Source organism: Hevea brasiliensis, chromosome 9, assembly GCF_030052815.1.
Source record: "Hevea brasiliensis isolate MT/VB/25A 57/8 chromosome 9, ASM3005281v1, whole genome shotgun sequence".
NCBI lineage: Eukaryota > Viridiplantae > Streptophyta > Magnoliopsida > Malpighiales > Euphorbiaceae > Hevea > Hevea brasiliensis.
In genome coordinates, this window is record NC_079501.1 from 91,130,987 (window position 1) to 91,203,075 (window position 72,089).

Genomic DNA, 72,089 nt, shown 5'->3' on the forward strand with positions numbered 1-72,089 from the left:
AAGGGGCTTGACAGGAGGTATGCAAACCTGGCTATGATGTCTGATCAGTCTTTTGATGTGGTAGTTGATCGAGCTCGACAGATTGAGATTAGTTACACCGGAGATGACAGTGGGAGAGCAAAGAAAAATAGAGTAGAGGGTTCTTCAGGTGTTCCCCACATGGGTGCTCAGGATAAGGGAGGCCAAAGTAATTACAGAGGAAAAAGTAGGAACAAGAGGAGTGGTTTTAGACATAAATCTTGAGGATTCAAACTAGGGTACGGATCCAGCAGTGGTCACAGTTCGGGATACAGTAGTTTTGGGTCTGGTTCAAGATCCTCCTTGGCACCTTGCGCACAGTGTGAAAGAGGACATTCAGGACCTTGTCTGATGGGTTCAGGAGTATGTTTCAGGTGTGGCCAATCAGGTCACTTTGCTACAGAATGCCCCGTGTTCAGTGAGCCACAGATGGGGTCACAGGGTTCTGTTGCAAATGCTCCTCGTCAGTTGTATCATGGTGCTTCCAGCATGGCAGGTAGTCAGTTCAGTGGCCAACAGGGCCGAGGACAAGGGAACGTGGATTTGGAAGCAGATTAGGAGGTAGAAGTCAGTATCAGGGTTCTGCCACCCAAGGTAGGGGTCAAGCTCGGGTTTTCACCCTGACCTACCAGGATGCTCAGGCTTCCAATGCAGTTGTGGCAGGTATTCTTTTGGTCTGTTCCTATGAGGCTCGTGTTTTAATAGATCTGAGTGCTACGCACTCATTTGTCTCCCCATTGTTTGCCATGAGATTAGGTAGGAACCCTATAACTTTAGAATGCCCTTTGTCTGTAGCTATCCCGCTTAGTGATAATATAGATGTAGATATGGTTTTTCTGGGTAGCCCAGTAGTAGTGGATGGAAAGATCCTCCCAACAAACTTGGTTTCTCTACCAGTGATGGATTTTGATGTAATTTTGGGAATGGATTGGTTAGCAACCCATTATGCCACATTAGACTACAGGAACAAAAAGGTGTATTTCCACATACCTGGTGTGGAAGAGTTTAGCCTTGATGGTGACAGGAGCGTAGCTCCATATAATTTAGTGTCAGCAATTAGTGCTAGAAAAATATTAAGGTGTAGATGTCATGGGTATTTGGCATTGGTGAGAGATACATCTATAGAAGGTGTCAACATGAAAAATGTTCCTGTTGTCAGAGAATTCATGGATGTCTTCCCTGAGGAGCTTCCAGGATTGCCACCAGGAAGAGAAATAGAGTTCTGCATTGATGTTGTTCTGGGTACAAACCCTATATCAATGCCGCCTTACAGGATGGCACCAGCAGAATTGAAAGAGTTAAAGGAGCAACTACAAGAGCTTTTGGACAAGGGTTTCATACATCCGAGCACTTCACCCTGGGGTGCTCCTGTTCTATTTATGAGAAAGAAAGATGGGTCCTTGAGGTTGTGTATTGACTATAGACAACTGAATAAGGTGACTGTGAAGAACAAGTATCTACTTCCTCGGATCGATGATCTGTTTGATCAGCTCAAATGGGCTAGATTCTTTTCTAAGATAAACCTACGATCAGGCTACCATCAGTTGAGAATCAGGAATGAGGATGTGTCCAAAACAGCATTCAAGACAAGATATGGTCATTATGAGTTCTTGGTGATGTCTTTTGGACTCACTAATGCACCAGCAACCTTCATGGACTTGATGAACAGAGCGTTCAGGCCATTCCTGGACCATTTTGTCATTGTATTCATAAATGACATTTTGGTATACTCTCGGACCAAGGATGAACACGTGTGGCACTTAAGGATGGTGTTGCAGACTTTGATGGAGCACCAGCTATATGCCAAATTTTCAAAATGTGAATTTTGGCTAGAAAGCATCTCATTCTTGGGACACGTGGTTTCTAGTGAAGGCATTCAAGTGGATCCTAAGAAAATTGAGGCTGTAACTGATTGGCTTAGGCCTACAATAGTCACTGAGGTGTGAAGTTTTCTGAGCCTAGCTGGCTACTATAGGCGTTTTGTGCAGGATTTTTCTAGGATAGCAGCTCCCCTAACTAAGTTAACTCGGAAGAATGTTTCATTCATTTGGACAGATGATTGTGAGGAGAGTTTCCAAAAGCTTAAGGAGTGTCTAACTACTGCCCCTGTGTTGACACTACCGATGAGTGGTGAAGGATGTACCATGTACTGTGACGCCTCCAGAGTTGGCTTAGGGTGTGTTTTGATACAGAATGGAAAAGTAGTGGCTTATGCTTCAAGGCAGCTGAAGAGGCATGAGCAGAACTACCCCACCCATGATGTGAAAATGGCGATTGTAGTCTTTGCACTAAAGATTTGGAGACACTACCTGTATGGTGAAGTGTGCGAGATATACACCGACCATAAGAGTTTAAAGTACATCTTCCAACAGAGGGATTTAAACTTGAGACAGAGGAGATGGATGGAGCTTCTGAAGGATTATGATTGTACCATCCAGTACCACCTTGGGAAGGCCAATGTAGTAGCAGATGCTTTGAGCAGAAAATCTTCTGGCAGCTTGGCACACATATCAGCGGAGAAGAGACCGTTGATATAGGAAATACATGAATTGATGGATCAAGGTCTAATCCTAGATCTTTCAGATAAGGGGGTATTGTTGGCTCATTTTTCAATGAGACCAGACCTGCGAGACAGGGTTAGAGTTTCCCAGCACAGAGACCAGTAATTGATGAAGATCATAGAAAGAGTACAGCAGGGTGAAGGTGGTGAGTTTGGATTTGCCAATGATGGCGCCCTTATGCAAGGTTCCAGGATATGTGTGCCCGATGTGAACAATCTCAGAAATGAAATCATGCGAAAGGCACACTATACACTGTATAATATCCACCCAGGCTCTACCAAGATGTACCATGATGTACCATGATGTGAAAGATAGTTATTGGTGGAATGGCATGAAGAGAGACATAGTAGACTTTGTGTCCAAGTGCTTGACTTGTCAGAAGGTGAAGTTTGAACACCAGAGGCCATCAGGGAAGTTGCAAGAGCTCCCTATCCCAGAATGGAAGTGGAAAATGATTACTATGAATTTTGTGACTGGGTTGCCTCGTACTACACGGGGGTATGATTCGATATGGGTAATTGTAGACCGCCTAATCAAATCAGCTCATTTCTTGCCTGTGAATACTATATATTCTGTGGCACAGTATGCCCGGCTCTATATTCGAGAAATAGTCAGATTGCATGGAGTTTTGACTTCCATAATATCTGACAGAGGGCCCCAGTTCACTTCTCGATTTTAGAGGAAGTTGCAGGAGGCACTTGGCACACAGTTGAGCTTTAGTACCCCTTTCCACTCTCAGACAGACGAGCAGTCCGAAAGGACAATCCAAACACTGGAAGACATGCTCCGCATGTGTGTTCTGGATTTTGGAGGTCAATGGAATAATCAGCTACCGTTGGTGGAGTTTGCCTACAACAACAGTTATCATTTCAGCATAGGGATGGCACCCTATGAGGCACTATATGGAAGAAAGTGTAGGTTTCCTCTGTGTTGGACGGAAATGGGAGAAGCGAAGGTGCATGATGTAGACCTAGTGCAGTACACTTCAGAGATGGTTCCTTTAATCAGGGAACGATTGAAAATAGCTTTCAATAGACATAAGAGTTATGTAGACCCCAGACGGAGGGATGTAGAATTTGCAGTAGGCGACTACGTATTCCTGAAGATTTCTCCGATGAAGGGAGTCATGAGATTTGGAAAGAAGAGCAAGTTGGCACCTCGGTATATTGGACCTTTTGAGGCTACTGACAGAGTTGGAGCAGTTGCCTACCGGTTGGAGTTACCACCCAACTTTTCTCATGTTCATCCTGTATTTCACATCTCCATGCTCAAGAAATACATTCATGATTCTTCTCATGTGCTACAGCCAGATGTAATAGAGCTGAAAGAAAACCTGACATTTGAGGAGCAACCTGTAGCCATAGTGGACTACCAAGTGAGGCAGCTAAGATCAAAACAGATTCTTATGGTTAAGGTTTTGTGGAGGAGTCAGTTAGTGGAAGAGTGCACCTGAGAGTCAAAGTGGGACATGCATAGCAAGTACCCTTATCTATTCAATGTATAATTCTGTACTTTATTCTGTCTTGTGTAAAAATTCGAAGACGAATTTTCTGTAAGGGGAGAAGAATGTAACACCCCTAATTTTCAAATTTATTATTTTGTGGGTAAATATTGATATTTTATTTTAATTAAATTTTGGAAAAATTATTTGAGATTTTTCGGGTTTTAGAAATTGAGTTATATTTTCTGAAAATATAAAACTTTGATGATTTTTAAAAATTAATTTAAAGATCACGTGGCAAAACTAAAAATGTATTTAGACTCTACGAATTTTTCTAAATTTTCTAGAATTTTTTCGAAATTTTTAGGTCTCGTTTTGGTTCCAAGGCAGAGTAAAAATTCAAAATTTTGTATCCTGAATCGGACCAGCCGAATCGAACCGGACCGGATCCGATCGATCAAATCGGACCGGCCTTTTCTTTTCTTCTTCTTCCCTTCCCCGCGAGTCCTGACCTCTCTTCCTTCTCCTCCCGTTTTCTCTCTCCTCCCTCCTCCCCAGCCTCCCCACCTCGCCGGCGCGCCGCCCCAGCCTTCCCCCACTGCCGGCGCGCCGCCCAAGCTGCCGAAAATGACGCACGAAGAGGCGCGACGTGCAGCACGCCGTTTTAGCTTTCCTGTCGTTCCGGCCACCGATTGGGCTGGGTCCTGTGTCAAACACCATCTACACCTCGAGAGCTTTCCATAGACACCAAGAACACCAAGATCAATTGAGCGGTTTGTCCAATTTTTATCCGGGAAGTTTTAGCCCATTTCGACTTTTGGGCTAGATTTCTCGCAAACCGTTAATCCCACGAGAAAACCGAGAGCACCAGAGCACTCCACTCGTCGAGAGTTTCGCGGCAATATAAATTTCAAAATTTTTTGACACTGTTTTTTGGTGGGTCCCATGAAACTTCGTGGTATTTTTCTGAGCATTAAATGAGCTTAGAAAATTCCTTAAAAATTATATACTAACCCCCGTATTGTGGGCTTCGTGTAGGTACCTTCCATTCGCGAAAATTTAACGGTTGCCCGGGTCTATGAATTTCCGGCCAGACAGACCTGCTACCAAAAAAGTCTTGGAATTGGATTGAGATTTTGGCTACTCCAACATTGTCAAACATTCCGAGCGCGTTTCCAGAGTCGGAATCGACATAGGTAAACCCGAACCTCGCTTTTTCGTGATTTTTTAATCCTTGAATTGGATTAAAAATTTATAAAATATTCGTGGTAGCTCAGAAAATTATGATTCCTTTTGCATTAGCATAGAAATATTGCTAAGGATCGCGGGGCAAAGTTTTAAAATTTTTAGAACTCATTTGAGTAGTTTTTGCAAGAGGATTAAATTATGAGGACTAAACTGTAATTTTACACGTTGTGATTGATGACTATTTGGAGGGGCTCAGGAGGGGCTGTGTGATGTGATTGAGTTGTGGATATATGGTTTGTAGATATAGAAGTGTGTTTTAAGCCTTTTTGCAAGTTGGGTAGGTCCTAGGTATAGGGGAGACTCTGCCAGATTTTTGATACGACTTAGGACGTATTTGGTCTTTTCTTAGCTTGTATTGAGTCAATTGTATTAAATAATTATAATAAAATTATCAGGTGAGCCGGGACAGCCTTTCTCCTCCGCCCAGCCGCTACAGTGACTTCGGTTGAGTCTGTGAGTAAAATATTAATTTTAATCATAATTTCGATATTATTATATGTTCAAGCATGCCCATGCTTCACTTATAAATATGTATCTATGTAGTTAAACACTAGGCATGTTTTATGTTACATTTATAATTGTTAAAGTGCCATGGATATTGTTGTGGTAATTTGGAGCAGTGTGCGTGAGTTGGCGTGCATGTGGTGTGGTGTTGGCTATGGACAAGACGGGTAGACACGGCTTGAGATCTTCACTGGGACCCAGTCCTTCGGGGTAGACACGGCTTGAGTTCTTCGCTGGGACCCCGATTTGGTTTATTAAGCAAAAGTCTGGCTTGAGTTCTTCGTTGGCACAGGTTGGATTAAGAGGGCTGTATAGGGGATCAGCTCCCATATATGTATTGTTTGATATTATCGGGTGTGTGAGTGTTCCAAATTGCCTTTTGATATGATTTGTATAAAAATTATGACGATATTGCATTTCACTTCACAGGGTACATTAGCTTTAGATAATTATAGAGATTATGGTTAAAATTGATATTTTACTCTCTGAGTTGAACGCTCACTCCTGTTCATTATTTTTTCAGGCTACAGGAGGATTATTGTTATGGTTAACCTGTTTTTCTCTTTCGCAGGTCGTCTATTCATGTTTGTATAATTCTGTTAACTTTCGTATGTGTTAGAAATATTCCTTTGATTTAGGTCTGTAATATAATTACCATGTTGGACCTATAAACTTATTATATGCATGAATGTTGGACTGGATGAGGGAGCTAAGCTCCTATTTATTTTTGTGACATTTGAGTATGTGGAGGGTGAGCTGAGCTGCCTAATTGATTATATATTGTGTTTACAGGTCCAGTGAGTCAAAAACTCCCCATTGAAAGGTCCATTTTATGGCCGGACTCTGTCCGGTTGAATTCTTAAAATTGGGCCCAAATGGGCCATAGAGTTGGGTTAATGAATAGTTAGGCTTACTACGGGCCTCGGGGGCTTTAGGCTGGCCCAGGTCCTAGTGCTAGTCCGGCCCATAGGTTGGATCGTGACATCAAACTACTATTTAGTCCTAATATTTTAGTAAAACTAACTAATTGATTTCTATATCTTTAAAAATACTACTATTTAGTCACTCTATTTAACAAAAACTAATTATTTAGTCTCTCTATTTTAAAAAATACAATATTTCAAAAAATATATTCCTCAATAAAAAAATAAAAATTTTATTGTATGAAGACTAATATGAATTTAATTTTTTTTAAATGATTCAAGTATAATTTCATTTAATTCCGTGGGCAACATTTTTGTGCTTTCTCTATTTGGAATCAATTTTCTTAGATTATCGTCTAGATTATTTAAGGATCTAGATCAAGTAATACTAGATCAAATATTATTTCCAATAAAAAAAAATACAAAAATAATGCCTAGGAAATTAAATGAAAATACTTGAACAATTAAAAAAAATAGATTTAGTCTCGCACAGTAAAATTTATATTTTTCTTCTATAAATATGTTTTTTTTAATATAGGGATTAAAAAAAACATATATATTTTTTTTAAATAATGGGATTTAACATATGTTTTTTAATATAGGGATTTTAAAAAAAAATAGATTAACTAATTAGTTTTACTAAAATAGAGGAGCTAAATAATAACATTTTTCAAAATATAAGAACCAACTAATTAATTTCACTAAAATAGAATGATAAAAAAGTAGTTTAATTGATATTAAAATTCGTTGACTAAGAGAAAATTTTAAAAAATGACTAAACAGTTTAACAGATTAAAATAAATATATTAAATAATATACTTTTTAAAATAGATGAACTAAATAATAAATTTCATTAAAATGCAAAGACTAAATCAACTAGAGAGTTCTTGGTTGTTGATTTGCTTATCTTTGTTGTCTAATTTCTTTATTGTTATATTTTATGTACATACAGGTTGTTGAACTATGGGTTAAGGCTCTAAGTTCTCTTTGGTTTCATAATCAAATGCCTTTAGAGATCGGTGGATTAAAAGTTTTTGGCGTGATAACTCTTAGAGAAGTTATTGGTGTCTTTCCTCGACGTCTAGTCCGTCGATGGTCAATAGCAAGAGCTCTGCAAGTCACCTACCTATTTGGTCTCCCCTGATTCTCTTTTGGTTCATCACAATGGTTCTGCCATAGTTTCTTCTAGGCCTTTTTTGACTTGCTTCGCAACTAGAGTATGTTTTTTTGGTGGGGAATCTCTTTAAATAGGCATTGGTTGTGTCGATTCCTTCTATGGCCGAGCTGGTCTTCTATACTCTTCCCTGATTGCTTGGCTGGGTCTACGGGAGTGGAACAACAACGCTTTCCTCTATATGTTTCTTGTTCCTAAGGGTCTGTTTGGATAAGAGTGAGGAAGGTATAATAAAGGTAAAGAGAGGTAAGTAATTATTTTACCCCTGTTTGAAAAGAAGTGAGTTAATGAAGGATAAGGGTAAGTAAAGGTAAGCCTTACCCTCCCTTATCCCTCAAATTTCAAGTTTTCTTGCATTCTAATTTAGGGTGTAAGGAGGAGTAAGGAGAGAAAGATTGAAAATTATAAATATTTATATTTATACACCCTTTAAATTTATCCCTTCTTCACCTATTCTCAAACAAAAAAAATATATTTTGTTTTGCCTTATCTTTTCAATAATTTACCCATTTTCAAATATGATATATTTTTTTTATTATAACTTTTTTTATCATTCCATTATTTACACTTCTCTCGTCCCATCTAAACATATCCTAAGTTTAGGGTTTTGATTATTGGGCTAGCCCTTGTTTTCTCGATGAGCTAAGGCGGTCAATAAGGCATTTTTTTTTTAATTATTATGAACCTTTATTTATAGCCAGGATGTTATTGTAACACTTTATAGTAGCTAGAATAAACTTTTAGGGCCTGAGCTGGATGTTGTAGCTTAAGATCTCTTAGAACATCTCCTTATATTGGGCTTCAGCCTTTTTCTTGCAATGATATTACTTTCTATTTAAAAAAAAAAATCCATAACTCCTCCAATGCTTTGCCTAGTTACTCTATTTTGCTATATATATATATATATATATATATATATATATATATAGATGGCCAAGTAGCCAAATATACATATAAATATAAATAGAACATACATATAAAAATATAAATAGAATATAAATAGAACATATATATAAAAATATAAATAGAATATTCTATTTATATTTTTATATGTATGTTCTATTTATATTTATATGTATATTTAGCTACTTGGCCATCTAGTGGTTTGAGTTGAATAAAATTTATTTATAATTTTAATATTACTTATATATTAACTTACTCTTGTAAATAAATATGATTCTATATATATGAATCTTAAAAATATAATTATAATATAAATTTTGATAAAATAATATAAAATAATAATTATCGAAAAGTGTAAGTATATATAATAAGTCTTTTATGTATATTATGTATGTATTTTTTAAAATTAATTATTAAAAAAATATAATTATATTTTTAAAATATTATTTATAAATATACTATTTGATGGCACGCTATGTTACTCCCGTAGTTTTTAAGTTATTATGGGGCTTAGAGAGTGATTCATAAACACACACACGTGTGTGTGTGTATATATATATATATTATTATTATTTGCAATTTCAATTATTCATATTGATGTTACATGTCAGAGTGGCATACCGTCTTAGCTGCTTGTGACTCCAGTCTCTTCCAATAGAGGTGAAGATTTCGTTACTCTGCAATCAAATTATACACACAAAACCCTAACATTTTCGATCTCCATATTTTCTCTCATCAATTCCTTTCTCGATTAATTAGAAATTGGGAACCCATTCAATCTTCAATCTTTTCTATTGTCTTGATTCGATTTTCACAGAGCAAAAATTCATTCAGCTTCTTCAATCAATCGCTTGAAAGAATACAAATAAAATCAAGTAAGAATGGATATGGACGAAGAGGATTTCGTGTTCTTTGGTACTCCGATAGAGCGTGAGGAAGAGCTTACTAGCCGCAAGAAGAAAGCCGTCGCTGAGGCCTCTGGTCACCTCCGAACCCTCCCTTCTTGGAAGCAAGAGGTAATTGTTTCATTGTCCCTATGTTTTTGTTCTAGAGAATGTAAAGGAAAATTGAGAAGCTTTAACATTTGTGGTTATTTCTTTTTGGGTTATGTTCTATTTGTGTTTGCGTCTATTTCAGTTTGTGCTTCTTATTTCTTGCATTTATCAAAAATTTGAGCTCAATGAACATAATTGTATTATATGGTTGCTGAAAAATTTAGTTAAGAGATTGAAAATTGAAATTCCACGCTCTGTTATTTCTAATTTTTGTAAAGGAAGATAGGAATATCTCTGTTAGTGTTAGATTGAGTTCAAATGCGGACTTAGGAAGTTTCTCAATCCAAATTGGTTCTATTCTACCCCATGAAGAGGTAAATGGGCTACATGAGAGATTGATGGAATGTCTAGACTCCTCATATCATTGTCAACAAACCCCGAGTCTCTGAGGGACTGGATATCCTTACAGAGCTTGGATATAAGTCCTTTTAGTCAGTTAAACAACAGTGTTTGTTATATCAGTGTCCCAAGCAATTTGAAGTCCACAGAGGCTAGAGCAAGCTGTGTGCATTTGCTGCTTAGAGAATTGGGATGCAATAGGTTGACGTCTTTTTTTATTTTTTTGCCACTGCTGCCATTTTCTATCCCTGATTGTAACAGCTATCTCAGTGCCTTTGTCTCCTTCTTGTCTTACCCTGCATCTTGGTTTAACTTAAAATTCAATCTGATGGAAGCTTCTGTTTGGCTCATTGGATAATATTTCAACTTTAATTTGTTGCGTCATCATGTTTGTGCAGGAGTCGAGCTATTTGGATTTCCCAAACATTCCACTAATATGTTGAAAGGACTAGCACGTATTCAATGATGCTTTATGGTTTAACAAAAATATCTCATGTCTTTTGCTTTTTGTTTTTGTCTTGTTTTTGCTTTTAATTTTATTTCAGGTTAGAGATGAAGAAGGACGAAGAAGATTGCATGGAGCATTTACCGGGGGATTCTCTGCTGGTTATTACAATACTGTGGGCTCAAAGGAGGGTATGCCTTTTAGGACTCTGAAATTAGATCTCATCGTCTGCTTATAAATTTTTCCAGTGAAGTTTATGAGCTAACCTGATAAAACATTTTGCAGGCTGGACTCCTCAATCTTTTACATCGTCCCGGAAAAACAGAGCTGAAGTTAAACAGCAAAGCATTCTTAACTTCTTAGATGAAGATGAGAAAGCTGTACGTTTCACCTCATTTTACCAGTCATACATATATATCTTGTTGGATTAAATGATATGATTCAGTCTGGTATTGACCAAAATATTAATTTTATATGGATTTGTTACTATTGCTTGTTATCTTATTACCTTTGAATTTTTTATAATGTGACATGTGAGTGCAAGTTAAGAAATCATATCAAGATTACCAGAAAAAAGTATTAGCTGTTATGGTTCTGTGTTGTTAAATAATTTTTTGTTGGCAGTAATTTTTACAGGAGTAAATAACTTCTATAATGTGAGAAATCTGGGTATGCTCATTCCAATATTCAGAGATTATAATTGTTGATTTTTTTTTTTTAAATAAGATAAGAGTTCTATTAATATGGATAGCTTAGTAAAATTATGATAATTTTCACTAGGATTGTATATAATAATGAGTTGTCCCAAAAAAAAAAAACGAGAGGCTATATGATCAGGAAAGAATTATTTTGTCACCCAAAAAAGGGAGTGTGCTGCTACTTCTCTAAATAGTTCTTCGCTGGTGTTTCAGAATTCTCAAAAGTCTTCAAAATTTTCTCTCCTATTGGTCAAAAGAATGAGATTCTCAACTTCTTTAAGCTTAATTTGCATTTATCCCTCCAAGTGCGTAGAAGTTGGTTAAATGTAAATGGAGGTTAACTGGCTAACCTAATAACATGGTTTTAGAGTTTATTCTAGCTTGGAATTGGAAGGTTAGTGGAGCCAATTATTTACATACGTTAAGCTTCTAGAGTATAGAGTAATGCCCATTTTTCCTAACCCCCAAATTGGCAGTTAAAGGATTTAATGTAAAGTTTTAAATACTTTTACACAAGTTTATCTCCTACTCCTTTTTATTTTTTCATTTTTTTTGAACCTCCAAATTAGTTCTTTTATATTCCATTTCCTTTTCCGTCCTTTACATTCGCTAACATTCCTTTCCATTGCTTACATACTTTGCATTGACCTAGTTTATCCCAAATTGGCTTTCAATAAACACCATATTTCTCGCCAATCACAAGGTAGGCCTACTCAACTGTTAGATTCCAATAATATTTCGTAAATCCTATCATTGAATAATTTAATTGCTCTGTGTAATTACTTTTGAATGATCTAAATAACCTTCTTGATATACTTGTCTGGTTAATTTCTCTTTAGACTTTTTAGACAGGATATCTTTGGTAGCCTTTTATGCTTTTATGGAGTGTTTCATGGGTTCTTCAAAAGTGTGGATGAACTTGTTCTGTGTGTTAGCTTGTGTATTGTTTGTTTTGTTATTGTTATTATTATTAGTACAAGTAAATAGACACAGCCATGGTCCAGTCCAGATTAAATTGGGATTTGTTTTAAAAAAAATGAAAAAAGATTCAACTGTCTGATTGGCTCAAACCGGAACCAAAGCCAGTGGGAACCTGCTGTTCAGTCTTGGGCCCCTAGTTCCACTGATTGAACTGCTAGTTCTGACACAGAACTGGCTTGTGGATGGGACTACATGTAAAGGCACCCAACGGAAAAGAGCGGGGCTTTTTTGTGTGGATAACTAAAGTTCCATTGATTGTAAAGTAATTCTGGTATTTTTAATTTGTCTTTATTTTGCATTTAGGAATTGGAAGGCCAATCTTTAGGGACATCATCACAGTTTGACACATTTGGATTTACAGCTGCTGAATATGCTCGTAAACAAGCTGAGAAGGAACAACAACAGAGGTGTTCTTTGTAATTTTGATTGATATTCTTTGATGGGTATTTTTTATGGCAATATATGGGGTTAGCAACTGCTATTTGTGCCTATTATGAACTAAGAAATCTAGAAATTAAGATTTATGCTCTATACTTTATAAAAGATTTTCATTTTGAGTTACTGATAGCGTAATCTTTCATGTGTATGAAAATGATAAGTTGTGATGCACCACGTATGCTGCAGTGCCTTTTCAATTTTGTTTAGTTTTCCCATTATAGCAGCGTGAATTTTTTTGGATGTCCATTGCAGGCCATCAGCTATTCCTGGACCTGTTCCTGATGAAATACTTCTTCCAGCCACAGAGTCTATTGGTTTGTTTCAGTCTGTATCTTTTCTTTTTGCAAACTGAACAATGCTTAGCCTCATGTTGTTGATGTTGATTAGGTGTAAAATTGCTGCTGAAGATGGGATGGAGACATGGTCATTCAATCAAGGATCTACATGCAAATTCACAGTATGGTAGGTTTTCTCTGTGTCTTCATTTTTTTTTTCAATCACTTCAATATATATTTTTCTGGAATTTCCACTGACGTTTTGCTGTTTGAGTGGATGATCGATTTCATTGTATTAATTGGTTTTTTGATGTAAATTGTTTTAGTGTTTTCGATGTGAGCTTGCACTGAATTGTGCCTTCAAGATCTTTATTATTATTATTATTATTATTATGATGATGATGCCTTCCACTTTTATATCTTTCTTCATCTTTGTAAGTTACTTGCAGATGCTCGTAGAGAAGCTAGAAAAGCTTTCCTAGCATTTTCTTCTGATGATGCAAAAGCACATTGTACCAAGTCTGAGACTGGTGAGGATGATGATGATGATGATGATGCCTTCCACTTTTATATCTTTCTTCATCTTTGTAAGTTACTTGCAGATGCTCGTAGAGAAGCTAGAAAAGCTTTCCTAGCATTTTCTTCTGATGATGCAAAAGCACATTGTACCAAGTCTGAGACTGGTGAGGATGATGATGATGATGATGATGCCTTCCACTTTTATATCTTTCTTCATCTTTGTAAGTTACTTGCAGATGCTCGTAGAGAAGCTAGAAAAGCTTTCCTAGCATTTTCTTCTGATGATGCAAAAGCACATTGTACCAAGTCTGAGACTGGTGAGGATTACCTTGGAAGCGTAGAGCAGTCTATTAACAATGATGTTCAGACTTCTCAAAGCACCCCTGTGAGGACCTTTTCATGGCTAATTCTATATATTCTTTTTCTTGTATTTTTTATTAGCTGATTTTGTGTTCCTAAGAACTTTTTATTCCCTTAGAGATCATAACATTCTAAGTCTTCTAAGGGCCTGTTTGGTATGGATGCTGCTTTTTACTTTTGGCTGCTGTCCAATAGTTAAAAAATTTTATATTATCAAAACATGTTTTTTTGGTTACTTGATGTCTTAAAGAGAAAAAAGGTTACTAGTAGTGAAAACCACAAAAAAGTGGTTTTTACTTGTTTCATCAACTTTTTTTCGCAGATACAATTTTTTACTATGGGACAACATTCAGCAAAAGACAAAAACAGCATGAATACTATAGAAAGAGATGATTCTCCTTAATTTCAATTAATCTGTACATGGATATATATATATATACAATTGATTCCTATAATTGTGTTCTACTAATTAGGAAGAAATCCTAAATAAGAAATCCTAAATAAGAATACAGAATACATAATATACAGAGAAATAATATAGTGATTGACTTTCCATAACACTCCCCCTCAAGTTGGAGCATAGATGTTAATCATGCCCAACTTGTTACAAATGTAGTCAATCCTAGCTCCATTCAGAGCTTTTGTGAAAATATCTCCTAACTGCTCTCCAGTTTTGATGTGTCCTGTTGAGATGATCTGTTGTTGAATCTTTTTACGAACAAAGTGACAATCAATCTCAATATGTTTGGTCCGCTCATGAAACACCGGATTAAAAGCAATATGGAGAGCAGCTTGATTATCACACCACAATTTCGCAGGCAGGAAGGTCTTAAAACTTGTCTCATCTAGTAATTGAAGTATCCACATTACCTTACATACTGATTGTGCCATGGCTCTGTATTCCGATTCAGCACTAGATCGAGAAACTACACTTTGCTTCTTGCTTCTCCAAGACACCAAATTTCCTCCAACAAAAACGCAATATCCTGTAGCTGACCTCCTGTCAACCTTAGATCTAGCCCAGTCGGCATCTGAAAAACATTCAACATTCAAATGCTTATGATTACCATATAACAAACCTCTTCCTGGAGCGCCCTTTAGATAACACAAGATTTATCCCAAGGCTTTCCAATGAGCAACAGTTGGGGAATACATAAACTGACTTACCACACTAACGGCATAAGCGATGTCAGGACGAGTGACTGTAAGGTAATTCAATTTTCCTACCAATCTCTTATATCTCTCTGGATCTTCAAACAACTCACTATTCCGTGCTAACAGTTGTAAATTTGAAGTCATTGGTGCACTACAAGGCTTAGCACCTAATTTTTCTGTCTCTGTCAATAGATCGATGGCATATTTTCTTTGAGACAAGAAAATACCCTTCTTACTTCTCATAACTTCAATACCCAAGAAATACTTTAACAATCCCAAGTCTTTAGTCTGAAACTGGGTTTGGAGGAAGGTTTTAAGAGATGAAATACCTGCAGAGTCACTCCCAGTGATGACAATGTCATCCACATAGACTACCAGGAGAATTAGATCAGTCTCAGATTGCCTATAAAATACTGAGTGATCACACTTACTCTTTTGCATGCCAAATTCATGTACTGTTTCACTAAATCTCCCAAATCAGGCCCTAGGATTTTGTTTCAAGCCATAAAGAGGTTTCCGAAGCCTACAAACTTTACTCAACTCCCATTGAGCAACAAACCCAGGTGGTTGCTCCATATACACCTCCTCCTAAAGATCACCATAAAGGAAAGCATTCTTGATATCCAATTGGTGTAAGGGCCAATCATATGTAGCTGCTAAAGAGATAAACAAGCGAACAGAAGTAAGTTTAGCTACAGGAGAAAAAGTGTCAGAGTAATCAACCCCATATGTCTGAGCATATTCTTTTGCTAGAAGGCGTACTTTTAACCTAGCCACAGAATCATCAGGATTTACCTTTACTGTAAATACCCATTTGCAACCAATAACTTTCTTACCAGTGGGCAAAGGCAACAGTTCCCATGTACCATTAGCATCTAAAGCCTCAATTTTCTCTTTCGAAGCAGCACACCAGCCAGGATGAGACAGTGCCTCACCAACAGTATTAGGAATAGGAACAGAGTCTAAAGAAGGAACAAAACATCGAGACAAGAAGACAATTGATTATAAGAAACAAAAGAAGAGATAGGGTAAGTACATGAACGTTTACCTTTATGAAGAGCAATGGGTAAATCTAGATCAGAATCATGATCAGTATGAGGTACAGGATCTCCCAACGAAGTAGCTAGTGGAGGATCTGAGTCAAGAATATCCAATTTCCGGGAATAAACATGGACAACGGGAGTTCGAGTAGGTCTAGAGACAGAAGGAACAGGCTGTCGGAGAAGACTAGACATTAGTTGGATAGTATATATTAAGAGATCATCCTCCTCCCCTTGACTCTCATACACAGATGATTGAGGAAAAAATAGAGTGGACTCAAAAAATGTGACATATGCAGAAATAAGATAACGATTAAGAGTAGAGAGAAACAACAGTACCCTTTTTAGAGCCGGGAGTACCTAAGGAAGAAACATTTGAGAGACTTTGGATTCAATTTAGTAACCTGTGGACGAACATCATGCACAAAATAGGTACAACAAAAAAATACGTGGTTCAATAGGGAACAAAGATTTTGTAGAAAATAAAGCAGTATAAGGAATATCCCCATTAAGGACAGAAGACAGTATACGATTGATAAAAAAATATGCCGTAGAAGCTGCATCCGCCCAAAAGTGTTTAGGAACTTTCATTTGAAAAAGAAGAGCACGAGTTACCTCAAGAAGATGCCGATTTTTTCTTTCGGCCACGCCATTTTGGGATGAGGTATCCACACAGGAAGATTGATGAAGAATGTCATTTTGTGTCATATAAGACTGAAATTGTGCTGAAAAGTATTCTTTGGTATTGTCACTTCTTAATTTGCGCACAAAAATATTAAATTGAGTTTTGATTTCATTACAAAAGGCACAAAAGATAGAAAATAACTCAGAACGATTTTTCATTAAATAGAACCAGATAACACGAGAATAATCATCAACAAAACTAACAAAATAACGAAATCCAGTTTTAGAAGTAACAGAATAAGGCCCCCAAACATCAGAATGAACTAACTCAAAAGGGGATGAAACCCGTTTATTGACTCTAGACACAGAAGGATGATGTTTTACAAACTGACACGACTCACATTCTAGTACTGATAAAGACTAAAACTGAGGACACAACTTCTTCTTGGTAGACAAAAAAGGATGGCCCAATCTATAATGAGCTTTAAGAGGTGTTAAGGTATTGGAGCAAATAAGCGACCGCGGTACATGATTTTCCAGAATGTAGAGACCACCTGACTCACGTCCTCTACCAATAATCTGTTTCGTCGTAAAATCTTGAAACAAACACTGGTAAAAAAAAAAGGAAACAGAACAATTTAAGGTACGAGTAAGTTTACTAACAAAAGGTAGATTAAAAGAGAATTTTGGTAGACATAAAATAGATGACAAAGAAATTGACGAAGTCAGGTTCGCAGTTCCAGAACCCATGACACAAGAAGTAGAACCATCAGCTAAAGTAACAGTAGAGGAAGTGAGATTAGACTGAAAAGCAGATAAAAGACTAGAATTACTTGTCATGTGATTTGTTGCACCAGAATCAATAACCCATTTAGATGAGGAAGACACAAGGCATGTGGTAGATTTACCTGATTCAGCGATCGCAGTGACAGGGGAACTGGTAGGCTTTAGAGATGCCTGATACTGGAAAAACTGTGCAAAATCCTTCGCAGATACTAAAACAGTTTTCTCAGAGGAAGATACTGTAGAATCCTCTGCTGTCATATTTGCCATCTGTGATCGCTGATTTTTCCTCAGAAGTTGCGGACAATTATATTTTGTATGGCCAAGCTCATGGCAATAATAACAAATGACTCATTTTGAGTCCTGATTAGAACTAGCCTCTCCATTATGCTGATTACTTCTGTTGCCTGTAATTCCTCATCTACTTCCTCTTTTATTACCCTGTTGTCCATTTGGATTACGGCTAATAAGAGCACTATTGGCAGGCTGTGAAGATTGGGTACTCTTTGTACGAAGGACCCGTGTGAACATTTCATGCAAAGAGGAAATCTTAGAACTGGAGAGAATCTGAGATTTAACAGTCTCATATTCTGAAGGAAGGCCTTCAAGAAAACTGATAACAGCCGGTTGCTCCTGTTGGGCCTGCTAAACTTTCACATCAGGACTAAAAGGCAACAATACATTAAGTTCCTCATATACCCGTTTAAAATCTATAAAATAAGCCGTGAGAAACTTATCTTTTTTCTCAGCACGGTAGAATGCCTTACAAACATCATAAATATGGGAGATATTCCCTTTACCAGAATACAGAAAATTTAAGTAATCCATCAATTCCTTAACAAATTCACAGTGATTAATTAAACTAATTACCTCACTGTGAATCGAGTTTTGAAGCTGCAAAAACAATCGAGCATCCTCTCTTAGCCAAGTTTGTCGTGTATCATCGGTAGGTGGATCTTTTGTAAGGTGATCATCCTTATCAATGCTACGCAAATAGATCCTAACAGTCTTACTCCACTCCAGGGAATTCGAACCATTAAGTTTGTGTTCAGTGATCTTAGTCATCACCAAAATCACATCAGAAATAACATTCTTATTGTCTGCCATTTGTTGAGACAAAGAAAACTAACCGAAACGCTAATTCAAAGTGCTTACAGCAGCAAAATAACCCTAAATCATAAATTAAGCAAATACCAAAATAGGATCTAAGAGCCAAACCTCAGAAGTTCTTTAATGGTGTATTGGATTAGGCAATAGCACACAGTGGTGGAATGAGGGGGTTGAGGCGACGCCGGAGATGTTGATCGGAGTCGAAACGGCCGGTCGGCAGCCAAGGTCTCTCCTGAGCTGGGTGGTGAGAACAAATAGTCACCCTAGATAGATGACCTGCTCTGATACCATGTAGAAAGAGATGATTCTCCTTAATTTCAATTAATCTATAAATGGGTATATATATACAATTGATTCCTATAATTGTATTCTACTAATTAGAAAGAAATCCTAAATAAGAAATCCTAAATAGGAATACAGAACACAGAATATACAGAGAAATAATAAATAGTGATTGACTTTCCATAATAAAAACCAAAAGTGCCCTAAGATTGTGGATATTGTCTGCTACGGTTACAGATTTAACATTGCTTTTGCCTAAATTCTCATGCATAACAATGATATGCTATGAGGTTATTCATATTTCAAATAAGAACGATAATGTAAAAGATATTGAAGGCAAAGGTTGCCGTCTTGGTGCTAAGATTCCAATTTGCCCGAGGCTGAGGTTGTAGGGCCCACAAAAGATGCTTAGTCGAGTGAAGGCACTAAGCTTTTGATTAACAATTATAGAAATAAATCCTTTATCATAATGGTAGAAACACAATATAGGAGTCTTGTCATGGAAACTATTATACTTAACTTTAAAAATCATGCAATCAGCACATTATTCCATTTTTAAATATAGATATATTCTAATGTGAATTTAGTGTTTCTTCTTTGCTCCTTTTAATGAAAAGAAAATTTTGATTTATACTCTCCTCAACAGAAGTGTTATAGTTTTGGTCTCGATTACTTGAATACTTTTATGTGATAAAGACTGGTGTGGAGTTATGCCAAGAGTGAGCTGAGCATATAAATGGTTTTGATTCTCAATTGGTATGGATGCTCCTTATGTGTGTTGATGTTGGATGTTTATGAAAATTTATTGAATTTATATAACTTACTGTAATTAGTTTACAGAGATTCTTCTTCATAGTGGCAATATAAACAGTATATCACTTTCTCTGCTGCAGATTTTTGTTCTCAACCCAAAGCAAGATATGTATGGTTTAGGATATGATCCATATAAGCATGCTCCTGAGTTCAGAGGTATGTGTTTCTTGAAGTTAACTAGGTTATAATTACTAACTTGGTTTCCATTTATGCAATTGCACCTTAGTAGTTTTTTGCCCGTCCCATTTTCAGAGAAGAAAAGATTACGTGCATCTGATCACAGAGGGCCTGGGAATAAAAAGGCTTCATTAATGAGAGATGGTCTTTTTGGATTCAAGTGTAAGATCTATTATTTTATGAGTCTGTTTTCATGGCCTTGTTCACAAATTGTTGTTTGTTATATATCTTTTTTATTTGTTAATTTATTATTTAGCTTGCATCGTTGAATTATTTGTCTTGAATTTGACTAATTACTTTTAATTCATCAGCAGGAAAGGCTGCTCCTGGCTTTGGCATTGGAGCACTTGAAGAATATGATGCTGAAGATGAGGACGTCTATGCATCTGGTTAGTATATCTCTATGTTAGCATTATGCTGGCTGATGTCTTCCTTTCATGTCCTATGCAAGGAAGAAGCGATTCTTGTGGTGGATAAAGGATTCAATCAATACCTTGACATTTTCTTTATTCAAAGATTTTTCACAAAATTGAAAATATGACAAGATGAAAATATTCTCTGTGTATCATCTTATTTTTTATTCTTTTTTACTTTTGCTGTTTGTACCTTATCTTTCTGAATTCATTTACTGACAAAGAAGCTTTATACTTTTATGCTTTGGCATTATTGTGCTTCATTTGGATGGGGGTATGCAGGGAAATAGGATAGGAAAACCTTTCCCTTTCTATGGATGTTTGGGAATGGAAAGAAAGCTTAAGAGGGTTAGTTATTCCCTTGAAATTCAATTCTTTTTAGTTTTAACCCTCAAAGTTTGTGGAATAAGCATTATCCTGTCCTAGTTTTTAATAAAATATTCTATTTGACTATTTTGCTTGTGGTGAAAGGCAATGCATTGTCTAAAACATTGTTCATATGATTTTATCAAAAGGGAAAAGACAAAGGGAAAAAGTAAGGTCCTTTTCATATAATACTGTAGCAAAGAATCCTAATTGAAATAGATTTTGAAAATAAAACCCTAATAGAACTAGGTCTTGAACATAAAATCTTTATAGAATTGGCTTTGACCCCCTAAAAAAAATCAAGGATTAAGGAAAGATATATTAACCCTAAATTTAAAACTGCTACAATAGTGTGAATAATGGCGCATGACAATAATGTGAAAAGCAAAATAATTCTAAACTCTTTCTCCTGCATCAAGTCGAAATACCAAATTTCGGACAGAGTAGAAAGGAAAGTCGGGTTAAATCATGAGAAAATAAAGGGTAGAATAGGAAAGCATTAGCAGCTTTTCCGTTTGGATGTTTAAAAAGACCAAGTAAGAAGTACTATTAGTATTTCATATTAGGTTGGAGGGAGGTAGAAAGAATGCTTTCACTCAGTTAAGGAGAGACTGGAGAAAGAACAGCATGGCGGATTAAAAGCTACATTACATGTGATATTGATACAATGCAGTGAATATGTTCCTGGGTTTTATTTCTTTTTCAAATTATTGAATATGTAGTCATGGAAGCATGTCTATGATTCAAATTTAAATTCTTAACATGGTTTCTATTTTATTCTCATATCTATTTTTTAACAATTATATATAAGGGTTCTTGTTTTTACTAATTATAGTTCTTGATCAGCTTATGACTTTGAAGAAACTTTTGTACAAGACCAAGAAGTTGAAGAGCCACCAAGACCCAGCACAGACCATCAGCCAAAATTGGCCTGGAAGGAGCAAGGTGTTCTTCCCGGATTCAGAGTTGCATCAAATTCTGATTATGCATTGGAAAGGTAATTGGGAAATCAAAGGTTTATGATTTACACAAATGTTAATGTCTGTCTTTTTTTTTTTTAATTTCTTTTTTACTCTTTTTACATCATCTGTAGCATATTATGATCAGTATGATAGTCATCATTAATCTGGAATTTAGGAATTCTAGGGATCTGACAAATCTGAAATGACTTCTGCTGTTGTTCTTTCTATTTTTTCTTTGGAAAATGAGGGTTGGGGTGCCAAACATGTTGTGCATTTACTACTTGTATTTGGTCCCAATTTGCTCTTAATTTTCATTTTGCAAATTTTGGACAGATTTGATCCTCCCAAAATTCCGAAGGATTTTGTGCCCCATCACAAATTTCCTGGTCCCCTTAATGCTGATGACAAGCACACTATTCCTCCTCCACCGGAGGTTCTGCCTCCTGTTGACAATAATATGAAGCTCTTAATTGAGGGGGTTGCAACTTTGGTTGCTCGATGTGGTAAATTATTTGAGGATCTTTCCCGAGAGAAAAATCAATCAAATCCAATATTTAGTTTTCTTAATGGAGGAAATGGTCACGACTATTATGCTAGGAAGTTGTGGGAGGAACGGCAGAAACGTAATGATCAGAAGAATCTGGCTTTGGATGGGAAATTATCTACAAGTGTTCAGACAATGACTGCAGAGACCCGTGGCAAAATATTAGGGGAGAGGCCTTTAGAAAGAAGCTTGAAAGATTTCAGCTCATCTGTTGTTTCTGCAGATGTTAATCTTCAGTTCAATCTTTCAGATACATTTACAAAACCTGCATCTTTTGTAAGTGGTTTGCTTCTTCCTTTGTTTGTAATCCTCTTCTAGAATTCATAGGTGATTGTTGATTAAAGTTTAACTTTTCTTTTCATTCCTTTTCAATTCTCCGAAATTTAGGGTGGGTTGCCTGCAGTGGAAAAACCTTTCAAAGATGATCCTGCAAAGCAAGAAAGATTTGAGAGGTTTCTCAAGGAAAAGTATCAAGGAGGGCTTCGTTCTATTGATTATATTGGAGCTAGCAATATGTCAGAAGCAGCTCGTGCTAAAGAGAGATTAGACTTCGAGGCTGCTGCTGAGGCAATAGAGAAAGGGAAGTGTAACAAGGAAAGTAAATTCTCTACTCAACAGTTGGAGTTTTCAGCTGGCGGAGGGATGCAGTTTACTTCTGCTGGATTGGAGGTAATATTTCTCGAGAATAGTTTCAAGTTGTGAGGTTATTGCTAATGGTTGATTTTCCTGAAATAAAATTTCTGAAACAGCAAGGTAAAGATGCACATGCTGAAGATTTCATGGCAAGGAAGATTTACCCTAAAAGGGAAGAATTTCAATGGCGTCCTCTACCTGTTCTGTGCAAGCGCTTTGATCTAATTGATCCTTATATGGGAAAGGTAACTTGGATGTGCTTGTGTTTTTTTATGGCAATTCTACTACTAGTATGTGATAGTCAAAAGTGTGATAGGAATTTTGTATTTTTCTTCTTCAGACTTTCAGTATGACAGTAGTTTTATTTATAGATAAACATTGTGGACTCCATATCTTCATTTAATGGAACTAAGCAAGCTCCTTGCCAAGTCAGGCTTGTTTTTTAATGGTTATTTTTCTCGCCGCTTCCAATTCAATTGAACATTATTTCTTTTTTTTCTTTTCCTCTTCATTTTGGTGTATATGGTTATTGGACCTATCATGTTCTGGATATAAAACTTTTGCATATTATAATTATACATGACTGACTGTGATGTTGCCATTTGCAGCCACCGCCACCTCCACGGATGAGAAGCAAGATGGATTCCTTAATATTCACATCAGATTCTGTCAAAGCCACGAAATTGGAAGAAAATGTTACTGCAAATAGAGATCAAGTTTCTCTTCTTCAAACTGACTCTCAAATAAGCAAAGATGTAGCTGATGGGGAAAAGGAAGTTGAGGTGCAAGTGGAAAATGTGGAGAGGCCTGTTGACCTTTACAAGGTATAGTTTTCTGCTGTATTATATCTGTTCATATTTGATAACATGTAAAATGGTATTGCATTGGATATGGATATGCATGGCAGGTTTTGCATCAGAAATAGATATGCATATGGCAATCATTTATAATACCATAATGGATGCGGTTCTTGTACAAGAAGGCACTGACTGAGGTGATTTCTTGGAAGATCCTTGCATATTTCAAGCAGGCTAGAAATTTGTTCCTTCCACAGTGATGTAGAACAAAGGGAAAGAATATAAAAAAAAAAAAAAGAAAAAAAAAATCAAGGACCAATCCTTGAAGAAAAGAGAACTAATTCTCAAGGTATTATTAAGCTTATGGAAATTATCATAACAAAACTATTGAATAATAAAAATTAGCTCTATTTATAGAGCTTACAACCCTAATCAAATTAGGAATAGAAATCCTAATTTAACTCTAATTAGGAATACTAAATAAGATAAATTAGGAAATAATAGACCTAATAATAATAAAATTCCTAAACAATAAAAACTCTTTAAATTTTCTAATTCTATAATAATTAAAATTCCTAAATAAAATTCTAAGCTTCCTATTCTGCATTACACAGTTTCACCATTCCTTGCTTTTCTCTTAAGAAACCAAACTGAAGTCCCTTCTGCGTCCATATCTCCTTATCAAAGGTCTGTCTTCATTTTGTTCCATCTTCTTTGCAAGTTTTCAAATCATCTCAAGGAGCTTTTATTGTCTCCTATTTGTGTTCTGTGTATGGTCTTGAGTTGTTCATAGAGGATTACTTAGAGCTCTTCAATTTGTCCACCTCAATTTCCTCACTTATACACTCTGTATCTGCACTCTTGTTTCTTGGAATTCTGAACCTAGCAACTTTATGCTGTAAGATAAATATGAGAGAAAAGAATAAGTCAACAGTCTTCACTTTGTCAGTGTCCTATAACATTTAATATGATCTTTGTGGTGAGTCAACCAAAATGAGAAAATATCTGCTCTTACTCAAGGGGCTGCTTCCTGCCTCAGATTACAGTCAGTCAGGATTTCAAGTCCTCTTTTTTTCCTCCCTCAAACCAAAGAAGAACAAGAGGAAGAAGAGGAAAAGGAGAGAATTGCTCGTGGCTAACTTGTGTAAATCAGCCATGATCATTTTCTTTTTAATGCCTACAATTTTAGTTGAGATTGCAGTGAACTATCATTACTGCCAATAAACAAAATTTTGATATTGATTGGGTCCTGGAAAAAGCAATCACTTGTGTATATTGTCAGTTTGCCACTTGATTTCACCAAAGTGCATGGAGAAGACATTGAGAGTGCTGAACTACCAACGATCTCGAAAGAGAACCTGCACTTTTGTAGCTTTGTCATTAATATGCTTGTGTGGCGCACCCCTGATTATCTGCATTGCAGACAATTTAGATGGATTTATTCTTGTTATACAAGCATGCTAAGGTTGATATGCTGTGATTTTTGCTGTTAATGATCATATTTTACAGGCTATTTTCTCCGATGATTCTGATGATGAGATTGAAGCCCCTACTGTCAATAAAGGGGAGGATCCTGAGAAGAAGGTTGAAGTGGCTCATACAACATTAAATCGTTTGATAGCAGGTGACTTTTTAGAATCTTTGGGGAAAGAACTGGGGCTAGAGGTTCCCCCTGAAGTTTCCTACTCAATGAATAAAACCAGAACTTCTGCTTCCAAGAATGAATCTGTTATTGCCAATGCTGGGAATATGAATAACCTGTCAGTTGAAAATATGGTATCTTCCACTCCTAATGATTATAGCTTAAGCGCTAGAAATAAGGAGGTTCTGTATAACCAGGAGGGTGCTGAAGGGACTGAATCCCAAAAGAATGAATCCATTCAAGGTAACCCACAGGGTGATAGCAGTAGGTATGTGGAACCTGCTCCATCTGATAATAGATCTGGCAGGACTGGTTTTGAAAAGATAGCTCAAGAGGATAGGAAGGTTAAATCCCTCCCTAGTCGGCATCGAAAACGAAGCAGCAGTTCATCAGACGGTGAAAGGACCAGGAAAAGTTCAAGGAGACATGGGTATAGCAGTAGTTACTCGTACAGTGATTCATCCAGTGATGATCAAAATCGTTACCATTCTAGGTTGAAAGGAAGAAAGAAAGGATCCTCCCGAGAAAAGAGCAGCAGCAGAAAGCATTCAAAACATCATAAGCACAGAAGCCGGGACTCTTCTGGCAGATCTCATTTCAGTACTGAAAAAGATAGAGCAGAATCCAAAAGAGAGAAGCGAAAATGGAGGGATTGAATTTCCTTGCATTAAATTACATCTTGGGAAATCTCTCCATGAAATCTTTTGTGGAAGAAATCAATAAGACAGATTGTGCGCTTTAGCTACTTCTGAGGCTTCTCATAGCACATTGGTTTGCTGGAACTAAAATGCACAACAATTATTTAGTTTCAACATTACAGCAAAAAAAACTTAAGACATTGGCCTCAGTGGAGAGGGGCAAAAGGGAATAGGAAAGGGGTGGGAGCGAACAAGGGAGTATATGTAGTTTTTTGATCAAAAGTTCCTATTAGCTTTCTGTTGTTAGCTTCACTTAGCTACTGAAGACCAGCATTGATGATATGCTGAACTATCTAGCACACCAGTACTATTTTGAACATTGAATATGTATGAAAATGGAAGCATGATAGGAAAGGTTTGCCCAGTTTCTCCTGTATTTGAATGATCTTGTTTTATTTATCAAGTTTGCATCAGCTTTCTCCAATGCAAAGAGGATGGTGCAAAATTATCTTTAGCCTTCAGCTGATAACCAAGTGCAAAGTGGTCATTTTGAAAAGATATTTAGTAAATTTTTGTTCTTTCTCAAGTCATGTGGTCCGTGGCCTCTTGCATGTCTTAAGGGCGGCATTGATTTCAGATATTTTCTTTTTCTTTTTTTAAAATAAATTCTTGATAATTTACCTGTGCCTTCCAAAGCTTTGTCTAGCAGTTTTGATGGAAGAGAAATTTTCATGATTGATTCACTTTGAAAATGGAAAAGAATGTCATATATAATTTCAAATTATTAAAATTTATGAGAAAAGTATTATTTAATTTAAAAAAAAAAAACTATAAATAGGAGTTCAGAAAAAAGAGATGGTAAATATTTCCATTCCATTTGGAAAACCATTTACTAAACAAAATATACCCTTTTGTGCAAAATAATTTGAGGGATTGGAATTGGATGTAATAGCAAAGAACCTTTTATATACATACATATATATATATATATATATATATATATATATATATATATATATATAGAGAGAGAGAGAGAGAGAGAGAGAGATTCTTGATACAAATTATTTGTTTACATCTTCTTTAGTAATATTGATTGTTTTAATAACTATTAGTTATTTTAGTAGTTAAATGTAGTAACTACAATTATTTTAATAACAGTTATATAAGTTGTTAGCAGTTAGCTGTTTATATAGTTATTTAAAATAAAAGTGTTCAATAAAAATAACTATTGAAATAGCTATTAAATGTAAAAATAATTTTATAATTTTATTGACCTTATTTAAAACACTCTTAATTTCAAAAAAATAAGAGAAGTAATTTTTTATGAACTACTATCTCAATCTCTAAGTATTAGTGTAAATATTATGCAGTGAATAATATAAATAAAAGAGATAATAAACAGTACTTTAAAAACTATTGTTCAATAGTATCTTAATATGTTTACGTCAGTAGTTCAATTTCAAAATAGACACTAAACTGCATTTAACATAAATTTAATTTTACATAAAACTAAGTTTAGTAAATTTTAAATTAAATATTTATATTGAAATATATGTAAAATTAATTAAAATATGTATATAATAAAATAATAATATTTAATTTAAAAATTATTAAATTTATTTTTATATAAAATCGAATATGCACCGACATTCCTATTTTTATTCCAAGTCCAGCCAAAACAACAATAGTTTGAAATTAATAGAGTGACATAAGGGTAGTTGCTGCCTTCAGGCCACAATATGTTCATCTTCAAATTGTATACTAAAAAATATTAAATTTCAATATAAATATAATTCATTTAAATATAAAAATCGTAGATTTCTAGTCAACTAAATAAGAAATGAAAAAAAAAAATATTCAAAATCCAACCTATGAAGGATTGGTCAAGTGGTAATGTGCACTTGTACCCACGTTTAGATTCAGATTCGAGTAGTGGAGTCATCATTTATGAGTAGGGCTTAGCATTGGTTTAAATCGAATCGAACAGAATTGAATTATCAAAACTAAATTAACTAAATTATTATATTTTAGAAATCAAATCAAACCGAACCGAATCACTCTATTTCAGTTTCAATTCAGTTAGAATTGATTGGTTTTTGAGTTTTGATGAATTTTTAGTTTAGACTTAATTTTTATATTATTTGATTTGATTTTAACTTTAGTTTAAACCTACTAATCATTAATCAATGAAATTAAACAATATATATATATATAATTACATATAATTCATAAATTTCCTATAAAAATAAATAAAGCAATTCAATTTGACTTGATTCAAATAACTTTTTCGATTCAAAATCAAATCGAACTAAAATAATAGAAATTCTTAAAATGTAAAATCAAATCGAACTGAATTATCTTAAAAATAAATCGAATTAAGACGGTTTAATTTATTCGATTAAAATCGAATAGCGCTCACCCATATTTACGAGGAAGGTTTTAAGATGATCACAACTTAGTCGAAAGGTATTAGTCGTCTATCTAACCGTAAAATTGGGTAAGGATACATTTTATATTAATTTCCATTTTTTTTTTAAATTTTATATAAAACAAAATTATGGTACAAGCACATGAATTATTTTTGTTAGTAATGTCAAAAGAATTTGATTTATTTTAATAAAAGACTATTTTCTCAATTAATAAATAAAAACCTCATTTTTCTTAGTTAAAGTATTCACAAAATATGTTTTTTAAAATTTAATCATATTCATTATATTTGAAATTATTATTGTATTATCATTCAAACAATTCATTTATTTTAAAGAGATTTTTTATTTATTTCATTTGCAAAATTATAACAATTTTAATATGAATTTATTTTTCTTAAAATTTTATATAAAAATTGAATTATTTTAAATAATAAAAAAATTAAATTAAAAATTTATATATTAATTCAATATTCATTTTCAAAGCAGGCCAAACATGGCCTCTAGTGTTGACAAAATTAAGCAGCCTGATGGTGTGATGAGATGTGCATTGTGTTTGGATAGAAGGAAAACAATGGAAGGAAGATAAAAATGATATGAATGATGATAGAAAAATATATTTTCTTTGAAAAAGTTATTATATGAATGATAAAATTATAATTTTATTTCTAAGTTAAGAAATAAAAACTTAAAAAATATAGAGATATATTTATAATCCCATATTTTCTTTTTTTTTAACAAAAATATTTTATTTTTTCTTAAATTTTCTTTTTTTTTTTATTTTTTTACCAATTCAAACATAAAATAATGAAAAATAAAATTATTTTCTTCTCAAAATTTTTTTCCCCTTTTATTTTCCCTCTATCCAAACAAAATGTTAAGCAATAAGAGCCCCTTCCACTGCCTATCTCTCAAGGGTTGATTTTTAATATCATTGGCCCACATTTTCCACAAAATGGATGCCTGGCCTCATAACTAGTTTGTTAGTTACTCTCCCCCATGACTAATGACTTGAGCTCCATTCATCTCTCCTTAAATTGTCGGTGGATCTTCTAGCCATTGCAATATGCAGATTCCCGGCAGCCGTCGACAGAAGAGTTGGTCAAACTTAGGCAAACTAACTATTGGCCTGATCCACATTACATTTAGAGATTCAAAATTATTTTTCTGAATAAAAGTATCATTTTAAATGTTATTAAAAAAATAATTTAGAAAAAATTATTTTATTATTTTAGTGTTTTTGTAATTAAAATTTATTAAATTTAATTTTAAATTATTTTTTAACACTTTCTAACTAGTATATCTAAAAAAATAATTTTCTCAACAGCAGTTTTAACAGCAATACCAAACAGACCTTATATAAAGTTTTATAATTATAATTGATACAACTGTGATCTTTTCTTGTAAGTATTGGCTTACAAGATGAGAGATGATACACTAATGAATTGATTTACATATCTAATTATGGACACTGCAAACTCTTTATATCGGCATTGAATAGATTTTTATTGGCGTTAGAAGTTACACATTATATATTCCTATTTAAAAAGAGTCCCATTACAAATGGGATACGGAATCCCAAATAAATGAGAATCATAATCTCTTGGAGATAGAATTATTATTTAAGTATGAGGGCATCATTCAGTTAGGGGAACTTGATAGTGCACGAACCATGTTGTCCAACCATACTTGTGAAACTGAACCATGTTTCAGGTGATGGGTTCTCTGTCATTTGGGTGCCCGAGTTTCGTATTTGGATATTTTTAAGGTGTACTATATCAATAGCAATTCCCATTATGATTACGTTCAGGCAACAAATAAGTAGGGCCGAGCAGAATTCAGTTTAAATTGAAAAATTGAATCGAATCGAGTCAATTCGATTTAATCAGTTTGATTTTAAAATTTAATCAGTTCAGTTCGGTTTTACATTATAAAAATTTCAGTTATTTCGGTTTGGTTCAATTTTAAAGAGAAAAAAATCAATTAAACTGAATCGAACTGAATAGTAATTTATATATTCAAATCGAACCAAATAGATTTTTAAATTGATTTATTTTTGTGAGAAATTTATGAATTATTTTTAATTTTATATATATTAATTGTTTAATTTCATTGATTAATGGTTATTAGGTTCAAATCAAAGTCAAAATTTGACCAAATAACATGAAAATTAAGTCTAAATTAAAAAATCAATCAAAAATCAAAATCGATCGATTTAAATCGAATCGAACAGAAATAGAGCAGTTCAATTCGATTCGATTTTTTACTCATTTCGGTTCGGTTCAATTTCTAAAATTTAAAATTTGATTTTTATAATTTAATTTGGTTCAGTTCAAACTGAATGCTCACCCCTATAAATAAGTAATCTAAATGTTTAGTTAATATGTGATTATAAGTAACTTAATCCATTAAAATGACTAAAAAGGGCATGTGACATTCTTAAGTAGATGAGCGTTTATCAAAGTAATAGTAATTTTTACTTAGTCAAAGAGAGAAAGTCAGAATAAATAAATGATATAGGATATTTTATTTATAATTTATGATTTATTTTAAATAATTTTTTTTAATTTATAAGTCAAATTAAATATTATTATACTTATAAGTAAATTTAATTGACTTATAAGTTAAATAAAAAATATTTTTTTCTAAAAAAAAAAGAATCATTTGATATTGTGAAAAAGACTATTTGAAAAAAAAGTTATTTTAGTGTTTTATAATTAAAATATATTCAATATAATTTTAAAACAAAATTTTAATATTTTTCATTAATATATTATTTTTTTTCAATAATAACTTCAATAATAATATTAAATAGACTCTAATTACAATTTTAAACAATAAATGGCTGACTTATAGCAAAATAATTTTCCCACATATTAGTAACATGAAAAAAAAAATCCATGTAAATGAAAAATAGAAATAAAGTTCATATTATTGGGAATTTAATTAACTTTCCTAAAAATGTGAAATTTTTAACAAATTAAACAAAAAATTTTAATATTTTCAAGCCATCTTTTGGAGTAATTCCATAAACAAAAGGTTGACAATAGTTTCAAGTGGTTAGGTGTTTTTGCATAGAAAGGGCCAAAAATTAGGTTAAGTGGCACAAGAGAATAGCTGACCAGGGATTTGGAAGAGCATTCAATTAGGAACATAACTAACAATAAGGTGCTTTGATTTGGAATTTTTTCATTAAGATCACCATATTTAATGCTAAGCTAACTTACTTCAACTTTACATACAAAATGGAAATCACCAAATCAATTAAATAATCTACATTTGCATTTAATGATGCCATAACTACTTATCATTTTAATCTATATTTAATATAGAATCGATTTATTATGAATTTAAAATATATATATATAATTTTTATATATTTAATATATAATCTAACCATATATAATACGTCTTAAATCAGACCAGATATAAGTATATAGCTTTATTATCATATATCAAATTAAGTAAATGATATATAATTTAAAGTATATATACTTTATTATTGTAAATATATTACATGTTAATTATGGATAAATATATAATTATATTAAAATTATATAATTTTAAAAATATATGAAAAAATACGTAAATAAAATTGATTTGTTCATTATTATTTTATTTAGTATCATCTGGTGTAATTTTTGGTTCAATTATTAATAAAAAATAAGAATCGTATTAAAATAGTAAGCTGAATCGGATCAATATAGCTCAATTCTTACAATTTTTTTTTCGATTTTGATTCTTATTGATTAGATTTTTCAATTCATTTTGATTGAAATTTAATAATATTTTTGTTTGATTTAAATTATTTATTTTGTTTTAATATTTTTATAATTCATAGTCTTAAATCTAAAAGTTAATTTTATTTAATATATATAATTTTATAAGCATTATTTAATTATAAAGGTGTAATTTAATTTATTTTTAAATATATTTTATTGCTTTTTAAACTTTAAAAGTTAGATTAATAGCATTAACTTTTTATTTTATGAGTCATTGGTGTTAAATTATTTTGAGTTTTGTATAAATTCAATTAGTTGACAATAAATATTTTATTTTTTTTAAATTATATTATTGTGACATTAAAATTTATAATATTATGAAAACATAAATAATTAAAAATCTTTTAATCCATTCATAAATTTATCACTATATATATATATATATATATATATATATATATATATATATATATATATATATATATATATATATATATATATATGTTGTCATTCTATCTAGAGGTGTGTGGTTCCATTTTGATTCGGGATCTGCCTAGAAATTATAACAAAATTAAAATTTCGATACGGTTGGAATTTGGTTCTTTATTATTTCGATTCGGGTTTGATATGATTCTCAATTCTTCGGTTCTATTCGATATGATTTCAGTTTGATTTTCGGTTTTTAAAATAATTATTTAAATAATTATTTTCTTAATCACTCTTGAATTAATATTTAAATTTTGAATTTGATTATTAATATATAATAATGTATATTTTAACTATTTCTAAATTATATAATATTTAACTATAAGGTGTATATATAATTTAGAATTAAATATATTATACAATATAATAATATAAGTATACCATATAATATATAATTTAACTATTTATTGATTATGTAATATTTAACTATAAGATACAAATAAAATTAAGAATTAACATATCTATAATATAATAGTACATTTATGATTAAAAATTATAAGGTAATTTAATGTATTTATAATTAAAATTATCAAGAAAATATAAAGAAATGAAATATAATATTAAGTTGTATTTAGTTCATAATTATATATATACTTGTAAATGTATATAATTATATTTAAAGTGTATAATACATTTAAAAAATATAGAAAAATATATATATAAATTTGATTTTCGATTTGGTTTTGATTTGATATGGTTATGATTCAATTTTTTGTGAAGAACCAGAATCAAACTAAAGTATCAAAAAAACTATAGTTCAGTATAATTTTTGTTGGTTCGGTGTAGTTCTTCGATTTGGGTCGATTCTCCAAGAGCCGTGCATAACCCTGATAATAACTATAATAATATTAAAATTAAAAAATTATAATATAACTTCACAAAAGAAGGATAATCTTTTAAAACACTATATAAGATATCCTTTTTTAAAAAGATAACCCAATTATAATGGTCTGTCACGACCCAACCTATGGGCCGGACCGGCACTAGGACCTGGGCCAGCCTAAAGCCCCCGAGGCCCGTAGTAAGCCTAACTGTTCATTTACCCAATTCTAAGGCCCATTTGGGCCCAATTTTAAGAAACCAAACGGACAGAGTCCGGCCATAAAATGGACTTTCCAACGGGGAGTTTTCAACTCACCCGACCTGTAATCACAATAAATACTCAATTGGGGAGCTCAGCTCACTCTCCACATACTCATCAGCATAAAAATAAATGGGAGCTCAGCTCCCTCATCCAATCTATCAAACATGCATATCATTATACGTTTACAGGTCTAACATGATAATAATATTACAGACCATAATCAAATAAATACTTTTAACTCATGCGGAAATTCTAGGAGTAAATAAAATTACACAAATATCGATAAACAACCTGCGAAGGAGAAAAGCAGGTTAACCAAAATAAAATCCTCCTGTAGCCTGAAAAAAATATTGAACAGGAGTGAGCGTTCGACTCAGAGAGTAAAATATCAATTTTAACCATAATCTCTATAACTATCTAAAACTAATGCACCCTGTAGAGTGAAATGCAACATCAACAACATTTTCACATTATAACATCAAAAAGGTAATTTGGAGCACTCACGCACCCTGTAGCATCAATCATAACATATGGGGTGATCCCCTATCTGACTCTCTTAAATCCAACTGGTGCCGTGAAGAACTCAAGCGGACTTTCGCTTAATAAACCAAATCGAGGGTCCCAATGAAGAACTCAAGCGTGACTACCCCTCGAAGGATCGGGTCCCAGTGAAGAACTCAGCGTGACTACCCGTCTTATCCATAGTCCACACCACATCACACGCACGCCAACGCACGCTGCTGCTCCAAATTACCGCAACAACATCATGGCACTTTTAACGATTATCAATGCATCATAAATCGTGCCTAGAGTTTAACTACATAAATATATGCATATAAGTGATGCATGGCAAATGAACATATAATAATATCGAAATTACAATTAAAATTAATATTTTACTCACGGACTTGACGACAATTCTTTGTGGCGGTGGGCGGAGGAAGAAGGTCATCCGCTCACACGACAATTTTATTACAATCATTTAATAAATTTGACTCAATACAAACAAAGAAAAAGACCAATACGTCCTAAGTCGTGCCGAAAATCCAGCAGAGTCTCCCCTATACCTAGGACCTACCCAACCTGCAAAATGGCTCAAAACACACTTCTATATTTACAATCCATATATCCACAGTTCAATCATATCACACAGCCCCTCTTGGGCCCATCAAATCAATCATTCATCACAGTATGTAATATTTCAATTTAGTCCTTATAATTGACCATTTTTGCAAAAACTGCCCAAATAAGCTCTAAAAATTCTAAAACTTTACCCCGCGGTCCTTAGCAATATTACTAAGTTATTGCAAAAAGAATCATAATTTTCTAAGCTACCACAAATATTTTATGGATTTTTAATCCTATTTAAGCACTAGAAAATTACGAAAAAGCAAGGTTCGGATTTACCTTTGCCAATTCCGACTTCAGGAACGCGCTCGGGACGTCTGACAATGGGGGGCTAGCCAAAACCTCGGTCCAATTCGGAGACTTTTCTGGTAACGGGTCTGTCTGGCCGGAATTTCGCAGACCCGGTCAACTGTCGAATTTCCGCGAATCGAGGATACCTACACGAAGCCCATAACACGGGGGTTAGTACATAAATTTTTCAGAATTTTCTAAGCTCATTAAATGCTCGGAAAAACACTGCGAAGTTCCGTGGGACCCATCGAAAAACGGTGTCGAAAAATTTTGAAATTTATGTCGCCGCGAAGCTCTCGACGAGTGGATCGTGCTGGTACCCTCGGTTTTCTCGTGCGATTCACGGTTTTCGAGAAATCTAGCCCAAAAGTCGAAATGGGCTAAAATCTTCCCGAGCAAAAATCGGACAAACCGCTTGATGGATTTCGACGTTCTTGGTGTCTATGGAAAGCTCTCGCCGAGTAGATAATTTTAGACACAAGACCCAGTCCAATTGGTGGCCGGATCGGCCAGATTTTGGCCGGAGAAGTCGAAACGCCGCGCGCGCGAGGGAGGGAATTCGCGAGCGGTTTTCGGCCGTTCTGGGCGGCGGCCGGCTGGCTGGGGAGGCTGGGTGGCGGCGCCGGTCAGCTGGGGTGGCATGGGGAGGTGGCTGGCCGGCGGTAGGGGAGGGAGGAGAGAGAAAAGAGAGAGAAAAGGAAGAGGGAACGACGCGCGCGGGGAAGAAAAAAGGGAAGGGAGCCGGTCCGATCCGGTCCGGTTCGAATCGGTCAGTTCGATTCGAAATACAAAATTTTGAATTTTTATTCTGCTTCGGGACCGAAAACGAGGTCCAAAAATTCCGAAAAAAATTCCAGAAAACTCAGAAAAATACGTAGACTCCAAATATATTTTTAGTTTTGCCACGTGGTCTTTAAATTAATTTTTGAAAATCATCAAAGTTTATATTTTCGGAAAATCGAACTCAATTTTTAAAATCCGAAAAATCTCAAAAAATTTCCTAAAATTTAAATAAAATTAAAATACAAAAAATGCTCATAAATTTTAAAATTTTGGGGTGTTACATTCTTCCCCCCTTATAGAAAATTCGTCCTCGAATTTTTACACAAGGCAGAATAAAGCACATGATTATACATTGAACAGATAAGGGTACTTGCTACGCATGTCCCGTTCTGACTCCCAGGTGCACTCTTCCACTGACTGACTCCTCCACAAAACCTTAACCATAGGGATCTATTTGGATCTCAGCTGTCTCACTTGGTAGTCCACTATGGCTACAGGCTGCTCCTCAAATGTCAAGTTCTCTTTTAGCTCTATCACATCCGGCTACAGTACATGAGAAGGATCGGGAATGTATTTCCTGAGCATGGAGATGTGAAACACGGGATGAACGTGAGAGAGGTTGGGTGGTAGCTCCAACCGGTAAGCAACTGCTCCAACTCTATCAGTAACCTCAAAAGGTCCAATATACCGAGGTGCCAACTTGCCCTTCTTTCCAAATCTCATGACTCCCTTCATTGGAGAAACCTTCAGGAATACATAGTCGCCCACTGCAAACTCCACATTCCTCCGTCTGGGGTCTGCATAACTCTTCTGCCTACTGAAAGCTGTTTTCAGTCGTTTCCTGATTAAAGGAACTGCCTCTGAAGTGTACTGCACTAGGTCTACATCATGCACCTTCGCTTCCCCCATTTCTATCCAACACAGAGGAGACCTACACTTTCTTCCATATAATGCCTCATAGGGTGCCATCCCTATGCTGGAGTGGTAACTGTTGTTGTAGGCAAACTCCACCAAAGCTAGCTGCTCATCCCATTGACCTCCAAAATCCAAGACACTCATGCGAAGCATGTCTTCCAGTGTTTGGATTGTCCTTTCGGACTGTCCGTCTGTCTGAGGGTGGAAAGCCGTACTGAAGTTCAACTGTGTGCCAAGTGCCTCCTACAACTTTCTCCAAAACCGAGAAGTGAACTGGGGCCCTCTGTCAGATATTATGGAAGCCGAAACTCCATGCAATCTGACTATTTCTCGAATGTAGAGCCGGGCGTACTGTGCCACAGAATATGTAGTCTTCACAGGTAAGAAGTGAGCTGATTTGTTTAGACGGTCTACAATTACCCATATCGAATCACATCCTCGCGTGGTACGAGGCAACCCAGTCACAAAATCCATAGTGATCATTTCCCACTTCCATTCTGGGATAGGGAGCTCTTGCAGCTTCCCTGACGGTCTCTGGTGTTCAAACTTCACCTTCTGACAAGTCAAGCACTTGGACACAAAGTCTGCTATGTCTCTCTTCATGCCATTCCACCAGTAGCTATCTTTCACATCATGGTACATTTTGGTGGAACCTGGGTGGACACTGTACAGTGTATAGTGTGCCTCTTGCATGATTTTGTTTCTGAGATTGTCTACATCGGGCACACATATCCTCGAACCATGCACTAGGGCGCCATCATTGGCAAATCCAAACTCACCACCTTTACCTTGCTGTACTCTTTCTATAATCTTCATCAATTGTTGGTCTCTGTGCTGGGAAACTCTAACTCTGTCTCTCAAGTCTGGCCTCACTGAAAAATGAGCCAGCAATACCCCCTCATCTGAAAGATCTAGGATTAAACCTTGATCCATCATCTCATGTACCTCCTGAATCAACGGTCTCTTCTCTGCTGAAATGTGCGCCAAACTACCAGAAGATTTTCTACTCAAAGCATCTGCTACAACATTGGCCTTCCCAGGGTGGTACTGGATGGTGCAATCATAGTCTTTCAGAAGCTCCATCCATCTCCTCTGTCTTAAGTTTAAATCCCTCTGCTAGAAGATGTACTTCAAACTCTTGTGGTCGGTGTATATCTCGCACACTTCACCATACAGGTAGTGTCTCCAGATTTTAAGTGCAAAGACTACAGCCGCCATTTCCAAATCATGGGTGGGGTAGTTCTACTCATGCCTCTTCAGCTGCCTTGAAGCATAAGCCACTACCTTTCCATTCTGCATCAAAACACAACCTAGGCCAACTCTGGAGGCGTTACAATACACGGTGTATCCTTCACCACTCACAGGTAGTGTCAACACAGGGGCAGTGGTTAGACACTCCTTAAGCTTCTGGAAACTCACCTCACAGTCATCTGTCCAAATGAATGGAACATTCTTCCTGGTCAACTTAGTTAGGGGAGCCGCTATCCTGGAGAAATCTTGTACAAAACGCCTATAGTAGCTTGCTAAACCTAAAACTTCGCACCTCGTTGATCTGTAGGCCTAAGCCAATCGATTCTGACTTCAATTTTCTTGGGATCCACTTGAATGCCGCCACTAGAAACCACGTGTCCCAAGAATGAGATGCTTTCTAGCCAAAATTCACATTTCAAAATTTGGCATATACCGGTGCTCCTCAACGTCTGCAACACCATCCTCAAGTGCCACACGTGTTCTTCCTCGGTCCGAGAGTATACCAGAATGTCATCTATGAATACGATGACAAAACGGTCCAAAAATGGCTTGAACACCTTGTTCATCAAGTCCGTGAAGGCTGCTGGTGCATTAGTGAGTCCAAAAGACATCACCAAGAACTCATAATGACCATATCTTGTCCTGAATGCCGTTTTGGACACGTCCTCATTCCTGATTCTCAACTGATGGTAGCCTGATCGCAGGTCTATCTTGGAAAAGAATCTAGCTCCTTGGAGCTGATCAAACAGATCATCGATCCGAGGAAGTGGATACTTGTTCTTCACAGTCACCTTGTTCAGCTATCTGTAGTCGATACACAACCTCAATGACCCATCCTTCTTTCTCACAAATAGAACAGGAGCGCCCCAAGGTGAAGTGCTCGGACGTATAAAACCCTTGTCCAAAAGCTCCTGTAGTTGCTCATTCAGCTCTTTCAATTCTGCTGGTGCCATCCTGTAAGGTGGCATCGATATGGGGTTTGTACCCGGCACAACATCAATGCAAAAATCTATTTCCCTTCTTGGTGGCAACCCTGGAAGCTCCTCTGGGAAGACATCCATAAATTCTCTGACAACAGGAACATTTTCCATGCTGACACCTTCTACAGATGTATCTCTCACCAATGCCAAATACCCTTGGCATCCACGCCTCAACATTTTTCTAGCAATAATTGCTGACACCAAATTATATGGAGCCACGCTCCTGTCACCATCAAAGCTAAACTCTTCTACACCAGGTATGTGGAAATACACCTTTTTGTTCCTGCAGTCTAAAGTGGCATAATGAGTTGACAACCAATCCATCCCCAGGATTACATCAAAATCCATCACTGGTAGAGGAACCAAGTCTGCTGGGAGGATCTTTCCATCCACTACTACTGGGCTACCAGGAAAAATCATATCTACATCTATGTTGTCGCTAAGTGGGGTAGCTACTGACAAAGGGCACTCTAAAGTTGTAGGGTTTCTACCCAACCTCATGGCAAACACAGGGGAGACAAATGAGTGCGTAGCACCCGGATCTATCAAAACACGAGCCTCATAAGAACAGACCAGAAGAATACCTGCCACAACTGCATTTGAAGCTTGAGCATCTTGGTGGGTCAGGGTGAAAACTCGAGCTTGACCCCTACCCTGAGTGGCAGAACCCTGATACTGACTTCTACCTCCTGATCTGCCTCCAAATCCACGTCTCCCTTGTCCTCGGCCTCATGGCCATCGAATCGATCGCTGCCATGTTGGAAGTACCCGGATACAACTGGCGAGGAACATTTGCAACAGAACCCTGTGACCCCATCTGTGGCTCACTGAAAACGGGGCATTCTCTAGCAAAGTGACCTGGTTGGCTACACCTGAAGCATACTCCTGATCCCATTAAACAAGGTCCTGAATGTCCTCTTCCACACTGTGCATAAGGTGCCAAGGAGGATCCTGAACTGCACCTGCACTGCTGCACTGAATCGTGACCACCGCCGATCCGCACTCGGTCCAATCCTCAAGGTTTGTGTCTAAAACCACTCTTCTTGTTCCTACTTCTTCCTCTGTAATTACTCTGGCCACCACTGTTCGGAGTACCCATGGAAGGGACACCTGAGGAACCCTCTGCTCTGTTTTTCTTTGCTCTCCCGCTGTCATCCGCAGCATAGCTAATCTCTATCTGTCTGGCTCGATCAACTACCACGTCAAAAGACTGATCAGACATCATGGCTAGGTTCACATACCTCCTGTCAAGCCCCTTTAGGAATCTCTTCACCTTCATAGTTTCTGTAGCTACTGCTGCAGGGGCATATCTGCTCAATTCCGTAAATTGCAGAGCATATTCGCTTCTCTGCACTGCCATTCTCGCCTTAAGGCCTCAAAGGCCCACTGCTTCTGATCTCTGAAGCTTTCTGGCACAAACCGATTGATAAAAAGTTCCACAAACTGAGCCCATGTCAAACCCTCCATCCGGGGTAACACGTAGTCATTCATCCATTGTCTAGGCATAGACCCCATGACATGCTGCATACACTATCAGTCTTCTATCAGTCAACTGTAATTCTGTTCCTGCCTGTCTGCAAGAATCCAAAAACCGATATGCATCGTTTGACACATCATAAGTACCAGGCACCAACTTCTTAAAATTGATGATCTGTTTGTAAGGTTCTTCTCTTGGTGCGGTGGACTGCTGCTGCTGTGAAGGGTGGACCATAGACTGCGCCATCATGTCGATGGTTCTTCAGAACCCAGAGTAGCTGCCATGGGGTCCATGGGACCCTGTGCCATAAAGGACTGATCCTGTACTGGGGGTGGCTGCTCCTCTACTTGAGCAGCTCTAGGCCTCCTACCCCGCCTCCTCGGGACAGGCGCCTCATCCTGTGCTGACACCTCGTCAGGCACATCTGGCTCTGGTGCAGTGGCAGCTCTCCTGCTTCTACGCATTTTCCTGAAATTCAGCAACATTAGCCCACAAAATTCAAAACTGCACATTACATAGTTCTATAGACTCATGTTTACACACAATATATAAAGCAGAAACTAGAAGCAAAGATAACAATGCAAGGCGAATATGGACCCTATTTTTCTGCATGTGACTCCTAGTAGACTCTTCCCAACATTTTAGATGAACATTCCCTAAGAATCTGGAGCCTAAGCTCTGATACCACATTTGTCACGACCCAACCTATGGGCCGGACCGGCACTAGGACCTGGGCCAGCCTAAAGCCCCCGAGGCCCGTAGTAAGCCTAACTGTTCATTTACCCAATTCTAAGGCCCATTTGGGCCCAATTTCAAGAAACCAAACGGACAGAGTCCGGCCATAAAATGGACTTTCCAACGGGGAGTTTTCGACTCACCCAACCTGTAAACACAATAAATACTCAATTGGGGAGCTCAGCTCACCCTCCACATACTCATCAGCATAAAAATAAATGGGAGCTCAGCTCCCTCATCCAATCTATCAAACATGCATATCATTATACGTTTACGGGTCCAACATGATAATAATATTACAGACCATAATCAAATAAATACTTCTAACACATGCGGAAATTCTAGGAGTAAATAAAATTACACAAATATCGATAAACAACCTGCGAAGGAGAAAAGCAGGTTAACCAAAATAAAATTCTCCTGTAGCTTGAAAAAAATATTGAACAGGAGTGAGCGTTCGACTCAGAGAGTAAAATATCAATTTTAACCATAATCTCTATAACTATCTAAAACTAATGCACCCTGTAGAGTGAAATGCAACATCAACAACATTTTCACATTATAACATCAAAAAGGTAATTTGGAGCACTCACGCACCCTGTAACATCAATCATAATATATGGGAGCTGATCCCCTATACAGTTCTCTTAAATCCAACCTGGTGCCAGCGAAGAACTCAAGCCGGACTTTCGCTTAATAAACCAAATCGAGGGTCCCAGCGAAGAACTCAAGCAGTGACTACCCCTCGAAGGATCGGGTCCCAGCGAAGAACTTAAGCCGTGACTACCCGTCCTATCCATAGTCCACACCACATCACACGCACGCCAACGCACGCACACTGCTCTAAATTACCACAACAACATCATGACACTTTAACAATTATCAATGCATCATAAATCGTGCCTAGAGTTTAACTACATAAATATATGCATATAAGTGATGCATGGGCAGGCTGAACATATAATAATATCGAAATTACAATTAAAATTAATATTTTACTCACAGACTTGACGACAATCACTGTGGCGGCTGGGCGGAGGAAGAAGGCTGTCCCGGCTCACTTGACAATTTTATTACAATCATTTAATAAATTTGACTCAATACAAACAAAGAAAAAGACCAATACGTCCTAAGTCGTGCCGAAAATCCGGCAGAGTCTCCCCTATACCTAGGACCTACCCAACCTGCAAAATGGCTCAAAACACACTTCTATATTTACAATCCATATATCCACAGTTCAATCATATCACACAGTCCCTCCTGGGCCCATCAAATCAATCATTCATCACAGTATGTAATATTTCAATTTAGTCCTTATAATTGACCATTTTTGCAAAAAATGCCCAAATAAGCTCTAAAAATTCTAAAACTTTGCACTGCGGTCCTTAGCAATATTACTAAGCTATTGCAAAAAGAATCATAATTTTCTAAGCTACCACGAATATTTTATGGATTTTTAATCCTATTTAAGCACTAGAAAATTACGAAAAAGCAAGGTTCGGGTTTACCTTTGCCAATTCCGACTTCGGGAACGCGCTCGGGACATCTGACAATGGGGGGCTAGCCAAAACCTCGGTCCAATTCGGAGACTTTTCCGGTAACAGGTCTGTCTGGCCGGAATTTCGTAGAACCGGTCAACTGTCGAATTTTCGCGAATCGAGGATACCTACACGAAGCCCATAACACGGGGGTTAGTACATAAATTTTTCAGAATTTTCTAAGCTCATTAAATGCTCGGAAAAACACTGTGAAGTTCCGTGGGACCTATCGAAAAACGGTGTCGGAAAATTTTGAAATTTATGTCGCCGCAAAGCTCTCTACGAGTGGAGCGTGCTGGTACCCTCGGTTTTCTCGTGGGATTCACGGTTTTTGAGAAATCTAGCCCAAAAGTCAAAATGGGCTAAAATCTTCCCGAGCAAAATCGGACAAACCGCTCGATGGATTTCGGCGTTCTTGGTGTCTATGGAAAGCTCTCGCCGAGTAGATGATTTTAGACACAAGACCCGGTCCAATTGGTGGCCGGATCGGCCGAATTTTGGCCGGAGAAGCCGAAACGCCGCGCGCTCGAGGGAGGGAATTCGCGCGCGGTTTTCGGCCGTTCAGGCGTGGCCGGTGTGGCCGGGAGGTCGGGTGGCGCGCTGGGGTGGCAGGGGGAGGTGGCTGGCCGGCGGCAGGGGAGGGAGGAGAGAGAAAAGAGAGAGAAAAGGAAGAGGGAACGACGCGCGCGGGGAAGAAAAAAGGGAAGGGAGCAGGTCCGATTCGATCGGTCCGATCCGGTCCGGTTCGATTCGGCCGGTTCGATTCGAAATACAAAATTTTAAATTTTTACTCTACCTCGGGACCGAAAACGAGGTCCAAAAATTCTGAAAAAATTTCAGAAAACTCAGAAAAATACTTAGACTCCAAATATATTTTTAGTTTTGCCACGTGGTCTTTAAATTAATTTTTGAAAATCATCAAAGTTTATATTTTCGAAAAATCGAACTCGATTTTTAAAATCCGAAAAATCTCAAAAAAATTCCTAAAATTTAAATAAAATTAAAATACCAAAAATGCTCATAAATTTTAAAATTTTGGGGTGTTACATGGTCAAGGCATGATAATTTGAAGATTAAAAGACAATAATGATATTTAATTAAAGATAAACTTATTATTTAAGAATCATATTAGGATTCTCATATTGGTGATTTAAAAAAAAATAAAATTGATATTAATTATTATTTATATGGATATTTTTATTTGTTGAAAAATTTGCCTCTTAGTCGTATTTTTATATATTTTTTTAAAACTATTTTCTCAGATAATAAATAAAAACCTCCTTTATTATTCAAGCAATTCATTTATTTTAAAGAGATTTTATTTATTTCATTTACAAAATTACATCATTTTAAGATAAAGTTTAATTTTTAAAAAATTTTATATAGAAATTGAATTGTTTTAATCACTCAGACAAAATTAAATTAAAAATTTATATTAATTCAGTAAAATGTAATATTGAATTAATTATTCATTTTCCAAAGCAAACCAAACATGGCCTACAGTGTTGACAAAATTGAGCAGCCTGATGGTATGGTGAGATGTGATGTGTTGAGGAATAAGAACCCCTTCCACTGCCTCTCTAAAGGATTGATTTTTAATATCATTGGCCGACATTTTCCACAAAATGAACGCCTGCCCTCATAAAATAGGTCTAAGCTTGTTGGTTGCCTGCCCCCATGACTCATGATTTGTAAGACAAAGAAATGGAATACTAGGTGAATTGACTTGATAATTTCTTTCGCACTTAGAGATTGGTTGATAATAGTTTATTTATATTAAATATTTGATAAAATTATATTTAATTATTATTATTTATATATGAAATGGCTAATAAGAGTATATATTATATAATTTATTTTATTATTAAAATAAATATAAAATTATAAAATTATTATATTATATTATATTATTAAATATATAATTATTAATCTATTATATTATATCATTTATTTAATTATTGAAATAAAAAAATAATTAAATTCTTAAAAAAATAATTAAATAGCTTTAAAAATATAGGTAAAATAATAAAGTAATTATTATTGTTGATAAAGAAAAAACTTATAATTAATTTTAAATTTTTAGATGTAAATAAATATTTTATATTTTATGTTATTAATAAAAAATATTTTAACAAAGGATGTTAAAATTATAAATAAAAAAGTTAAAAGTATTAATAATATTAATTTTTGAGTTAAATGAAAAAGGATAATATGGTCAAAATAAAAAATAAAATTAAATCAGCTATTAGCTGATGACAAATTACAGCTGATAAGCACTATATTAGTTACCCATCAGCTATCATCTTTATAATTTTAACCATAATAATACTAAATAAACTCTAATTATAATTTTAAACAATAAGTAGCTGACTCATAAATATTAACTTTTAAAAAATTACTCTCTTTATATAATTTCATATTTGTAGAAAATTAAATTTTCCACTTATTAATAACATGAAAAAAAAAAATCCATGTGAATGAACAATAGAAACAAAGTTCACATGATTGGGAATTTAATTAACTTTCCTAAAAATGTGAAATTTTTAACAAATTAAACACAAAAATTTAATATTTTCAAACCACCTTTTGGAGTGATTCTATAACTAAAAGGTTGATAATAGTTTCAAGTGGTTAGGTGTTTTTGCATAGAAAGGGCCAAAAATTAGGTTAAGTGGCAAAGGAGAAAATTATTTTTCTGAATAAAAGTATTATTTTAAATGTTATTAAAAAAATAATTTAGAAAAAATAATTTTTTTATTTTAATGTTTTTGTAACAAAATGAATATTTACATTCATGAGAGTATTAAAAATTTAATAGTGCAAAACTTTATAAATACATAAAATCTCAAGATAACCTTATAATAATTTATATTTAATTACAATATAAAAATATATTACAAAAGAGTTGATACAACTGCTCAAAGTAAATTTCATACATATAATTATAAAATTACATCAAAATCTAAAGTACAAGGGTATACCTATGATATACCCGAAGATAGTCTCACTATGCCTTTCATTAATCTTGCTCAACTACTTTATATTTTCTTTCACCTGTGACAGCATACAAAGCTATCGCTGAGTGGTGAACTCAGTGGTGCACAAACTAATAATTTAAATCTTAATACAAGTTATGCTTGACAATTCATAACAAATAAAAATTTAAAATTTCTAAATTCTTCAAAATTCATAACATTCAGAAATCAATATTTTCATTCATGCAAATTATTCATTTGAATAACATTTTGATCAAATAGTAACTATTTATCTACATTTCTTTAAATCCCGAAACGATACGAAAATATTTTGAATCACTGACAAATTATTTATTTCAATCACAATTTATCAAACTATGCATAATTTAAAGGGCGTTGCCAACAATTCACACAATTGAACCCATGACCCAAAATTCAAATAGATGCCATGTAGTACACCACGATATTTCACACTCTCCCAATAACCGAGGCTAAAAGGGAGGAACAAAGACTAGCTAGTATATATGAGTACTCATTCAAACTCTTCCCCAACTAGCAAGCCAGAGAGGAAGGAACTCACCCCATCTAGTGGAGGAGATATCTCACTGGACAAGCTAATGAGAATTCACAACATATTTTGTCATGTCAACTGTAGTTTCAAATCATATTCAGAACAATTTCTATTTACAAAATGTTTACAAATCATCAACATATTTAATCATCATAAATTCATGCTCAAGGTTGGCAACACATCAAACTTAAAATTTACAATCCTTAAAACCATGCAATAAATCCTTAAATGCATAAAAAAAAATTTACATTTAATTTATACAATTTCATTCAACAAATTAAAATCCTCAACACAACAAAATTATAAATCCTAAAATAAACTTGTTCAAATCAATTTAGAAGTGAAAAGTAACAAAATAGTTAGTTGTGCACAAACCTTATGTGAGTCGCCTCTTGGCCTTGACTCGATTCCTCGGGTTCTTTCTTAGTGTTCTTTTCAACTGAAACACACAGTTTCATAGTGTTTCAGTATTATAACTCATCGTAAATCCAAAAATAAATTCAAATTCACTTATACCTAGCTTTAATATGCTAAACTTGGCATTCTTTAAATTTTGTATTCCGAGGTTACTATTCACGATACTATTCAAGTCAATTTATTGACTTTCTAAGGCTTAATAGGTATGGGAATTCCAACTTCACTCACATACCACATTTTGGTTACCTAATTTGTAGGTTTTGGTTGTTTTCTCAAATTTTAAGTCTTTTAGGCAAAATTACAAATTTTCAGTTTTGGTGTCCTATGTTGCACTGTTCCATTAGTCATGTTGCTATTAGAATTTGGCTAAGTTTTCTTCATAGAAATTGTTCCTTATTGTTTTAAATTTATTCTCCTTTTTGAATCACTCCAATTTTGAGTTTTGTAGCTCAAGTTATAGCTATTTGAATCATGACTGCTAGATTGGACTTAACCCATATTTCTGGGCACCAAACTGGTTCTGGCAGTTTTAAGTTACCAAATTTGGGTGGCCAAATGACTTGGTTAAGGGTATAATTTGGGTTTTTGTTCTTCATGAAAGTTTTATGTCTATATCTTATCTGTCCACTGGTAAAATTTCAGATCATTTAGACCTGCCTAGCCCAAGTTATGGCCAAATGAACAAATACTGTTCATTTGATCATTTTTGTATAGGTCAGACTGCATAAGTCCGAATTTGGTCAATTTGTTCACTAGGTTGTTGTCACTTTTTGGGCATGATTCCTAAATGAAAAATGTGTCATTTTGTGTCTAGTTTCATTTCCAATTGGCCTAACACCAATTGGGCTTGTAAATTTTCAGTTTTAGTCCCTGAAAAGTACCTAGGTCAAGCTGCTAGAATATGAATCCTAACTAATCCGAATTGCACTTTGGTTCTATCAATTCAAACACACCACAAATGATTCCAAATGACCATTTCAAACCTAAATTAGGTTCCAATACATCAATTACAAATTTTCTCTAAATTTTTCCTAAACCCTAAATGCCAAAAATCCTAATTTACACAATTTCTTTAACTAATGCAATTAAAGTTCACAATCAACCTTTATATACCTAATTTAACTTAACTACCACTTCAATTCTATCAAATTCATGAAATATCAATACTCCTTAATGCTGGCAAAATTTCTCTTTAGTCCTCCATAATAGTTTTCTTTTAATTTTTAAGTTGATTTCTAGTTTAATTGAGCTAAACACACAAATAATAAACTAAAATTTTCAACTTAAATTACTAACCTCAACTTGGATGTCCAATTCTTCAATTCTCTTCTTTTTTCCTTTTCTTTGTTTCTTCAATATTCTTTTCTAATTGAGATAGTAAGCTTTTATGGAAAATTTTGGGGGAATTTAGGGTTATGTGTATGGAAAATCAAGCTTGAATCAAGCTTTAATGGTGCTCTTTCATGGAAGTTTGAGAGAAAATTAAGAAAGGGAGAGAGAGCTACGGCTAAGGGTGGAAGACCACTATTTTTCTTTTAATTTTTGTTATTTTTTCGTGTATTTATCTATTAAAATTGACTTGGTCAAAAATCTAATTAATTAGAATTTATTTACCCCATCATGCTTATGTCACTTTGGGTGATGTCATTATTCTTTTTTTTTTCTTTTCTTTATGTTTTTAGTCTTATGGAAGACCAAAAAATCAAATTAATTAAATTTATTAATTATCTATTTATTGTATCATGCATGAGGTCATGCATGATGTCATCACTTTTTACTTTTCCTTTTTCCTCTTTTTTTTATTTATTTATTTTTCCATTAGTTCTTTAATTTAATTTCCGATTCTGAAATTTTTTTTTCTCTGATTTTATTTGACAGTTAGGTCAGAGTTAGCTCTCGGGGTCAATTGACCAAATTGCCCATTGCCGATTCGATCCGGTTTGCAAATAATTCAATATTTCTTCCGGCTTCCTGACCTAATTATTTGACTGGCTTAACAATTCTTTTTTGTGATTTTCTCTTTTCCAATGTGTTCGTAATAGTCCTAAGGACCGTAGAGTCATATTTTACGATTCAAAATTTGAGTTTAAATTGACTTCAGATCCTTCCCAAGAAGGTCATCCATCGCTATGACTCTACTCATTTAACTTCTTATGTTCTATTTTTCTTATTTATACTTAACTAATTGACAATTACTAATTATTTATGTTCAGGGCTTAACTAGGTGTCTCAAACACAGTTTCATAATTATAATCGATGTAACTGTGATCTTTTCTTGCAAGTATTAGCTTACAAGATGAGAAATGACACAGCAAACTCTTTATATCGGCATTGAATAAATTTTTATTGGCGTTAGAAGTGCACACATTATATATTCCTATTTAAAAAGAGTCCCATTACAAATGGGATACGGAATCCCAAATAAATGAGAATCATAATCTCTTGGAGATAGAATTACTATTTAAGTATGAGGGCATCATTCAGTTAGGGGAACTTGATAGTGTACGAGCCATGTTGTCCAACCATACTTGTGAAACTGAACCATGTTTCAGGTGATGGGTTCTCTGTCATTTGGGTGCCCGAGTTTCCTATTTGGATATTTTTAAGGTGTATTATATCAATAGCAATTCCCATTATGATTATGTTCAGGCAACAAATAAGTAGGGCTTAGCAGAATTCAGTTCAAATCCAAAAATTGAATCGAATCGAATCAATTCGATTCAATCAGTTTGATTTTAAAATTCAATCGGTTCGGTTCGGTTTTATATTATAAAATTTCAGTTATTTCAGTTCGGTTCGATTTTAAAGAGAAAAAAATCAATTAAACTGAACCGAACTGAATAGTAATTTATATATTCAAATCGAACCAAATAGAACCAAATAGATTTTTAAATTAATTTATTTTTATAGGAAATTTATGAATTATATTTATTTTTCTATATATTAATTGTTTAATTTCATTGATTAATGGTTATTAGGTTTAAACTAAAGTCAAAATTAGACCAAATAATTTGAAAATCAAGTCTAAATTAAAAAATCAATTAAAAATCAAAATTAATCGATTTAAATCGAATCGAACTGAAATAGAGCGGTTCGATTCTATTCGATTTTTTTACCCATTTCGGTTCGGTTCTGTTTCTAAAATTTAAAATTTGATTTTTATAATTTAATTCAGTTCGGTTCAAACTGAATGCTCAACCCTACAAATAAGTAATCTAAGTGTTTAGTTAATATGTGATTATAAGTAACTTAATCCATTAAAATGACTAAAAAGGGCATGTGACATTCTTAAGTAGATGAGCGTTTATCAAAGTAATAGTAATTTTTTACTTAGTCAAAGAGAGAAAGTCAGAATAAATAAATTATATAGGATATTTTATTTATAATTTATGACTTATTTTAAATAATTTTTTTTTAATTTATAAGTCAAATTAAATATTATTATACTCATAAGTAAACTTAATTGACCTATAAGTTAAATAAAAAATATTTTTTTTTCTAAAAAAAAGAATCATTTGATATTGTGAAAAAGACTATTTGAAAAAAAAAAGTTATTTTAGTGTTTTATAATTAAAATATATTCAATATAATTTTAAAACAAAATTTTAATATTTTTAATTAATATATTATTTTTTTTCAATAATAATATTAAATAGACACTAATTACAATTTTAAACAATAAATGGCTGACTTATAGCAAAATAATTTTCCCACATATTAGTAACTTGAAAAAAAATATCCATGTAAATGAAAAATAGAAATAAAGTTCATATTATTGGGAATTTAATTAACTTTCCTAAAAATGTGAAATTTTTAACAAATTAATCACAAAATTTTAATATTTTCAAGCCACCTTTTGGAGTGATTCCATAAACAAAAGGTTGACAATAGTTTCAAGTGGTTAGGTGTTTTTGCATAGAAAGGGCCAAAAATTAGGTTAAGTGGCACAAGAGAATAGCTGACTAGGGATTTGGAAGAGCATTCAATTAGGAACATAACTAACAATAAGGTGCTTTGATTTGGAATTTTTGGTTCAATTATTAATAAAAAAATAAGAATCGTATTAAAACAGTAAGCTGAATCGGATCAATATAGCTCAATTCTTACAAATTTTTTTTTTCGATTTTGATTCTTATTGATTAGATTTTTCAATTCATTTTGATTGAAATTTAATAATATTTTTCTTTGATTTAAATTATTTATTTTGTTTTAATATTTTTATAATTCATAGTCTTAAATCTAAAAGTTAATTTTATTTAATATATATAATTTTATAAGCATTATTTAATTATAAAGGTGTAATTTAATTTATTTTTAAATATATTTTATTGCTTTTTAAACTTTAAAAGTTAGATTAATAGCATTAACTTTTTATCTTATGAGTCATTGGTGTTAAATTATTTTGAGTTTTGTATAAATTCAATTAGTTGACAATAAATATTTTATTTTTTTTAAATTATATTATTGTGACACTAAAATTTATAATATTATGAAAACATAAATAATTAAAAATCTTTTAATCCATTCATAAATTTATCACTATATATATTTGATTCGGGATTTGCCTAGAAATTGTAACAAAATTAAAATTTTGGTGAGGTTGGAATTCAATTCTTTATTATTTCTATTCGGGTTTGATATGATTCTCAGTTCTTCGGTTTTATTAGGTATGATTTCAGTTTGATTCTCGGTTTTTAAAATAATTGTTTATATAATTATTTTCTTAATCACACTTGAATTAATATTTAAATTTTAAATTGGGTTATTAATATATAATATATCATATAATGTATATTTTAACTATTTCTAAATTATATAATCTTTAACTATAAGTTATATATATAATTTAGAATTAAATATATTATACAATATAATAATATAAGTATATTATATAATATATAATTTAACTATTTATTAATTATGTAATATTTAATTATAAAATACAAATATAATTAAGAATTAACATATCTATAATATAATAGTACATTTATAATTAAAAATTATAAGGTAATTTAATGTATTTATAGTTAAAATTATTAAGAAAATATAAAGAAATGAAATATAATATTAAGTTGTATTTAGTTCATAATTATATATATACTTGTAAATGTATATAATTATATTGAAAGTATATAATACATTTAAAAAATATAGAAAAACATATGAATAAATTTGATTTTCGATTTGGTTTTGATTTGATATGGTTATGATTCAGTTTTTTTATGAAGAACCAGAATCAAATTAAAGTATCAAAAAAACTATAGTTCAGTATAATTTCTGTCGGTTCAGTGGAGTTCTTCGATTTGGGTCGATTCTCCAAGAGCCGTGCATAACCCTGATAATAACTATAATAATATTAAAATTAAAAAATTATAATATAACTTTACAAAAGAAGGATAATCTTTTAAAACACTATATAAGATATCCTTTTTAAAAAGATAACCCAATTATAATGGTCAAGGCATGATAATTTGAAGATTAAAAGACAATAATGATATTTAATTAAAGATAAACTTATTATTTAAGAATCATATTAGGATTCTCATATTGGTGATTTAAAAAAAATAAAATTGATATTAATTATTATTTATATGGATATTTGTATTTGTTGAAAATTTTACCTCTTAGTCTTATTTTTATATATATTTTTAAAACTATTTTCTCAGATAATAAATAAAAACTTCCTTTATTATTCAAGCAATTCATTTATTTTAAAGAGATTTTATTTATTTCATTTACAAAATTACATCATTTTAGCATAAAGTTTATTTTTTAAAAAATTTTATATATAAATTTAATTGTTTTAATCAATCAGACAAAATTAAATTAAAAATTTATATTAATTCAGTAACATGTAATATTGAATTAATTATTCATTTTCCAAAGCAGACCAAACATGGCCTACAGTGTTGACAAAATTGAGCAGCCTGATGGTATGGTGAGATGTGATGTGTTGAGGAATAAGAACCCCTTCCACTGCCCCTCTAAAGGATTGATTTTTAATATCATTGGCCCACATTTTCCACAAAATGAATGCCTGCCCTCATAAAATAGGTCTAAGCTTGTTGGTTGCCTGCCCCCATGACTCATGATTTGTAAGACAAAGAAATGGAATACTAGGTGAATTGACTTTATAACTTCTTTAGCACTAAGGGATTGTGTGATTTAGCTGTTAAATATATCGAATAATTATTAATTGATAATTATTAGTTGATAATAATTTATTTATATTAAGTATTTAATAAAATTATATTTAATTATTATTGTTTATATATGAAATGATTAATAAGAATATATATTATATAATTTATTTTATTATTAAAATAAATATAAAATTATAAATTTATTATATTATATTATATTATTAAATTAAATATATAATTATTAATCTATTATATTATATTATTTATTTAATTATTAAAATAAAAAATAATTAAATTCTTTAAAAAAAATTAAATAACTTTAAAAATATAAGTAAAATAATAAAATAATTATTATTGTTGATAAAGAAAAAATTTATACTTAATTTTAAGTTTTTAGATGTAAATAAATATTTTATATTTTATGTTATTAATAAAAATATATTTTAATAAAATTGAAATACGTTAATTAAGATATTAAAATTATAAATAAAAAAGATAAAAGTATTAATAATATTAATTTTTGAGTTAAATGAGAAAGAATAATATGGTCAAAATAAAAAATAAAATCAAATCAGCTATTAGCCGATGATAAATAGCTTTAAAAATAAAGTTAATACAAATTACAGCTGATGAGTACTATATTAGTTACCCATCAGCTATTAACTTTATAATTTTAACCATAATGATAGTAAATAGACTCTAATTATAGTTTTAAACAATAAGTAGCTGACTAATAAATATTAACTTTTAAAAAATTACTTTCTTTATATAATTTCATATTTGTAGAAAAGTAAATTTTCCACTTATTAATAACATGAAAAAAAAAAAATCCATGTGAATGAACAATAGAAACAAAGTTCACATGATTGGGAATTTAATTAACTTTCCTAAAAATGTGAAATTTTTAACAAATTAAACACAAAAATTTAATATTTTCAAACCACCTTTTGGAGTGATTCTATAACTAAAAGGTTGATAATAGTTTCAAGTGGTTAGGTGTTTTTGCATAGAAAGGGCCAAAAATTAGGTTAAGTGGCAAAGGAGAAAATTATTTTTCTGAATAAAAGTATTATTTTAAATGTTATTAAAAAAATAATTTAGAAAAAATAATTTTTTTATTTTAATGTTTTTGTAACAAAATGAATATTTACATTCATGAGAGTATTAAAAATTTAATAGTGCAAAACTTTATAAATACATAAAATCTCAAGATAACCTTATAATAATTTATATTTAATTACAATATAAAAATATATTACAAAAGAGTTGATACAACTGCTCAAAGTAAATTTCATACATATAATTATAAAATTACATCAAAATCTAAAGTACAAGGGTATACCTATGATATACCCGAAGATAGTCTCACTATGCCTTTCATTAATCTTGCTCAACTACTTTATATTTTCTTTCACCTGTGACAGCATACAAAGCTATCGCTGAGTGGTGAACTCAGTGGTGCACAAACTAATAATTTAAATCTTAATACAAGTTATGCTTGACAATTCATAACAAATAAAAATTTAAAATTTCTAAATTCTTCAAAATTCATAACATTCAGAAATCAATATTTTCATTCATGCAAATTATTCATTTGAATAACATTTTGATCAAATAGTAACTATTTATCTACATTTCTTTAAATCCCGAAACGATACGAAAATATTTTGAATCACTGACAAATTATTTATTTCAATCACAATTTATCAAACTATGCATAATTTAAAGGCGTTGCCAACAATTCACACAATTGAACCCATGACCCAAAATTCAAATAGATGCCATGTAGTACACCACGATATTTCACACTCTCCCAATAACCGAGGCTAAAAGGGAGGAACAAAGACTAGCTAGTATATATGAGTACTCATTCAAACTCTTCCCCAACTAGCAAGCCAGAGAGGAAGGAACTCACCCCATCTAGTGGAGGAGATATCTCAGGACAAGCTAATGAGAATTCACAACATATTTTGTCATGTCAACTGTAGTTTCAAATCATATTCAGAACAATTTCTATTTACAAAATGTTTACAAATCATCAACATATTTAATCATCATAAATTCATGCTCAAGGTTGGCAACACATCAAACTTAAAATTTACAATCCTTAAAACCATGCAATAAATCCTTAAATGCATAAAAAAAAATTTACATTTAATTTATACAATTTCATTCAACAAATTAAAATCCTCAACACAACAAAATTATAAATCCTAAAATAAACTTGTTCAAATCAATTTAGAAGTGAAAAGTAACAAAATAGTTAGTTGTGCACAAACCTTATGTGAGTCGCCTCTTGGCCTTGACTCGATTCCTGTTCTTTCTTAGTGTTCTTTTCAACTGAAACACACAGTTTCATAGTGTTTGATATTATAACTCATCGTAAATCCAAAAATAAATTCAAATTCACTTATACCTAGCTTTAATATGCTAAACTTGGCATTCTTTAAATTTTGTATTCCGAGGTTACTATTCACGATACTATTCAAGTCAATTTATTGACTTTCTAAGGCTTAATAGGTATGGGAATTCCAACTTCACTCACATACCACATTTTGGTTACCTAATTTGTAGGTTTTGTTGTTTTCTCAAATTTTAAGTCTTTTAGGCAAAATTACAAATTTTCGCTTTTGGTGTCCTATGTTGCCTTTGTTCCATTAGTCATGTTGCTATTAGAATTTGGCTAAGTTTTCTTCATAGAAATTGTTCCTTATTGTTTTAAATTTATTCTCCTTTTTGAATCACTCCAATTTTGAGTTTTGTAGCTCAAGTTATAGCTATTTGAATCATGACTGCTAGATTGGACTTAACCCATATTTCTGGGCACCAAACTGGTTCTGGCAGTTTTAAGTTACCAAATTTGGGTGGCCAAATGACTTGGTTAAGGGTATAATTTGGGTTTTTGTTCTTCATGAAAGTTTTATGTCTATATCTTATCTGTCCACTGGTAAAATTTCAGATCATTTAGACCTGCCTAGCCCAAGTTATGGCCAAATGAACAAATACTGTTCATTTGATCATTTTTGTATAGGTCGATCGCATAAGTCCGAATTTGGTCAATTTGTTCACTAGGTTGTTGTCACTTTTTGGGCATGATTCCTAAATGAAAAATGTGTCATTTTGTGTCTAGTTTCATTTCCAATTGGCCTAACACCAATTGGGCTTGTAAATTTTCAGTTTTAGTCCCTGAAAAGTACCTAGGTCAAGCTGCTAGAATATGAATCCTAACTAATCCGAATTGCACTTTGGTTCTATCAATTCAAACACACCACAAATGATTCCAAATGACCATTTCAAACCTAAATTAGGTTCCAATACATCAATTACAAATTTTCTCTAAATTTTTCCTAAACCCTAAATGCCAAAAATCCTAATTTACACAATTTCTTTAACTAATGCAATTAAAGTTCACAATCAACCTTTATATACCTAATTTAACTTAACTACCACTTCAATTCTATCAAATTCATGAAATATCAATACTCCTTAATGCTGGCAAAATTTCTCTTTAGTCCTCCATAATAGTTTTCTTTTAATTTTTAAGTTGATTTCTAGTTTAATTGAGCTAAACACACAAATAATAAACTAAAATTTTCAACTTAAATTACTAACCTCAACTTGGATGTCCAATTCTTCAATTCTCTTCTTTTTTCCTTTTCTTTGTTTCTTCAATATTCTTTTCTAATTGAGATAGTAAGCTTTTATGGAAAATTTTGGGGGAATTTAGGGTTATGTGTATGGAAAATCAAGCTTGAATCAAGCTTTAATGGTGCTCTTTCATGGAAGTTTGAGAGAAAATTAAGAAAGGGAGAGAGAGCTACGGCTAAGGGTGGAAGACCACTATTTTTCTTTTAATTTTTGTTATTTTTTCGTGTATTTATCTATTAAAATTGACTTGGTCAAAAATCTAATTAATTAGAATTTATTTACCCCATCATGCTTATGTCACTTTGGGTGATGTCATTATTCTTTTTTTTCTTCTTTTCTTTATGTTTTTAGTCTTATGGAAGACCAAAAAATCAAATTAATTAAATTTATTAATTATCTATTTATTGTATCATGCATGAGGTCATGCATGATGTCATCACTTTTTACTTTTCCTTTTTCCTCTTTTTTTTATTTATTTATTTTTCCATTAGTTCTTTAATTTAATTTCCGATTCTGAAATTTTTTTTTCTCTGATTTTATTTGACAGTTAGGTCAGAGTTAGCTCTCGGGGTCAATTGACCAAATTGCCCATTGCCGATTCGATCCGGTTTGCAAATAATTCAATATTTCTTCCGGCTTCCTGACCTAATTATTTGACTGGCTTAACAATTCTTTTTTGTGATTTTCTCTTTTCCAATGTGTTCGTAATAGTCCTAAGGACCGTAGAGTCATATTTTACGATTCAAAATTTGAGTTTAAATTGACTTCGCAGTCCTTCCCAAGAAGGTCATCCATCGCTATGACTCTCGGCTCATTTAACTTCTTATGTTCTATTTTTCTTATTTATACTTAACTAATTGACAATTACTAATTATTTATGTTCAGGGCTTAACTAGGTGTCTCAAACACAGTTTCATAATTATAGTTAATGCAACTGTAATCTTTTCTTGCAAGTATTAGCTTACAAGATGAGAGATGACACACTTGTGAATTGATTTACATACCTAATTATGGACACCGTAAATTCTTTATATCGGCATTGAATACATTTTTATTGGCGTTAGAAGTGTACACATTATATATTCCTATTTAAAAAGAGTCCCATTACAAATGGGATACGGAATCCCAAATAAATGAGAATCATAATCTCTTGGAGATAGAATTACTATTTAAGTATGAGGGCATCATTCAGTTAGGGGAACTTGATAGTGTACGAGCCATGTTGTCCAACCATACTTGTGAAACTGAACCATGTTTCAGGTGATGGGTTCTCTGTCATTTGGGTGCCCGAGTTTCCTATTTGGATATTTTTAAGGTGTATTATATCAATAGCAATTCCCATTATGATTATGTTCAGGCAACAAATAAGTAGGGCTTAGCAGAATTCAGTTCAAATCCAAAAATTGAATCGAATCGAATCAATTCGATTCAATCAGTTTGATTTTAAAATTCAATCGGTTCGGTTCGGTTTTATATTATAAAATTTCAGTTATTTCAGTTCGGTTCGATTTTAAAGAGAAAAAAATCAATTAAACTGAACCGAACTGAATAGTAATTTATATACTCAAATCGAACCAAATAGAACCAAATAGATTTTTAAATTAATTTATTTTTATGGGAAATTTATGAATTATATTTATTTTTCTATATATTAATTGTTTAATTTCATTGATTAATGGTTATTAGGTTTAAACTAAAGTCAAAATTAGACCAAATAATTTGAAAATCAAGTCTAAATTAAAAAATCAATTAAAAATCAAAATTAATCGATTTAAATCGAATCGAACTGAAATAGAGCGGTTCGATTCTATTCGATTTTTTTACCCATTTCGGTTCGGTTCTGTTTCTAAAATCTAAAATTTGATTTTTATAATTTAATTCAGTTCGGTTCAAACTGAATGCTCAACCCTACAAATAAGTAATCTAAGTGTTTATTTAATATGTGATTATAAGTAACTTAATCCATTAAAATGACTAAAAAGGGCATGTGACATTCTTAAGTAGATGAGCGTTTATCAAAGTAATAGTAATTTTTTACTTAGTCAAAGAGAGAAAGTCAGAATAAATAAATGATATAGGATATTTTATTTATAATTTATGACTTATTTTAAATAATTTTTTTTTAATTTATAAGTCAAATTAAATATTATTATACTCATAAGTAAACTTAATTGACTTATAAGTTAAATAAAAAATATTTTTTTTCTAAAAAAAAGAATCATTTGATATTGTGAAAAAGACTATTTGAAAAAAAAAGTTATTTTAGTGTTTTATAATTAAAATATATTCAATATAATTTTAAAACAAAATTTTAATATTTTTAATTAATATATTATTTTTTTTCAATAATAATATTAAATAGACACTAATTACAATTTTAAACAATAAATGGCTGACTTATAGCAAAATAATTTTCCCACATATTAGTAACTTGAAAAAAAATATCCATGTAAATGAAAAATAGAAATAAAGTTCATATTATTGGGAATTTAATTAACTTTCCTAAAAATGTGAAATTTTTAACAAATTAATCACAAAATTTTAATATTTTCAAGCCACCTTTTGGAGTGATTCCATAAACAAAAGGTTGACAATAGTTTCAAGTGGTTAGGTGTTTTTGCATAGAAAGGGCCAAAAATTAGGCTAAGTGGCACAGGAGAATAGCTGACTAGGGATTTGGAAGAGCATTCAATTAGGAACATAACTAACAATAAGGTGCTTTGATTTGGAATTTTTGGTTCAATTATTAATAAAAAAATAAGAATCGTATTAAAATAGTAAGCTGAATCGGATCAATATAGCTCAATTCTTACAATTTTTTTTTTTCGATTTTGATTCTTATTGATTAGATTTTTCAATTCATTTTGATTGAAATTTAATAATATTTTTGTTTGATTTAAATTATTTATTTTGTTTTAATATTTTTATAATTCATAGTCTTAAATCTAAAAGTTAATTTTATTTAATATATATAGTTTTATAAGCATTATTTAATTATAAAGGTGTAATTTAATTTATTTTTAAATATATTTTATTGCTTTTTAAACTTTAAAAGTTAGATTAATAGCATTAACTTTTTATTTTATGAGTCATTGGTGTTAAATTATTTTGAGTTTTGTATAAATTCAATTAGTTGACGATAAATATTTTATTTTTTTTAAATTATATTATTGTGACACTAAAATTTATAATATTATGAAAACATAAATAATTAAAAATCTTTTAATCCATTCATAAATTTATCACTATATATATATATTGTCATTCTACCTAGGGGTGTGTGGTTCCATTTTGATTCGGGATTTGCCTAGAAATTGTAACAAAATTAAAATTTTGGTAAGGTTGGAATTCAGTTCTTTTTTATTTCTATTCGGGTTTGATATGATTCTCAGTTCTTCGGTTTTATTTGGTATGATTTCAGTTTGATTCTCGGTTTTTAAAATAATTGTTTATATAATTATTTTCTTAATCACACTTGAATTAATATTTAAATTTTAAATTGGGTTATTAATATATAATATATCATATAATGTATATTTTAACTATTTCTAAATTATATAATCTTTAACTATAAGTTATATATATAATTTAGAATTAAATATATTATACAATATAATAATATAAGTATATTATATAATATATAATTTAACTATTTATTAATTATGTAATATTTAATTATAAAATACAAATATAATTAAGAATTAACATATCTATAATATAATAGTACATTTATAATTAAAAATTATAAGGTAATTTAATGTATTTATAGTTAAAATTATTAAGAAAATATAAAGAAATGAAATATAATATTAAGTTGTATTTAGTTCATAATTATATATATACTTGTAAATGTATATAATTATATTGAAAGTATATAATACATTTAAAAAATATAGAAAAACATATGAATAAATTTGATTTTCGATTTGGTTTTGATTTGATATGGTTATGATTCAGTTTTTTTATGAAGAACCAGAATCAAATTAAAGTATCAAAAAAACTATAATTCAAGATAATTTACGGTTCGTGGAGTTCTTCGATTTGGGTCGATTCTCCAAGAGTGCATAATACGATAATAACTATAATAATATTAAAATTAAAAAATTATAATATAACTTTACAAAAGAAGGATAATCTTTTAAATCACTATATAAGATATCCTTTTTAAAAAGATAACCCAATTATAATGGTCAAGGCATGATAATTTGAAGATTAAAAGACAATAATGATATTTAATTAAAGATAAACTTATTATTTAAGAATCATATTAGGATTCTCATATTGGTGATTTAAAAAAAATAAAATTGATATTAATTATTATTTATATGGATATTTGTATTTGTTGAAAATTTTACCTCTTAGTCTTATTTTTATATATATTTTTAAAACTATTTTCTCAGATAATAAATAAAAACTTCCTTTATTATTCAAGCAATTCATTTATTTTAAAGAGATTTTATTTATTTCATTTACAAAATTACATCATTTTAGCATAAAGTTTATTTTTTAAAAAATTTTATATATAAATTGAATTGTTTTAATCAATCAGACAAAATTAAATTAAAAATTTATATTAATTCAGTAACATGTAATATTGAATTAATTATTCATTTTCCAAAGCAGACCAAACATGGCCTACAGTGTTGACAAAATTGAGCAGCCTGATGGTATGGTGAGATGTGATGTGTTGAGGAATAAGAACCCCTTCCACTGCCCCTCTAAAGGATTGATTTTTAATATCATTGGCCCACATTTTCCACAAAATGAATGCCTGCCCTCATAAAATAGGTCTAAGCTTGTTGGTTGCCTGCCCCCATGACTCATGATTTGTAAGACAAAGAAATGGAATACTAGGTGAATTGACTTTATAACTTCTTTAGCACTAAGGGATTGTGTGATTTAGCTGTTAAATATATCGAATAATTATTAATTGATAATTATTAGTTGATAATAATTTATTTATATTAAGTATTTAATAAAATTATATTTAATTATTATTGTTTATATATGAAATGATTAATAAGAATATATATTATATAATTTATTTTATTATTAAAATAAATATAAAATTATAAATTTATTATATTATATTATATTATTAAATTAAATATATAATTATTAATTTATTATATTATATTATTTATTTAATTATTAAAATAAAAAAATAATTAAATTCTGAAAAAAATAATTAAATAACTTTAAAAATATAAGTAAAATAATAAAGTAATTATTATTGTTGATAAAGAAAAAATTTATACTTAATTTTAAGTTTTTAGATGTAAATAATATTTTATATTTTATCTTATTAATAAAAAATATTTTAACAAAGTTGAAATATGTTAATAAAGATGTTAAAATTATAAATGAAAAAGATAAAAGTATTAATAATATTAATTTTTGAGTTAAATGAGAAAGAATAATATGATCAAAATAAAAAATAAAATCAAATCAGCTATTAGCTGATGATAAATAGCTTTAAAAATAAAGCTAATACAAATTACAACTGATGAGTACTATATTAGTTACTCATCAGCTATCAGCTTTATTTTTTTTAGTTTACCGAACACTATAATTCACCTCTTTGAGTGTCTATCAGCTATCAGTCACACCCAATAGATAAATCAAACACTCTCTTAGGTTAATAAAGAGTACTTTTAGAGCATAATATAAAATTCAAAAGAGAGAAATATACGTAATTATTAAGGCTGAACTCCTTATATAGCCATCAAATGAAATAGTCTCATGAGGAATTGGATACACTATGCCTAATGGTGTTAGTAATGTAAATATAGAAAGTTAATCTAATAATTTAAATGTTTGATTAATAAGGATTAGAAATAACTTAATCTGTTAAAATAACAAAAGAAAGTATGTAGAATTTTTAAGTAGTTGAGAGTTTATTCAAATGAGAGTCTAATTTTTTTTAAATTATCAAAATAATTAATTTTTGCTTGATTAAAAAATAGTTTCAGAATAAACAAATAATCAGATAAATAATTTTTTTTTTTTAATTTATAAATCAAATCAAATACTATTTTATTTACAACTTTCTACTCGATTTATAAGTTAAATCAAATATTCTTTAATTTTTTTAAATGCACCATTTGATGTTGTGAAAAAAGCCATTTAATATTTTTTATAATTAAAATGTATTAAATGTAATTTTAAATAATTTTAATATCTTTAATTAAGATATTTAGAAAAAAAATTTTCTCCATAATAATACTAAATAGACTCTAATTATAATTTTAAACAATAAGTAGCTGACTAATAAATATTAACTTTTAAAAAATTACTCTCTTTATATAATTTCATATTTGTAAAAAAGTAAATTTTCCACTTATTAATAACATGAAGAAAAAAAAAATCCATGTGAATGAACAATAGAAACAAAGTTCACATGATTGGGAATTTAATTAAATTTCCTAAAAATGTGAAATTTTTAACAAATTAAACACAAAAATTTAATATTTTCAAACCACCTTTTGGAGTGATTCTATAACTAAAAGGTTGATAATAGTTTCAAGTGGTTAGGTGTTTTGGCATAGAAAGGGCCAAAAATTAGGTTAAGTGGCAAAGGAGAATAGGGCCAAAAATTTGGTTAAGTGGCAAAGGAGAATAGCTAACTAGGGATTTGGGAGAGGATTAATTAGGAACATAATTAACAATAAGGTGCTTTGATTTGAAATTTTTCATTAAGATCATCATTTTATATAATAATGTTTTGTGTATATTACCATTTTATATAATAATTCATTATATTGTTAAGAACTTGTATATTAGTTTATTAATTTTAAAATAAATAATATTTAAAATTTTAATATACATTACTATACTATTTTTTTTAATTTTATTTTTATCATAGCTTATTTTTTATAGTTTTTTTTTATTTTTTAATCTTATAATTTCTTTCCTTTTACTAAATTAGTTATGTCAATCAATACCAAAAAAAAAATGTCACATTATTCTAATAGATTCACTTTATAAAGTTATGTAGAACCTTATACTAATAATAAGAGAAAAAAAATAATTTTTATTAATAATAAGGTAAAAAAGTATAACATAAAATTTATTTAGAAAGTTTTGTAAAATTATATTTTATTTCTATTTATTTTACATGTTGGAGAATAAAATATTAGTTGTAATATTTATTTTCATAGTTAAATATTTTAATTTTTTTTAAAAAGAAATGGAGATTTATACCATTTCTAACTGTCTGGTAAAATTATTATTGTTATTATTATTATTATTATTCAAATATTTTAATTGCAATTGTTCATATGAAATCAACATATAAAATAAAATAAAAAAATGTAAAGGATAAAATGGACATTATAATTTTGAATGTAAAATAACACCATTTCATATTTTATTATCTAACAATTATTTTGTGATGTAACATTAAATATTTATATAAGTTATGTAATAATTATTTTAATATTTTATTTTTTAAAATACAAATTAAATAAGTTATTATTAATTTTATGGGGGGATTTAGCTATCAATTATGGTAAGATTCTTAAAGTGAAAAGTTTAATTTTAATTAGTTATTAAAATATTAAAAATATTATTTGTGAAATTATTTAGACTTATTATTTAAAATAAAAGTAATTTAATTTTTAATTTAAGAAAAATTGTAAAACTTGAATATAATATGAAATTTAAATACTCTTTCATTCTAATCTCCATAAGTTTTATGTCATCATATAATTACCCAAACATGTATATATATTTATAGTTATATTAAATAGTGAAATTAACAAATAACATAATTTATCATAAAATATTTATAAATTATATAATATAATATAATAATAATATTCATTCACTTTTAACTCATAAATTATTTTTATTTTTAATAGTGTCAATAGATTTTAATTTATTTTATTGTAAAAAATTAAGAATGTAAAAAAAATAAAATAAAAAATATTATATTATATATTTAAATCACAAATATCGATTTCGGTATCATTTAAAAAGATAATCTTTATTTTTATTTTATCTATTAGATCTTAATTTTTTATTATTAATTTTTAATTACTTTAAAATTATAAAATTAAAATATTAATGGGAGTATATTTTTAATTTATTTTATTTAATTATTATAATAATCTTTTTATTATGAAAATGCACCGTGTAGAAATCTATATATATATATCCATAAGTCAGGAAGGTTTTCCTCATAATTTGTTATGTAATATTTTCTTTTAAGATATTATTATGTGAATAATATGTGATAGAGTCTGACATGTGACATTTTTTTTTATAATATTGTCAAATAATTAATATATGACAGAGTCTAATACGTGAAATTTCTTTATAAATTATTTAATAATTACCCTATTAATATTATAATAAATAATCATTATTATAGGGTATCTTATAATATATATATATATATATATATATATATATATATATATATATATATAAAGTAATAAAAATAAAAGTTAAAAGAATTAATAAAAGAGTTTGACACATTATATTTTCTTTTATAGTATTATCATATAGCTAATATATGATAATTTTTTTTATAGAATTGTAATGTGTCATTTTCTATTATATATAAGTTATAAATTATTTAATACTTATTCTATTAATACTATAATAAGTAACTATTATTGTAAAGTAACTTATAATATACATATATATTATTTTTATTATGAAATATTTATTAAAAAGTTTGAGAGGGAAAAGTAATAAAAACAAAATTAAAAATAATTAATAAAAATTTAAAATATTATATTATTTATGTATTAAAATTAAAAAAAATATATATAAATTAAAATTATGATAATTTTCTAGTATATAATATGACTAAACTAATTAAACTAATTAATCTAATCCTAACAAATTAGTTTATCTAATAATACATTAAAGATAATAAGTCCATTAATTTAAATTCAATTAAATTATTATTTAATTAAATTATGATACTCCAATAATAAATATAGCTACTTCAATTAAATTATTATTATTATTATTATTATTATTATTATTATAGTTTTAAGGATATTTTGGTCCATTAAAAAATTTACTCATCATTCGTATTTTTTTATATATTATAGATTATAAATAGATATAAATTATAAATTAATTATCTTGTTTATTTTTCATTTATTAACTTCTTATTTTAATTAATTATTTTTATAAAATTATATATTTAATTAAAATTAAATATAAATAGAATTAAAAATTTTAAATTTATAAGAATTTTAAAATTGAAAATTTTAAATTTATATAAATATTAAAATTAATTTAAATAATAAAAATATAATTTTAATTAATATGAAAAACGAATGATATTTTTGATAAAATTAATGTTCTCTTCTCACATTATAAATTAATTCAATTAATTTTTATTTTATGATACTAAAATTATTTTTAAGGTTCTAATTAGTGAATGATATTTTCATTACTTTGTATAAAAAAATTAAGTGAATATGCATCAAGAAATTAAATAATTTCAAAAAATTATTATTATTATTTTTTTATGATGAATTGATTTTTCATTTATCAAATGGTAAAAACAATAATGACAAAAAAAGGGGCCACGTAAGACAGTGTTTGGTGATGGTTTGACCCTTGAAAGCAGGAGCAGCTGCCTCTGTTCTGCCTAGATTTGTATTCAGATTTAACTGTCTTTCAAAAATCTAACCTTCTTTTTTTTTTTTTTCTCATGTGTTTCAGTTTGCTGGCAATTCTCAATATTTATATGCAACTATTCTCTGCCTCAGGCCTCTGCATTCGCGTGTTGGCTTATGTAGTGCTACCCATTAGCTCACCTAGATCGCCTAGTTTCCTAACTTCTACATCATATGGAACTCAAAATCTATTCTTCTTTCTACTTGTTAATTGGTATTCAAGAAACAAGAAAATTGGAGAAATCCCACTTGACTTACAATTGCTAATCATGCAAGAATTCCGTTATTCTCTGTAACTCTCTCTGTTACAGCTTTTCAACTTCTACAATGTGTATAATCCTTGCTCCCTACTCCAATTTTTCCCTTTTATGCTTCCTACTTGTTTGCTGTTTTCTTTTTTCTTTTTCTTTTTTTCATACCCTTTTGTTACTAGTTAATGAAAAAGCTGAGGAACTTTCTAATTTTGTTTTATTTTGCATAATTTCAAGTGGCTTCCTATTCTTTTTCTTGTTTTTTCCCCCTTCTTTGGTTGGTGATGAAGTAGATGAGCAACGCAAATACACGTTTTAGTTTACGGTTTTGTTGCTTCTACAGCTACTTGTCAAAGCAAGAGTTGGCAGGCTTGCTTCTCTGCTTTCAAACAAAAAAGGTTCCATGAAAACAAAAATTGCTTTGCTTTGCCTCTTTTTGTCTTCTTCTATGGGGATCTGGACGTGTGTCCAGGAATACTTCGCTGATTTTCCTTAGTTCTTTTGGATTAAAAGGTGTTTTTTTTTTCGTGGGTTTTTAGTTATTTTATTTTGTTCTTCTAGACTCAGATTTTATTTATTTGTTTATTTTTTCTATTCTCGACCCCAGTACTTCCTTTTCGTTCCATTTTATTCTTGTCTAATATTTCTTTCCAGATTTAATACTATTTTCTGTTGGTCTAGTTCTGTTCTTGGGGGTATTTGCTATTAGAAATATCCTTTTCATCTCATAGTTTTTGGGTTTTTTTTTTTTGTTATTTATTATCTTTCTAAATTATTTTTATGACATATTTCTGGTTTGGTTGATGATCAGGAATTAGGTTGTCAGCTGCAACGTTAAAATCTGGTTCTTTAATATATTGGGTGTAGAAATTTACTTGAAAGGCCAAGATTCTAGCAGACAACTCTCTGCTCTCTGAGAAGCAAATTAGTTCCAGTTGGTGAGGTTTATGTGTTTGAGCAGTGAGCAGTTTGGAAAAACAGCTTTCAATTGCATAGAATGGCTGGAGGTAGAAGAAAGAAGCAGCATTTTAGCAGAATCCATGCCTTCCCATGTGGAAAGGCATCTTTGGAAAGCGACCTTTCACTGATTGGAGGACCTGGCTTCTCAAGGGTAATCTATTGCAATGACCCTGAATGCTTTGAGGCTGGAGTGCTCAATTATGGCAGAAACTATGTTAGAACTACCAAGTATACGCTTGCAACATTTTTCCCAAAGTCATTATTTGAGCAATTCAGGCGGGTCGCCAATTTTTATTTCCTTATCTGTGCAATATTGTCTTTCACTCCACTGTCTCCCTACACAGCTGTTAGTAATGTTGTTCCTCTTGTTGTTGTTATTGGAGCTACAATGGGGAAAGAGTTGATTGAAGATTGGAGGAGGAAAAGGCAGGTAGGCTTCTTCATGTTACCTATTCTAGATTGAATGCAGTTTTCTTGTCTTTTATGTGGTCATATCTAGATTACATCACAATAATTGTGTTCTAAGATAGTTGCCTGGGTCAAATCTGAGGCATTATTCTTTGACAGAAATTTGAAGAATGATGAATGCCTGGGAGGGCTGCTTCTTTTTTTTCGAATTTTTGATTCTTTTCAGTGCAGTTGGTTCTTGATCTACATTGAAGAGTTTATTATTTTCAAATGGCTAGATTTAGCTATTTAGTTGTTTTTTTTAGTCTCTTAGTTTCCCACAATTTAATGTTCACATGCATGGCTTGATTTAGATAATAGCTGATATCTCATTTAGATTGAATCTTTTCAAGCAGTGTGATGTTTCATTTCCAACATCTAATCATTGGCCATATTTTCTCTGTTCACTTGACATCTCTTATTATAACTGACATCTCATTATTAGTATTGGTTTCAGACCTCTTTACTTTTATCTCTTTTTCAACTGCAATGTCCATATGTGCACTGTTATTTGATTGAACTTGTTAGTACTTACACTGGATACATAATCTAGTCTATTAATATGTTATCAGGATATTGAAGTGAACAACCGTAAGGTAAAAGTATGTATTGGTGATGGTGTTTTTCATCATACTAAATGGATGAATTTGAAAGTTGGAGACATAGTAAAGGTGGAAAAGGATGAGTTTTTTCCTGCTGATATTATCTTACTTTCCTCAAGTTATGATGAAGCAATTTGCTATGTTGAGACCATGAACCTTGATGGAGAAACCAATTTGAAACTGAAACAAGCACTGCATGAAACTTCAAATCTTCATGATGACTCTAGCTTTCAAGATTTCAAGGCTTTAATAAGATGTGAAGATCCAAATGCAAACTTGTACTCTTTCATTGGCAATTTGGAGCTTAGAGAGCAACAGCACCCTCTTTCACCTCTGCAACTTCTGCTTAGGGACTCAAAGTTACGAAACACAGATTATATTTATGGGGTGGTTATTTTCACAGGTCATGACACTAAGGTTATGCAGAATTCAACTGCACCCCCTTCCAAAAGAAGCAAAATTGAGAGAAGAATGGACAAGATTATCTATTTCTTGTTCTTTATCTTGGTTTTAATGTCTTTTATCGGATCACTTTTTTTTGGAATTGCAACAAGGGAAGATCTTGATAATGGGAGGATGAAAAGATGGTATCTCAGGCCAGATGACACTACAGTATATTATGACCCAAAGAGAGCACCAGCTGCAGCGGTTTTACATTTTTTGACTGCCCTTATGTTGTATAGCTATTTGATTCCAATTTCCTTGTATGTATCAATTGAAATTGTCAAAGTTCTTCAGAGCATTTTCATCAACCAAGATCTGCATATGTACTATGAGGAAGCTGATAAGCCAGCACAAGCAAGGACGTCAAATTTGAATGAAGAACTTGGCCAAGTTGACACTATACTTTCTGATAAAACAGGAACATTGACTTGCAACTCAATGGAATTTATCAAGTTTTCTGTGGCTGGGACCTCCTATGGTCGTGGAGTAACTGAAGTTGGGAGAGCTATGGCTAAGAGGAAAGGGTCACCTTTACCTCAAGAGGTAATACAAGAAGAGGCCCATGTTGAGGAACAAACTGAACAAAAACCATCCATAAAAGGGTTCAATTTTGTGGATGGAAGGATTACTGATGGTCATTGGGTAAATGAACCTCGTGCGGATGTAATCCAAAAGTTTGTAAGATTGCTGGCTATCTGCCACACTGCAATACCTGAAATTGATGAAGAAACTGGAAAAGTAACTTATGAAGCTGAATCACCAGATGAGGCAGCATTTTTAATTGCAGCAAGAGAGCTTGGATTTGAATTTTATGGAAGGACACAAACTAGCATCTCACTCCATGAGTTAGATCCAGTGGCTGGCAGGACAGTTGAAAGGTTGGTTTCTTATCCTTAGATGTTCTTTCAGGATTTAAATAGCTATTTAGAAAGGGCTAGCCTGTATACAGAGATTCTATTCAATAAATTTGCAACATGTTCTAGAAACAGAAGATCTGAATATGAGGTATAACATTGCATGATTCAGACATTTCCTTTGTTCATAGACAACCACCTGTTTTAAGTTTAGCCATTAAACTTTCCAGTTATTTGCTCATTTTGTTTATCTGTTTAAGTAGTATATTATTCTTCCCTCAACTAAGTCAACTTTTTTCCACCCTTATTCTGCAGGAATTATCAACTTTTGCATATTATTGAGTTTAGTAGCTCTAGAAAGCGGATGTCAGTAATTGTAAGGAATGAGGAGGGAAAGCTTCTACTACTTAGTAAAGGCGCTGACAGGTTAGTTATATGACACACCACCTCAAGCTTATATGACTACTTGGTATAAGTTGGCCATCCTACATACTTGATTCAGAATAAAGGAGTAGTGTTTCTGTACTGGTGTGAAGGAAATCACTAAATGAATGCTCTCACTATGCTTAATATTGCTGACTGTTCACATATGCTGCATAACTCATGAGATTTATGAATTCTTCTCTGATTCCTTTGTAGAGAATTTTCTAGATGATAAACAAAATGTCCACGGAGTAATAACCAGATACCTTACTCCATATCGTTGCTTAAACAGGCATATGATACCTTTCCTGTTAATAGCAAGGGAAGGTCATAGCATATCGCAAACCTTACGTTGCTTGGTGATTTCAAAAATGTTATTTTTCACTTCTGCTATAATTTGTAACTTAGCTTTTCTTTGATGATCAGTGTCATGTTTGAAAGACTTGCAAAGAATGGACGAGAATTTCAAGAGCAAACCAAAGAGCACATTAATGAGTATGCTGATGCTGGTTTGAGGACTTTGGTACTTGCATATCGTGAACTTGATGAGGAAGAGTACAGTGAATTCAATCAGGAGTTTACTGATGCCAAGAACTCAGTAAGTTCAGAGCGTGAGGAAATGATTGAGGAAGTGGCGGCAAAGATTGAGAGGGATTTGATTCTTCTTGGCGCTACAGCAGTTGAAGACAAACTTCAAAATGGGGTGAGTTTTAAGAAAAGGGAAAAAAAATTGAGCATTCAGTATGACTCTGGAAAATCAAGTTCTTTCATATTCCATATAATAAATTATTTGGGATTTCATTATCAAAGGAACCTTAGTTATCAGCAAAGCTAATAACAAAAAGTCAAACTAACATCACTTTCTTTTCAAATCATAGAAATCACTATTTCCTTTCTACCACATAAATTTATTCTGCATGCCATGAAAACTTATCATGTTTGAAACTGCCTCAAGCAAAAGGAACAAGAAGACTCTTTTAAGTTTCCCCTTCACATTTCAATAAGTCCACAAATTCTTTGGAGATTAATTGCAGCATTTGAAAATGAATTTCTTTCCTTTATTCTGGACAGGTTCCTGAATGTATTGACAAGCTTGCTCAAGCTGGAATTAAAATATGGGTTTTGACTGGAGATAAGATGGAGACAGCTATTAACATTGGGTATGATCATTGGATGTCAATTCCATGTTAGTATATGTTGAATTTCAGTGCTAGTTCTGACTTTATGCTGAATCTTGCAGCTTTGCCTGTAGTTTACTTAGACAAGGAATGAAACAAGTAATAATCAGCTCAGAGGCTCCAGAAAACAAAGGCCTACAGAAAATGGAGGACAAGGCTGCTGCTGCTGCGGTAATTTAATTTTTAATTTCTGTCCTGTTTGCTCTTTCTGTGGCATTAGACTAGTAGAAAGCTCATTATTTGTTAAAAAGAAGCAACATTTTAATAAAAATTTTTGAGAATGGTAGGAAGAAGAAGGTATCATAACACCTCAATATTTAATACACTGACTCGGATGTAAATAATACAACCACAAGCTCAGGATGGGTTTCACCAAGCATACATGAAGTATTTTATACATCAGCTCAAAAATATTGTTTACAATGCCAATGGATTTAGTTAAAAGGTTGTAGGAATTCCTGTTGTGAATGAACATTTTGCATTATATGGTTGTCTAGAAACCCATCATTCTTTGTGCAAAATGCAATCTGAAGATTTTTTTTTTCAATATAACAATTGCAACCAGAGCTTCTAAGTTTTATTAATCAGATTATTTCCAGCTGTGCTGTTTCACTCTTTGTCAAACTATTGTTGTTGGACAATGAACATTTTCCAGAGTCTAATTGAATCCCCACCCATTTACCTTGAAATCGATTCTGAGTCTGATCCATCCAGTTCATACGGTTAACCAAAAAGGGTCCCTCTCCATGAATGCATATCATACTTAGAGATGCTCAAGATTCAGACTGAGCTGAATTATTCTGATTTTCTTGGTATAAAATGTTCAAAATTAATGGTGTTGGTAGATGAGGACTC

The 72,089-nt window shown here is 31.9% G+C and overlaps 2 protein-coding genes across 6 annotated transcripts in view; both read left to right on the top strand.

The window, feature by feature from the left end:
* Positions 1–9,374: 9,374 nt before the first annotated feature.
* On the top strand, positions 9,375–26,375 carry LOC110660858 (G patch domain-containing protein TGH). Its single transcript, XM_021819298.2, has 16 exons — positions 9,375–9,788; positions 10,712–10,802; positions 10,897–10,991; positions 12,594–12,697; positions 12,981–13,042; positions 13,116–13,190; positions 13,759–13,907; positions 19,770–19,845; positions 19,942–20,028; positions 20,178–20,255; positions 21,492–21,642; positions 21,941–22,427; positions 22,539–22,820; positions 22,901–23,029; positions 23,393–23,608; positions 25,091–26,375. The coding sequence occupies exons 1-16, from the start codon at positions 9,654–9,656 to the stop codon at positions 25,877–25,879; spliced, it is 3,006 nt and encodes a 1,001-aa protein (XP_021674990.2). The 5' UTR covers positions 9,375–9,653; the 3' UTR covers positions 25,880–26,375.
* A 39,723-nt stretch (positions 26,376–66,098) lies between these two features.
* Positions 66,099–72,089, top strand: part of LOC110662132 (putative phospholipid-transporting ATPase 9) — an 11,113-nt gene continuing 5,122 nt past the window's right edge. The window contains exons 1-7 of one of the 5 annotated variants that reach the window (XM_021821016.2): positions 66,106–66,404; positions 67,138–67,716; positions 68,306–69,657; positions 69,949–70,059; positions 70,483–70,759; positions 71,128–71,216; positions 71,297–71,405. In XM_021821016.2, the coding sequence (XP_021676708.2) occupies positions 67,324–67,716; positions 68,306–69,657; positions 69,949–70,059; positions 70,483–70,759; positions 71,128–71,216; positions 71,297–71,405 (2,331 nt within the window). In that variant the 5' untranslated portion in view covers positions 66,106–66,404; positions 67,138–67,323. Of the gene's footprint in view, positions 66,407–66,569; positions 66,840–66,908; positions 67,022–67,137; positions 67,717–68,305; positions 69,658–69,948; positions 70,060–70,482; positions 70,760–71,127; positions 71,217–71,296; positions 71,406–72,089 lie in introns of those variants that run through there. The other 4 variants (XM_058153947.1, XM_021821015.2, XM_021821017.2 and 1 more) reach the window with 4 other exon arrangements.

What these genes read in the sequence shown, in the direction of transcription:
- LOC110660858 (XM_021819298.2), top strand. Translation starts at nt 9,654, where the DNA reads ATGGATATGGACGAAGAGGATTTCGTGTTCTTTGGTACTCCGATAGAG. An exon ending in TCTGATTATGCATTGGAAAG is followed by an intron (nt 21,643 to 21,940) that starts GTAATTGGGAAA and finishes AATTTTGGACAG; the next exon opens with ATTTGATCCTCCCAAAATTC. An exon ending in TTGATCCTTATATGGGAAAG is followed by an intron (nt 23,030 to 23,392) that starts GTAACTTGGATG and finishes TGCCATTTGCAG; the next exon opens with CCACCGCCACCTCCACGGAT.